Source organism: Lactuca sativa, chromosome 7, assembly GCF_002870075.4.
Source record: "Lactuca sativa cultivar Salinas chromosome 7, Lsat_Salinas_v11, whole genome shotgun sequence".
NCBI classification, from domain to species: Eukaryota; Viridiplantae; Streptophyta; class Magnoliopsida; order Asterales; family Asteraceae; genus Lactuca; species Lactuca sativa.
Window position 1 is genome coordinate 145,546,938 of NC_056629.2, and position 72,089 is coordinate 145,619,026.

Below are 72,089 nucleotides of genomic sequence, written 5' to 3' on the forward strand. Positions count from 1 at the left end.
CAATGTCGGCCCATGGTTTATTATGTTAGGATGTTAGATGTTTGCATGACTCTTGCATGTGTTATGTGTTTGTATGCTTACTGGGCAAGGCCCGATGACCATTATGTATGTTGTTATCTTTGTAATTATCGCATGTGTTGTATGATTATATGTTTATATGTGTTTACGTATATCGGGCGGGGCCCAATGCAAGACGGGGCCTGATGTCTAATAGATTTGTATACCAAGTAGAGCTCGATTTCGGGTAGGGCCCAATGACCGGCGGGGCCTATTATGTGTTTTATAAGTAACATCCAGAAATAAATTGTATGACTTGAACCCCTTTAAATTATAGTTTTTTGCATTATTAGTCCCTTAGTACGCTGGGCGTACTTAGGAGTATGCTTAGCGTACTAGGACCTTTTAAAGGTGGTACGCTGGGCGTACCATGGATTGCGAGGGGCGTAAGCGCCAGGGACCAAAAAACCCTAATTTCGGACTTGAGGCCTATATAAACGACTTTAAGCCCTTGGGACTAAACCATGGAGAGCCTCCACTGCCCTTGAACATCATTTCACTACTGAAAGCCTTGAGAAATCATTTTTGAGCTCTAAAAGTGTGCATTTGAGATCTTTAGTGTTCACTTCAAAGAGAAGAGTTGGTCAAGCAAGCTTGGAACAAGAGGGTGCTTCAAGATCTTGCATCATAATCATCTTTCAGAGCTCTTAGAGGTAAAAAGCTTGCACCTTTCCTCATTGCTCTTTAGATCTAGCTAGGGTTTATGTAGTTGGTCCTTTTGATGGATTTTGGGCCTCATTTGTTGGCTAGATCGTCCCCATTCGATAATAAGGTCAGATCTAAGGTCCTTAAGCCATTTAAGAGCATAAAAATAGGAGCTTGGTGGAGGTCTTAACCTTGTGCATGAATTATAGACTTGGGAAAGGTATTAATGATGACTTTGGAGGTTTAATGGTCATGCAAAGGCATAAAGTTAGGAACTTTATGCCCTAGGAGGTGTTAATGGACTTAGATCTAGATTCTGGACGTAAAAGAATGGAATAATAAGCACGTAATAGGGAAAGTGCTTAACTGAGACTTACGTCGGGCGTACTCTGAGTACGCTACGCGTAACCTTTGAATACCCGGTACGCTGCCGTACCTGAAGCGTACGTTGGGCGTACGTGGGACAGTTTGGGCCGTTCTTGTTTTGGGCTGTCGAACTTTTGGGCCTCTTTTGGGTTATTGGGCCTGATTGGATTCTATGAGTTAAAGGCCTTTTTATCAGTTGGACCATGGACTTATTGGTTGGGTCTTTTTGGGCCAAGGGGGCCCATTAAGGATATTGGACTTTGATCTTGGGCCCATTTGCAATGAAAGGGTGATTGGGCCTTTGGGGTAGGGTTTAAAGGTTGGGCCCTCCCTTGGGATAATTTATGGACCAATCATTGATGATATTATTATTGTTATTATTCAGTCTGGGAGGTTGCGGGTCATTAAGATTGCAATATTCGTATTCTCCGGGCGAAGGTGAGTCTTCTCACCATACCCATGGGTCTACGACACCAAGGCCGACCCATTATGTGTTTATGATATATGTGCAATCACTTTGTGTTTGATATGTAATGTGATCGTATGTTTTGCATGAAGACCCTAGGAGGGAGCCCGTGGCATTGGATGTAAGACCATGTGGGGTAGCCCATGGCAGTCCTAGGTAAAGTCCATGTGGGGTAGCCCATGGCATTCTTGCTGGTTCTATGCATGCATGGTCTATGTGATATGTTACTTTGATATGTGTATGTGTGGTGTGTGGTATGCTCTGGGGAACTCACTAAGCATTTCGCTTACAGGTTGTTGAATTGTTTCAGGTACATCGGAGCCAAAAGGCAAGGGCAAGGTGTGATAGTGCGGCGTGCACTCTATCTATCTCTTTTTTCACTAATATGTTTGGGGACACACTCTGATAATTCGTATAATGTAATGGATGGTGTTTGAAACTAAATGTGGGGTTCACGGTTTTATGTAAATGTGTTATTTAAATTAAATGAAAATTTTCGTTGTAAAATTTGGGCTGTTACAAGTTGGTATCAGAGCCTTGTGTTTGAGGGATTCAGGCACACTCTCGAGTGTGTCGGGACTCAAACGAAGGAATGGTAGAAATGTTTTCAAAATAATAACATAAAAACGAAAAGATGAGAGTGTAACGCGCGTGATCAACCGAGCCAAGTAAGTAGTTACCCTATATGCTTGCCATGTTATACTAATTTTGAACCATGTTGCTTATGTGGAATTTGCTACGTGTATGCTTTTAAAATTGTATACGGTTAGGAGCTTATAGCCTCAGAATGATTGATTTGGCCTTATTTCCTGTTCCTTGTTTGGCTGTGGTCTTAGGGTAGAATCTTTTATTCGAAAGTCTATTTGATCCCTTATTTGTGTATAATTTTCATGCATAAGAGCAACCTGTTATGATGATGTGATTGCTATGGGTTGAGGAACCTTTAGGATGGTCAGAGATGGTAATGTGTGGTAAATGTGGGGTATGGTTTAGTTATGGGACAAATTGGAGTTATCAGATTGAGCAGTGGAGAAAGGTACAGGTAAGTGTGGAAGGTAATATTGGGGCCGTACTACTGGAAGCACAGGATCTGTGCCCACAGCACTGATGGATCCGACAACCCCAAGGAGGACCGATGAGGGATTATCCCTTATACGGAAACCCTGATCTTTGGTATTTATGAAATTTCAGTTATCATGGTGGTGACACAATTTGGAGCAGGAGGGTCAGGATCGGGAGACACTACTAATGTCATTGATGAGAGGCTGCAAGAACTCATTGCAGCCGAGGTTACCAGGGGCATCCTTGACGCAACCCCAGTCATTTTTGGGACGGTCAAGGAGGGTATTATGGAGATTATGGAGGAGAGACTCACTTCCTTCAGGACAGAGTTGGCAGAGGGACAGATTGGGACCCAAACTCCCTCATTCCGGGAGTTCAAGGCGTGTGGAGCGCCAGAATTCTTCGGGGTCAGGGACCCCATTGTCAGCCATCGCTGGGTGGCAGATATTGAGAACGCCCAATGCACGAGTTCCTGCCCGGAGGTAAGGTTGGGTTTGCTTCGTGTATGTTGAGAGACAGGGCTAGCGACTGGTGCAGCGAGGATACTAGCCAGGTGGGGCCAGCTGGAGTGGCTGAGATGTCATGGGCTGAGTTTGTTCGACGGTTTGATTTGGAGTTTGCACTGCTTATTGAGGTGAAACAGCTAGTAAGGGAGTTTCATGATTTGCAGCAGACCACCGAGACTGTGGCAGAAATCACCGCCAAGTTTCGGGAGCGAGCCTTATTGATTCCGCAGTATGCTACCGATGAAGAAATGAGGCGGCCCCGATATCCTTCCATGCTGAGGGACGATATCCAGGAGTTTGTGAGCTTTACAGGGTGCAAGACCCTAAACGAGATGGTGGAGAAGGCCCATGAGAGGGAAATAGAGTTGGATACCCGCACGAAGCGGAAGAATGATCAGGCACAGGCGGCGCGGGGTTAGGCTAAGAAGCCTAAGACATCTGATTCTTCGGGTAAGGGCCAGCAAGGCCGGGGCCGGTGTGCCAAGTGTGGGAGATTCCATAGCGGGGCGTGTAGGACGGCTGGGACGACAGGATGTTACTCTTGTTGCCAACAGGGCCACATGAGTAAGGATTGCCCCAAGAAGGGCTTGATATGTTTCCACTGCAATCAGACAGGCCATAAAAAGGTTGAATGCCCTAGGTTGCAGGGAGGAGGAGGAGCAGTGGCGACGCCCACACCCGCCACCCTGAGGATCACTAATGGCCGCCCTGCCAAGGTGGATATTCCGGCAGTGAAGAGTCGCGCGTTCCAGCTGACTACTGAGGAGGCTCGAGTTGCACCAGACGTCGTGGTTGGTATGTACCTATTACTTTACTACTTATTGTAATTCTATGGCTTATGTTTATATCATGGTTGTTCATGAACCTTTTTAGTCAATGGTATGACTGCTCATGTTTTGTTCGACTCGGGTGCTACCCGATCATTTGTGTCTCTTGTGCTTAGCAAGAAATTCCGGGATATGCCGGGGATCTTGGACTCCCCGCTCGAGGTTGAGATTGCAGCTGATCGCACTGCTAGTGATGCGAGGGTGTATCGGGATTGTTTCCTGAATGTACTTGGGGAGAGATTTCGAGTCGACCTAGTTCCGATACCATTGCGGGGGCTGAAGGTGATTATCGGGATGGACTGGCTGGGGGCCAATGGGGCCATGATCGATTGCGAGCGACAGTTGGTTCGGCTCGAACCTCCAGTGGGGGAGAGCTAGTTATTCATGGTGAGGGGGCCTTGTAGGGACCGATCCTTTGTTCAGTAGTGAGAGCAAGGAGGTTTCTTCAGCGGGGTTGCATGGGATTTCTGGCTTATATCGCGGATACAAGGGTAGGGGCTGCGATGGATGTGGGCAGTGTGCCAGTTGTTCAAGACTTTCGGGACGCACCGGATATGCATTGATTATAGGGAGCTGAACAAGTTGACAGTGAAGAACCGCTATCCTTTTCCAAGGATCGATGATTTGTTTGATCAACTTCAAGGTGCATCTTGGTTCTCCTAGATTTATCTCAGGTCCGGGTATCATCAGATGAGGATTAGGGAAGAGGATATACTGAAGACAACTTTCAGAACTCGGTATGGGCATTATGAGTTTGTGGTGATGCCATTCGGACTCACCAATGCTCCGGCAGCATTCATGGATCTCATGAATAGGGTATGCAGACCAATGATGGATCGGTCAGTGATCATTTTTATCGACGATATCCTGGTTTACTCCAAAACCAGAGAGCAACATAAACAACATTTGAGGGAGGTACTAGAGACTTTGAGGGCGGAGAAGCTTTATGCAAAGTTCTCCAAATGTGATTTCTGGCTATGGGAAGTGCAGTCTTTGGGGCATGTCATCAATCAAAAAGGTATTTTGGTTGATCCAGCAAAGGTGGATGCGGTGATGCGATGGGGGGTACCGAGAAACGCCTCGTAGATTTGTAGCTTTTTGGGTTTAGCGGGTTACTATCAGAGATTCATCCAAGATTTCTACAAGATTGCTATGTCATTGACCCGTTTGACCAAGAAGAATGTGACTTTTCGGTGGGATGAGGGTCAGCAGAAGGCTTTTGAGACTCTGAGGCAGAGGTTATGCGAGGCTCTAGTCCTCGTACTGCCTAAAGGGTTGGACGATTTGGTGGTATATTGTGATACATCAATTTTAGGATTGGGTGCAGTATTGATGCAGCGAGGGCATGCAATTGCCTATGCCTCAAGACAGTTAAAGCCTCACGAGGCAAATTACCCCACACATGACCTGGAACTGGGGGCGGTGGTGTTCGCCCTCAAGATTTGGAGGCACTATCTGTATGGGGTGCGGTTTACCATCTATATCGGTCACAAGAGCCTAAAGTATTTGATGGATCAGTAGAACCTTAATATACGATAGAGGAGATGGTTGGATGTACTTAAAGATTATGATTGTGAAATCCTGTATCACCTAGGGAAGGCCAACGTGGTGGCTGATGCCTTGAGTTGCAAAGCAATAGGGTCCCCAGTTAGGGACATTTGTATGAGGATGACGATGATGTCACCTTTGTTGGATATGATCAGAGGGGCTCAGGTTAAGGGGGTAAAGAAGGAAAACTGGAAATCAGAGAAAATACGGGGTCAGTATCCATTGTTTGTTAAGGATAGCCGCAGCCTTTTGACTCAATATGGACGAGTGTGGGTACCTTTGGCGACGGGAGTGAGGCAAAGGCTGTTGGAGGAGGCTCATAAGTCTAAGTTCTCTATACACCCGGGGGCAACAAAGATGTATAGGGACTTGAGGCTTAGTTACTGGTGGCCCTGCATGAAGCGAGAAATTGCTTGGTTTGTGGAGCGATGCTTGACCTGTAGGAAGGTCAAGGCCAAGCACCAGCGACCTCATGGAAAGGTTCAGCCGTTACCCATTCCCATGTGGAAGTGGGAAGAGATCACTACGGACTTCATTACGAAGCTACCGAGGACGGCGAGGGGAGTGGATGCCATATGGGTCATCCTAGACAGACTGACAAAGAGTGCCTACTTCATTCTAATCACCGAGACTATATCCGCAGAAAAGTTAGCAGACATCTATGTTCGAGAAGTGGTGGCCAGGCATGGGGTGCCGGTGTCGGTGGTTTCGGATAGGGATGTTTGGTTTACATCCAGATTTTGGAAAAAGTTTCACGAAGAACTGGGTACTCAGCTACATTTCAGTACAACATATCACCCTCAAACTTAGGACTGTTCACTATTCAGATAAAACCAAATTATCCAATTGGACAATTTGGATTGGACAATTTTGGTTCGGATATTCGGATTTTGGATTGGTTTTCAACAAAACTGAATTATTATTTGGATTTCGGATTGGTTTTGGTTTATAAAATAAGAATCGAATAGTCCAAAAAAATCGAATAAACATTTAATTTTTATCTATTTATAATATATATATATATATATATATATATATATATATATATATATAGTTTTTTTATTAATTTTGTAATTTATTTATTTCAAATAGCAACGTTTCACCCGATAAAGAAACATTAATATGCATTTTCACTCAAAAATTTTCTATCTATAAAATAGAAACTATAATATATCTTCTTATTAGTTGTTTATAAATTTCAAATCACAACTAAATAATTTGTTTTTGCTTCTTGTGTAAAGTTTAGTAATAGTATAATTATTTGTCGTTTTAAAATGTTTTGGTTTTTGAAAACCGAATTATAAAAACCGATCCAACCGAATTGCAATTGGATCGGATCGGATTGGATTTAAATTTAGTTTGGAATATTCGGATCCATGTTTTGAAAACCGAAATCAATTTGGATTCACTTGATTGGATCGGATTAAACCGATCCATCCAAATGAACACCCCTACTCAAACTGATGGACAGAGTGAGAGGACGATCCAGACATTAGAAGACATGCTGCGAGCATGCGTGCTAGATTTTAGAGGAAGTTGGGATACATATCTCCCACTGGCAGAGTTCTCATACAATAACAGTTATCATGCATGTATCGATCGATCTCCATTCGAGATGTTATATGGTCAGAGGTGCAAGACCCTCGTATGTTGGGACGAGATTGGTCATCGGGTCATGGGGAGCACGGAGGTGGTGCTCAAGACCACCGGGTTGATTCAGCAGGTACGCGACCGACTGCGGGTCACGCAGAGCCGACATAAGAGTTATGATGATCGACGGCGATCGGATCTTGAGTTTCAAGTGGGGGATTTTTTCTTATTGAAGGTGTCGCCCTGGAAGGGGATTATCAAGTTCTGTAAGAAAGGCAAGTTGGGTCCTCGATTTATAGGTCCGTTCAGGATCCTAGCCCGAGTAGGCAAGGTGGCCTATCGATTAAAGCTTCCTGAGGAGCTTAGTCAGATTCACAACACCTTCCACGTATCTCAGCTTCGGAAGTGTATTGCTGACGAGTCCGCGGTTATACCTTTGGATGACATTCAGGTGGATGGGGGACTGAATTATGTCGAAAGGCCGATTTCCATACTAGACAGGATGACGAACACACTTCAGAATAAGGAAGTAAAGTTGGTAAAGATGCAATAGCAACATTGAAATGGCTCCGAGTGGACTTGGGAGCCAGAGGAGGAGATGCAAGAGCATTACCCTGCTCTATTTTCATCCATGGACTTCGAGGGCGAAGTCTAGTTCAAGTGGGGGAGACTTGTAACATCTAGAAATAAATGGTATGACTTAAACCCCTTTAAATTAGAGTTTTTGCATTATTAGTCCCTTAGTACGCTTAGCATACTAGGACCTTTTATGGTCGCATATGTTTGGAGGTATGATGGGCGTACCATGGATTGCGCGGAGCGTACGCGCCAGGGACCAGAAAACCCTAATTTCAGACTTGAGGCCTATATAAACGACTTTATGCCCTTGGGACTAAAACCTGGAGAGCCTCCACTACCCTTGAACGTCATTTCACTACTGAAAGCCTTGAGAAATCATTTGTGAGCTCTAAAAGTGTGCATTTGAGATCTTTAGTGTTCATTTCAAAGAGAAGAGGTGGTCAAGCAAGCTTGGATCAAGAGGGTGCTTCTAGATCTTGCAACAAAATCATCTTTTAGAGCTCTTAAAGGTAAAAAGCTTGCACCTTTCCTCTTTGCTCTTTAGATCTAGCTAGGGTTTATGTAGTTGGTCCTTTTGATGGATTTTGGGCCTCATTTGTTGGCTAGATTGTCCCCATTCGATAATAAGGTCAGATCTAAGGTCCTTAAGCCATTTAAGAGCATAAAAATAGGAGCTTGGTGGAGGTCTTAACCTTGTGCATGAATTATAGACTTGGGAAAGGTATTAATGATGACTTTGGAGGTTTAATGGTCATGGAAAGGCATAAAGTTAGGAACTTTATGCCCTAGGAGGTGTTAATGGACTTAGATCTAGATTCTGGACGTAAAAGAATGGAATAATAAGCACGTAATAGGGAAAGTGCTTAACTGAGACTTACGTCGGGCGTACTCTGAGTATGCTACGCGTAACCTTTGAATACCCGGTACGCTGCGCGTACCTGAAGCGTACGTTGGGCGTACGCGGGACAGTTTGGGTCGTTCTTGTTTTGGGCTGTCGAACTTTTGGGCCTCTTTTGGGTTATTGGGCCTGATTGGATTCTGTGAGTTAAAGGCCTTTTTATCAGTTGGACCATGGACTTATTGGTTGGGTCTTTTTGGGCCAAGGGAGCCCATTAAGGATATTGGACTTAGATCTTGGGCCCATTTGCAATGAAAGGGTGATTGGGCCTTTGGGGTAGGGTTTAAAGGTTGGGCCCTCCCTTGGGATAATTTATGGACCAATCATTGATGATACTATTATTGTTATTATTCAGTTCGGGAGGTTGCGGGTCATTAAGAGTGAAGTATCCGTATTCTTCAGGCGAAGGTGAGTCTTCTCACCATACCCATGGGTCTACGGTGTCACACCCCAAAACCGGAACGGCGGAAACATTCTGGGGTGGATGACGTCATGTCAAGTATCACAACATATGCAATATAGTAATCAAAGTACTCAACCATTGCATTAATAGTAATAATTTTACATAGTTTACATTTCACAGAAACATCAAAGTAAATACAAAACATAACATAGATGCAACTTGGTACTAGGCTGTCTTCGCAAAAGCTCCCGAGATGTACCTGTCTATCGATGACCTGAGAATACAAGTTATTTTGAAAGCGAGTATCAACATTTTTATAATGCTGGTGAGTTCATAAGTATTTAATGACGTTAGTATAAATACACGTTGATATTCAAAATAACCTCATGAAAATGGTAGTTTAGAATCTACATAGTATTAGAATTCTTTCTAGAAAATCCTATATTTTCTAAATAAAAGCAGTCTTCTACCAAGACCCAACAGATTTATGTTTTAAGGAGTAATTTTCCCCAAAATACTATCATTACCAAAATACAATATTGACCTTAAAGGAATTATGAGAAAATCACAAGTAAAAATACTAGGGGAACATAACATATACCTCAGTAGTAATACTGCTGACTAAAGCAAATGAAAACGTAGACTCCAGGAAAGTATCGAATGAATGATACGCCTGGCTCAGTCTAACACAAGGAAGCACAGACTCCAGATAGTATCGAATGAACGATACATCTAGCAAAGTCTAAAACAAAGGGTGAATGTGAACTCGTATGTAACCATGCTGATCGATGGTAGAGTATCCGATGACCCTCTAGGTCACGCGTAGAGGTAGTGGCATTATGTCATCCATGGGCCTTACCGGTACGGACCGCAGCTAGCAATCAGGGTGTGGGAGTGTCAGTCCCGTATAGATCTATACACATGATGTTCGCTCTCCTTCCCGGAGACTCTGGTTACACGACGACGGCGCTATGAGGCGTCGTAGAGGGAAATAGTGTGTCACATTCTAAAGTATTATAATAATAGTATAGACTCGCAAATGAACTGACTCCTGAGTAAAATTTTGACTAGAGCAAGAGAGAGAGAGAGAGAGAGAGAGAGAGAGAGAGAGAGATAGAGAGAGATAGAATCTCCTAACTATTCCTATAATAGTTACTAAGGTTCTAGAAACATGAATAATAGAAAGATGCATGTACTACTCAAGGAAATGAACTGGTTGATGGAAACCTTTATGTCTATACATGTATACATGATATATAACTAATATTTAAACGACCTTCGGACGGATAACCGATACCCACCAGACCACATCCCAACGAGGAAAAGGAAATAGGGCGAACTAGCCGTTCTAAGTCCTTTAAACATTATTTATATAACTATACAATTATAGACATGCATTTAACGAAATAAAAGCATAGAAAAAAACTTTGGTAAAACCTTTGGAAAATATTTACAAATAAGAATTTATGACTTGATGTCATTTTGTAAAACAAGCTTTGAAAACCTTTGGAAAACCTATGAAAAACCTTTCATAAACAAGCTTTGAAAATGATTTGATATAACAGTTTAAGTGAAGAAAACCTTTGTTTAAAACGCTGCTGTAACAGGTTTTGAAGGAAAACATACAGCACGAAGGATAGTTTGAGAAAGATCTAAACAAGTAACAACGTTTTGGAAAAACCATTTGAAGTAATATACTTGGTAAAACAGATGAAAGTGTAGTAAATCCTTTTGCATGCGGGTTATTAATCACCTATGATTGATATGATAACTAGCATGTTTCAACTTGTATCCCCCCATAAAAGCATTTAAAAAACATTTAAAAGGTTAATTCAGGGGTATGAACTCACTTGACGTGGGTGACTCGGATGGACGGACGATACAGGATGCTATGTGTTAATTGAGGTCTTGAACACACACCTGGATCCTATTTAGCAAGTAATGATACATTTAAGTATCCAATTAGTCGTTTAATAACTAATTAAGCAAGCAAAGACCCTCTAATGCATGAAAACACCTTGATTCAAGTGATAGGAGTGTTAAGGGTTGCTTTTAAGGAGGGTATAGTCTCACTTTGGAGTTTACTCCTCAAATGGTAGTGTCTAGGGGTGTTTACGGTTTTGGGAGATCCCCAAACCGTAAACTCATGTTTACCCTCTTAGATTCATGTTTTGGGGTTCTTAGATCATTCATGCAAGCCCCTAGGCCATTAGCTAAGCATTGGAAAGGTTTTGGGCATCAAAACCCTCTTTCAAGGTGTTTACGATTTTGGGATGTTCCCAAACTGTAAACTCTTGTTCTTGGGGTTTTTGGATGATTAAGCCACGAATTTGCAAGTGTGATAAGCTAAACAACAAGCTAGGAAGTTTAACTTACCGTTTTGAAGCTCGAAGGGGTGATTTTTGACCAAAACCCAATTTGTTGAGAGAGAAAGTAGAGAGAGGAGGCTCCTAAGGTGTGAAAAGGTTGGAAGGAAACCCACTCAACCCTTATATAGGGTCGAGTTTATGACCTGGGTGGGGGTCCACCCAACACCAACCGCAAACGGGGTTTTTCGCGACTTCCGTTAAACACGACAAATTTTAAATTATACCTCCTTATTTTTGTTTCGCTTAACGAATATTATTTAAAATATTCTAACGGGCTTAAATCCGGCCAAAAATATTTTGGGATAAATTTGGCTAATTTTTGAAGTGCTTAAATACGGAGATAAAACAAATGGAAATTTCGGGTTGTCACATACGACACCAAGGCCGGCCCATTATGTGTTTATGATATATGTGCAATCACTTTGTGTTTGATATGTAATGTGATTGTATGTTTTGCATGAAGACCTTGGGAGGGAGCCCGTAACATTGGATGTAAGACCATGTGGGGTAGCCCATGACAGTCCTAGGTAAAGATCATGTGGGGTAGCCCATGGCATTGGATGTAAGACCATGTGGGGTAGCCCATGGCAGTCCTAGGTAAAGTCCATGTGGGGTAGCCCATGACATTCTTGCTGGTTCTATGCATGCATGGCCTATGTGATATGTTACTTGGATATGTGTATGTGTGGTGTGTGGTATGCTCTGGGGAACTCACTAAGCATTTCGCTTACAGGTTGTTGAATTGTTTCAGGTACATCGGAGCCAAAAGGCAAGGGCAAGGCGTGATGGCGCGGCGTGCACTCTATCTATCTCTTTTTTCACTAATATATTTGGGGACACACTCTGATAATCTATATAATGTAATGGATGGTGTTTTAAACTAAATGTAGGGTTCACGATTTTATGTAAATGTGTTATTTAAATTAAATTAAATTTTTCGTTGTAAAATTTGGGCTGTTACATTATATCTATGACATGTGATATTTTGGGGAACTCACTAAGCTTTGTGCTTACGGTTTTCAGTTTATGTTTCAGGTACTTTTGGTTCGAAAGGGAAGTGCTCGGGATGATTGCAGTGCACATACCACCTTGTTCTCCATTTTATCATTTTATGATTACGATGATGTTTCATGATATATTTGATTCACTTTGTTCCACTTTGTTTTTTTGATGATGTTTTGGATTACATTTTTACTTAATTTAAAAATGAAACTTTTTGGTCTTAATTTTTGGGATGTTTCAAGTTGGTATCGGAGCCTTAGCTTGAGGGATTTAGACGTACTCTCGGGTATGTTTAAACTCAAACTGAGGACTTGGTAAAAATAAAAAAAATGTTTCAAAGAGTTTCTAATAAAAAGAAAAGGGTGTGGTGCATGTAATCGACCGATCTCAAGTAAGTTTTCCCAAAATACTCATACATGAATTATGATATGCTTGATTTATGAATCTGTGAATCGCATTCTAGTTAGGGATAAGGATCTGCTCAGGATTTATATGATAGAATGCTAGGAGAAATGCCTTCTTATGCCTACTGTATGAGCTTGTAGACTTGCATGCTAGTACTGATCAGTTAGTGATATGATGACCCGATTAGGTTGTGCTTGATTCCGATTACTTAATGCTTGAATGTTGCTTGCTTTGTGCTTTTTAGGAGTTATCACTAACTTCAGCTAACTAGTAATCGAATATGTTACGTTGGAGCTTTTGGGCTCTCTCTGTTCTGAGATGGTGGCTTTGATTAGGACACATTCACCGAACTTCAGGGAGTTCTGGGTATGTGTACTTGATTTTGGTAGGAGCTGGGATACATATTTTCCGTTGGCCGAGTTCTCCTACAACAACGGTTATCACGCCAACATCGACCGAGCTCCTTTTGAGATGCTTTATGGGAGTAAGTGTCGTAACTGGATTTTCTGGGACGAGGTGGGATAACAAGTCATGGGGAGTACCAAGTTGGTACTCAAGACCACCGAGCTGATTCAGCAGGTGTGCGGGAGACTCTAGACCCGTAAGAATAGCTATGCAGACAAATGCTGTTCAGACCTTGAGTTTTAGGTCGCAGATTTTCTGCTACTGAAGGTGTTGCCTTGGAAAGTCACCATTCAGTTTAGGAGTCGGTGCAAGCTATGCCACAGATTCATTGATCCTTTTAGGATCCTCGTCCGAGTGGGCATGGTTACATATCAGCTAGATTTACCAGCTAAACGGAGTCAGATCAACAACACATTCCGTGTCTCTCAGCTGTGGAAGTTCCTAACCGATGGGTCTGTAGTGGTACCGGTGGATGATATTCAGGTGAATGAGCGCCTGAACTATGTGGAGAGATATAAGGAAAATCTTGACAAGAAGACCAAGACCTCATGCAACAATGTAGTGGAGTTGATTAAAGTGTAATGGTAACACCGGAAGGGTCGGAATGGGTATGGGAACCTAAAGAGGAGATGATGGAGCACTACCCAAGTTATTTACAGTAGCGAACTTCGAGGACGAAGCATGATTTAATTGGGGAAGAGTTTTAACACCTGTTCCAGGTATGAGTTAATTTATTAATGTTAAACTTTCATTTTTGGGTGGCCACGTCGTGGTGGAGCTTCACCACGACGTGGCAATATTTTTATGATCGCGGGAATTAAATGACCTGCCACGGCATGTCCATATGTGCCACAACGTAGCCATAAGTGCTACTGCGTGGCAATTATTTTTAGAGGAAACTAATCCTTAGGATTTGGGCCTTATTTAAAGGACCTTATGGCTAGGGTTTCAGGATCATTCAACGTCCATTACCCTCTCAAGATTAGAAACCCTAACCCTAGTCTCCATTGTTTAGTGTTGAGCTCTTTGTGGTGTTTTGTTTCATTTTGAAGGAAGAAGAAGAAGGTGTTACCCAAAGATCAAGCAACAACTCCTATCCATCTTTAGAATCACCATCTGGACCATTTGCAAGTCCTCAAGTTTCTATCTTGATGATTCTTTGGTTGTAGATCTAGTTTCTTATCATCTTTTGGTCCATAAGAAATGTTTGGTTGGTTTGAAGTGATAAAGGTTGCAACTTTATGATTCCCCTGTGTCCCATAAGCAATATATCTTGTGGATCTAGAGTTTGGTTGGGGTTCTTGACCTTGCATGATTTTTTGGTCACTTTCAGCTCATATTGACCTAAAATGGATTTTAGACATGCATTGGAGATGCATGTCTATATAGCACCCACCGTTATGCTATATTTGGTATTGGAAACTCTACTGGAGTGGTTGGGTTAAGGAATTTTCAGATTGAGGGATTAATGGTTAAGTCCTTATTGTATTTTGCCTTATTTGGACCTAGGGTTTGGGATCATTGTCACACCCCCAAACCAAGGATGGCGGAAACGTCCGGGGGTGGAGGACTTCATGTAGAGTATCACAACAACGAGTATAATAGTGCTCAAAGTAAATACAACCATCATAAATATAATTGAAAAAGTTACACTAAAGTATATGTTTACATGATTCAAATCAATTACATTATGATACAAAATGAACTGTTCGACGATTTATCGTCCCATCCTCAAAACGTGGTTGATTTCCTGTTTCACTGAATTCCTGAGAATACAAGTAGTTTTGAAAAGTGTCAACACAAAGGTTGGTGAGTTCATAAGCTTTTGACAGTAAGAGTTTGAAAATCGATCTTTGTAAAGAGATGTATGATACCAAGAAAAATCCAATATTTTCCTTACAAAAGTTATGTGGTCCTAAATACCAGGACTGAAAATGAACAACTATTTGTCATACTTAAAGATATAAAAGTGGTTTTAAATCGGCATAAAACCCTTTCTGATGTGAGAAAAATCCCGTAATGAATGATGTGTAGTCTTAAATACCAAGACCGAAAGTATATAATAAAGTATGTAATTGTTGATGTAAAAAGTGATTTTAAATCGACATAAAACCCTTTTTGATATGAAGGCGTATAAGTATTTTTCCATACTTAAAGTAATTTCAGTGAGCTAAATAGACATAACTCGCTAATTTAAAGTTAGAACCCGTAAATCTTATGATTGTTAATACCACATGTGAGCTATCATAACCATACTTGACATAGACGGCCTCGTAATACGACGTTCTCCAGGCGTCGCCGTTAAATGACACTTGTCACCACAGACCTGCCGGTCTAGCTGTTGCAAGCAGCTCTGGTGTGGGTTTGTCAAACCCAATATAGATCTATACACAACTATCACGTTCTCCCTACAAGAGACTCTGGTTACAATTTACAGGACTTTTTGACTTTGTTACTTTGGAAGTAACCCGAAGGGAATGACTCACAAATTTATTCATTAACAGATTTACGTGAACTAAACTGAAAACCTTTGGTAAATAAGTTTGAGAAGTAAATGATACATAAACTATACCTATTATAGTTTATCCAAAACGTTTGTAATGTATAAGAATTCTTTTATGAAAATGCCTTAATGCTATGAATCCATAAACTATGCTCATTATAGCTTAATATACGTGTTCTAAATGTGTCACACCCCCGAACCAGACGGCGGAAACGTCCGAGGGCTGTCGTGACGTAATTGAATACCATAACATTGAATATATATGAAACATAACAACATTCGTCACCATGCATTAATATAGTACAACTGATAAAGTTTACATGAAGTACATTGTTCAAACATTACATTCCCAAAAATAAATTGTTCGGTTCGTTAATAAGTAAACTGCAAGCCATCACTGAGTACATTTTCCTTTGATTCACTGGTTACCTGAGAATACAAGTATTTTGAAAAACGTCAACATGTGAAATGTTGGTGAGTTCATAAGCGGTATTTGAAAAACAATGTTTTGTATCGTTTTGAAAACCACCAGAAAATCCGATATTTTCTGAAAAGAGCTTTTGAAAACATTGTGAAGATCCATAAGTATGCTTGTTTGTTTCTATAGTTGTAAGAAGAATGCTCGTCAAAATTGGGTACATTTTGAAAACCTTGTGTATCGAAAAACCCTAGGAAAACCCGATGTTTTCCTAATTCCTTGGATTCCATGAAGTTAAAAATAAAACCATTGCAGCGCGCGAAGTCATTAAGTCCAGGCGACGTCGGATTATTTTTGCGCATGATTAATTGCTATAAACACGCGTTACACAAACGACCCGTTTATAACTATACTAACGATCCCGTAGGCGTCGTCCGTACTAATCACGTTATCCAACCGCCCTGACTTCGAGTAATCCCACATCCGAAGAGAAAGAGGACGCGAAGACCCCGATGACTCCATTAACCGGTTGGGAAAAAAAAAGGTATGAGGGGCCCTTGACCCGCCTCGCATGAAATACCGACTTTACTAGCAATACCATAGGACCCTTGGGGACCAATAGTATCTAAGCCATTGAATGTCCTTTTACGCTGTGTTAGATCATGTAAGACCCAACAACTCGTAAGGTAGAAGTCTTCGGGCCTTAAGATCAGGTCATTGGGCTAGCTAGGCCCAACAAACAAGATTTTACACTTTGGGGCCCAAAGATGGTGCGTAGACGTCTGTGCACTCTAACGTATGTATTAAATTCCCAAATGTTACTTGTATGAATTGAGGTACCGTCGCGTTAGTAGTTTCAGATTTTTATTGGTTCGAGACCGAACCAATTCGTTTAACAACGATTTTTGGTATTGTTGTGTATTGTATTTCGTCGATAGTCGCGGTGCCAATAGTTGATCAAGTTGCATGTATTGAATTAGCCTTGAAAGTTTTCTGTTTCCAGCCCTTCATTGTTTGTAAAATTTACTTTTTCAACCCTCTAATTAAATAACTTTCCGGTTTGGTCCTTAAATCATTTTTCTTGACATTTTAACACCAAAAGTTATTGAAATTAATATTTTTCAGCATATTTTTCATTGAAAACAGTTTAAGTCCCTGAAATTGCAGTTTTCTCGGTTATAACTCCTCTTTTTCGCAGTTTTTACAATTTTGGCCCAAATTGGAAATTTTTTGCAACTTTGGTCCTTTTTAAATTTGAAAAGCATTTTAAACCTTTGAAAAGTACTTGGAACCTTAGTAGTCCACTGTTTTACAGAAAAACACAGTTTTGGCCCTCCAAAACAGAAAATTTCGCATAATGGGCCCTATTGGGCCGAAATTGTCATTTTTAGCCCATTAAGCTTGAAATTTATATTTTTAATCCTCCAAATGAGTATATTTCCAGAAAATATTTCATTGAAACTGTTTTGACACTCCTCATCCATCAGAATTCGTGATATGTCATTTTGGGCCCTTTAGCTTTATATTTTTAACATTTTATGTCCAAAAATTGAGTTTTTAGCCCAAATAAAATGTTATTAAGCCATTTAGCTATTTTTCTTGGAACATTTTGTATGTAGAAATATATTTGATGCTAGTATCATTTAACATAAAGTATATCTCGATTTTTAGGGGTTTTATGGCTAGATCCAACATTATAAACACACAAAAACACACATATAAGCATAGAAATCATACAAGGCATACAAAACACATATAGATCTACACTTTCACTTGTATTCCCCCCCCCCACAAAACTCACAAAAACAGAAAATAGGGGGTATGAAGCTCACCTTAGGGTGTGATTTCGGTTTTTGAAGAAAAGATGGAAGAAAACTTGGTGATTTTTGGCCTTAGCACCCTTTTCTTGAAGATCTCGAGTTTGATGTGCTTCTAGGATGTAAGATCACGATTTTGGCATGAATTAGGAAAAGATTTTGATGACAAAAAGAATCTAAGTCATAGATCCAAGCATAATCTTACCTTAGATGAGGAATTTGTGGAAATATCCTCTTGGAAGCTTCCTAAATTTCGAGATCTTTGAGTGGAGAGGGAGGAAGCGTTCTTGAGTGTTCTTGAGAGAGTTTGTGAGGTGTGTGTGTGTGTGTGTGTTTGAGATGGCCGAGAGTGAGGGAGAGAGAGGGAGAAATAGACCTTTGAGGTGATATGCATGGAGATATGGAATAAGTTGCATGGATATCCAAAAGACAATAATGAAGTGTCAATGGCAAGTCAACTCTTCATCTCTCCTTGGGTTTGGGCCTTGGGCCAAGAGTTTTGAAGGGAAAAGGAAAAATTTGGGCTTTTTGCCCCTAAGCCCAATATTAGAGTTTGTTTGGGTGTGTTTCAACCTAAAAGAATGTGGTATGACTTTTACATTTTTGTTGGACTAGTTTAGGTTATTCATGGATCAAAGCTTTTAATTCATTTCATTCTAGGCCCAATATGGCCCAAAATGTTGAAATAAATTAATGTGAGTCCAATTAGAGCCCAATTAGGGTTCTAAGCCCATGATAGTCAAATTGGAAACTTATTGGTCCATTTGGGTCCAATAAGGAAGTCCTAGTCCAAAGTGGACCTAAACAAGAACTTCTAGGGTTTCCAATTGTTTGATGACTATTTGTAGTACTTGTATGATGTATTGGATTGAAGTTTTTGATGTCATAATAATAGGTGTCACAAATGTTCTTAAGTTTTTGATTCACATTAACTTGAGTGTATAGATTACATGACACAAAATTTCCAGTTGTGACATCATCCCCCCGTTAGAGGGAATTTCGTCCCGAAATTCTGTTTGAAAGCTAGATTTGAGAATGCTAGAATAGGTGAGGGTACTTTTGCTTCATTTGGTGTTCGCGTTCCCACGTGAATTCTGGCCCACGCTTTGCGTTCCACCATACTTTCACGATCGGGATGCGACTTTGCTTAGTACGCTTCACCTCCTTGTCCATGATTTCGATTGGTTCTTCAACGAACAGGAGATTCTCATTGATTTCGATTTCGTCAAGAGGAATGACAAGGGTTTCATCTGATAGGCACTTCTTCAGGTTAGAGACATGAAACACGGGGTGTACACCGTTTAGCTCTGCGGGTAATTGCAGTCTGTAGGCTACCAGACCTATTCGGGCGACGATTTCGAAAGGTCTAATGTATCGCGGGTTCAGCTTTCCCCGTTTTCCGAAACGTATAACCCCTTTCCAGGGTGAGACTTTCAACAGTACTCGATCACCGACCTGGAATTCTAAGGGTTTTCGCCGTTTGTCAGCATAGCTCTTTTGTCGGTCACGCGATGCTTGTAATCGAGCTCTGATCTGGACGATCTTTTCCGTGGTTTCGCGAATGATCTCCGGTCCCATTAGTACCTTGTCCGACCTGTGTGTTCTTGCTAGCTGGGTATCACCTACTTCAGCCCAACATAACGGTGATCTACATTTACGCCCGTACAATGCTTCGAAAGGAGCTACCTTGATGCTCGAATGATAACTGTTGTTATATGAGAACTCGATCAAAGGTAGGTGGGTATCCCAAGACTTCCCAAAGTCTATCACACATGCACGAAGCATGTCTTCAAGCGTTTGAATGATTCGCTCACTTTGGCCGTCCGTTTGTGGGTGATACGAGGTGCTCATGTCGAGATGAGTTCCCATTGCCTTGTGGAGTGATTGCCAAAAGCGTGATGTGAACCTACTGTCCCTATCCGTGATAATAGATTTTGGCACTCCATGGAGTCTCACGATTTCTCGTAGGTACAAACGCGTCAATCTCTCCATCTTGTAGGATTCTTTGATTGGCAGGAAATGGGCAGATTTCGTCAGTCGGTCGATTATTACCCATATGGTGTCCAGTCCGTCCGACGTCTTGGGTAGCTTGGTCACGAAATCCATAGAAATCCCCTCCCATTTCCACTCAGGGATTGCCGGTTGCTGTAACAATCCTGAAGGTTTCTGGTATTCCACCTTTACTTTGGCGCACGTAAGGCACTTACTAACGTAGGTCGCGATTTCCGCCTTCATGTTAGGCCACCAATAGTGTTGTTTAATGTCCAAATACATCTTGTCCGAACCGGGATGAATGGAGTATCGTGTATTGTGGGCTTCCTTCATAACGGCCTCCCTAAATCCTCCGATTTTTGGGACCCAAATACGGTTCATGAAGTAGTATACCCCATTCTCCCTTGCTTCTAGGTTCTTCTCCATCCCGCGCAATGCCTCGCTAGCTCTATTTTCCGTTTTCATAGCCTCCGACTGGACTGATGCAATTTGAGTGGCCAGATGAGATTGAATGGTTATCGAGAGAGTTTTCGTACGGCGATTAGAGTACTCCTTCTGACTTAATGCATCAGCTACCACGTTGGCCTTGCCTGGGTGGTACTTGATCTCACATTCGTAGTCGTTTAGTAATTCCACCCATCTTCGTTGTCTCATGTTCAGCTCCTTCTGATTCAAGATGTGCTGGAGACTCTTGTGGTCCATGAAGATGGTGCACTTTGCACCGTACAGGTAGTGCCTCCAAATTTTCAGAGCGAAGACCACGGCTCCCAATTCTAGGTCATGGGTCGTGTAATTTACTTCGTGCGTCTTTAGTTGGCGGGACGCGTATGCTATCACTCTTCCACGTTGCATGAGAACGCAACCTAAGCCCTGATTCGACGCGTCACAGTAGACTACAAAATCTTCCGTTCCTTCAGGTAGAGATAGTACGGGAGCGCTACAGAGAGCTTGCTTCAAGGTTCGAAACGCAATCTCTTGTTTGTCTGTCCATTTGAATGGTACGCCCTTTTGCGTAAGCGAGGTAAGTGGCTTGGCGATCTTAGAGAAGTTTTGAATGAATCTCCTATAGTAGCCTGCTAGACCCAAGAATTGACGAATTTCGGTGGGCGTGGTCGGAGTTGCCCATCCTTCCACAGCTTTGACCTTAGAGGGATCCACATGAATTCCGTCTTGGCTAACTACGTGGCCTAGGAAATTCACACTCCGGAGCCAGAATTCACACTTGGAGAGTTTGGCGTACAGTTTTTCCGATCGCAGAGTTTCTAGGACTTGTCGGAGATGTTGGCCATGCTCCTCTTTGCTTCGCGAATAGACGAGGATGTCATCGATAAACACAATGACGAAGTTGTCGAGGAACGGTCGACAGATTCGATTCATTAGGTCCATAAATGCGGCAGGTGCATTTGTTAGACCGAAGGGCATTACGACGAATTCATAATGTCCGTAGCGGGTTCGGAAAGCGGTTTTAGGAATATCCTCTTCCCGGACTTTGAGTTGGTGGTATCCGGACCGTAGATCTATTTTAGAAAAATAACTGGCTCCTTGGAGTTGGTCGAATAGATCATCGATTCGTGGGAGTGGGTAGCGGTTTTTAACAGTGAGTTTATTTAACTCTCTGTAATCGATGCACATTCTGAAAGATCCGTCCTTCTTTTTGACAAAGAGCACCGAAGCTCCCCATGGCGAGTAGCTAGGTCGGATAAATCCCTTGTCCAGAAGCTCACTGAGTTGGCTGGACAATTCCTGCATTTCAACAGGAGCCAACCAATAGGGTGATTTAGCGAGAGGAGTTGCTCCTGGAACAAGGTCGATTCGGAACTCAACCTGTCTCTCTGGGGGTACTCCCGGAAGATCTTCAGGAAACACGTCTGGAAATTCACACGCTACCGGAATATCTCGGATGTTAGTTTCTTCTTTGGTCTTATCCACTATGTGAGCCAAGAACGCCAAGTTGTTCTTTCGCAGATGTTTTTGTGCCTTGATGCACGAGATGAGACGAAGATTCGTGCTGGGTTTGTCTCCGTAAATTACTAGGGTTTCGTGATTTGGGAGACGAAGGCGAACGGCCTTCTCGTGGCACATAATCTCAGCATGGTGGGGGCTTAACCAATCCATGCCGATAATCACATCGAAACTCCTAATTGACACTGGCATTAGGTCTATTCGAAAGACGTGTTGGTTAAGGGTTAGGGTACATCCGATGTAGATCTCCCCAGTGGATTCGGTTTTCCCATTGGCCATTTCCACCGTATAGGTTTCATTTAGCTTCTGGGGTTGTTGTTTTAATAAATGTTTAAACTTCTCGCTTACGAAACTTCGCTCCGCTCCGGTGTCAAATAAGATGCATGCATAAGTGTGGTTTAGGAGAAACGTACCGGTCACAACTGCGGGGTCCTAAACTGCCTCACCCTGACCCATAGTCAGCATCCTTCCTGCTCCTCTGTTTCCTGAATTGTTGTTGTTAGGGCAATCTCGGCGGAAATGCCCCGTCCTTTCGCACCCGAAGCAGGTGTGGCTAGGCCCTGCATTATGGTCGCCGGCATTAGTGTTGTTGTTATTGCGGTGGTTGTTGTTGTTGTTGTTGTTGTTGTGGTTGTTTCCCTGATTTTGATTCTGGGGAGGATAAGTCCTGCAGTATCTTGCAGTGTGTCCCCTTCGGTTGCAACTGGTGCAATGGAATTCCCTACATTCGCCGTGATGATGGAGACCGCACTTATTACATTTGGGAAGATTACCGGAATAGGGTCTTGAAGCATTTGAAGCAGCTGAGGCTGGAGCATGTGGTGTGGCTGGAACCGGTGCGGTGACGGCGTTAACTGCCACAATCTGATGCTTTTTAGAGGTCTCGGGGACCTGGCGCCCCTTCCTCTTATTATTCTTTCCCTTCTTGCCATCACCTTCCTTCTTCTTCTCAGCCTCCACTGGCTTCTCGCCCTTCTTGTTGTTATGATCATACAGCCTCTTCGCCAATCTTTTCACACTGTCAAACGTTTCAGGGTTCGCAGCTATCACATTCCCTTCAATGGGGGATGTCAGTCCCCAGATGAATCGCTCAATCTTCTTTCCTTCTGATGTGATCATACCCGGGCACAACAGAGATAGTTCACTAAATCTTGATATGTAGGCATCGATATTCGCATTCTGCACAGTGAGGTTCCATAGCTCTTGCTCCATCTTCTGTATTTCGCCTCGTGGGTAGTACTCAGCCATTAACATTTCTTTCATTTCTGTCCATGGCATAGAGTTGGCTACAGGGAGCGTCATGGCTTCCACGTGTCCGTTCCACCAAGTGAGTGCTTGGTCCACAAAAGTGTCGGCCGCGAACTTCACCTTCATCTGCTCGGGGCAATCGCATATCTCGAATACCGACTCCACCTTTTCAATCCATCGTTTCAAAGTGATCACCCCTCCAGTGCCGTTGAAAGTTCGTGGTTTAGCGTTTGTGAAGTCCTTGTAGGTACATGTTTTGGTAGACCCTTGGTTCATCCCGTTGTTCGAACTTCCTGCCCCTTGCCCGTTGCCTCCTCCATTATTCCCCTGATGGAGTTGTGCCATAGTTGCGGTGACCGCAGCAGACACGGCTGCCTGGAATGCAGTGGAGTCAACCTCAGGTGGAGTTGGTCCTGGGTTTTCCGCGAGTAGGTCGGAGAGGCATCTTCTTGTCACGAGACGGAAGGATGTTGAGTGTACGTGGTTTCCGTGAGGTTGTGGTCCTACTAACTAGGTGTATGGCACGAACTTAAGTACTATATCGTTTAGCATACAGTCATAGATTCGCAACACATAGCAAAACACATAAAAGTTCACTAATATTATCCTATGCCTCTTCCACTATTGCAGACTAAACAGACGTTCTCTTTTTGGTGATAAAGGGGTTTGTTTTTAGGTTCCCTAGCTCGCGATCTCATCAAAACATGTGTTAGTTATACCTTGGAGAGAATGTAGTTGATCAGGCTACATTCACTCCTTGGTACCACTAAGAACAGTTCTGAATTAACCGAGATACTAGCATTATTGTGTTTGATTCGGCGTTATGTTCTTATTCCTAATGCAAACAAGGGTGTTTTATTTACTTGTTTTGTTCAGAGTTATGTTAGTCCCTCTTTTTAGTTTATAGTTGCATATCAATGTGTGGCTCGACATGCTAGTTCACTATAAACAAAGCTCTGATACCAACCTGTCACACCCCCGAACCAGACGGCGGAAACGTCCGAGGGCTGTCGTGACGTAATTGAATACCATAACATTGAATATATATGAAACATAACAACATTCGTCACCATGCATTAATATAGTACAACTGATAAAGTTTACATGAAGTACATTGTTCAAACATTACATTCCCAAAAATAAATTGTTCGGTTCGTTAATAAGTAAACTGCAAGCCATCACTGAGTACATTTTCCTTTGATTCACTGGTTACCTGAGAATACAAGTATTTTGAAAAACGTCAACATGTGAAATGTTGGTGAGTTCATAAGCGGTATTTGAAAAACAATGTTTTGTATCGTTTTGAAAACCACCAGAAAATCCGATATTTTCTGAAAAGAGCTTTTGAAAACATTGTGAAGATCCATAAGTATGCTTGTTTGTTTCTATAGTTGTAAGAAGAATGCTCGTCAAAATTGGGTACATTTTGAAAACCTTGTGTATCGAAAAACCCTAGGAAAACCCGATGTTTTCCTAATTCCTTGGATTCCATGAAGTTAAAAATAAAACCATTGCAGCGCGCGAAGTCATTAAGTCTAGGCGACGTCGGATTATTTTTGCGCATGATTAATTGCTATAAACACGCGTTACACAAACGACCCGTTTATAACTATACTAACGATCCCGTAGGCGTCGTCCGTACTAATCACGTTATCCAACCGCCCTGACTTCGAGTAATCCCACATCCGAAGAGAAAGAGGACGCGAAGACCCCGATGACCCCATTAACCGGTTGGGAAAAAAAAAGGTACGAGGGGCCCTTGACCCGCCTCGCATGAAATACCGACTTTACTAGCAATACCATAGGACCCTTGGGGACCAATAGTATCTAAGCCATTGAAAGTCCTTTTACGCTGTGTTAGATCATGTAAGACCCAACAACTCGTAAGGTAGAAGTCTTCGGGCCTTAAGATCAGGTCATTGGGCTAGCTAGGCCCAACAAACAAGATTTTACACTTTGGGGCCCAAAGATGGTGCGTAGACGTCTGTGCACTCTCACGTATGTATTAAATTCCCAAATGTTACTTGTATGAATTGAGGTACCGTCGCGTTAGTAGTTTCAGATTTTTATTGGTTCGAGACCGAACCAATTCGTTTAACAACGATTTTTGGTATTGTTGTGTATTGTATTTCGTCGATAGTCGCGGTGCCAATAGTTGATCAAGTTGCATGTATTGAATTAGCCTTGAAAGTTTTCTGTTTCCAGCCCTTCATTGTTTGTAAAATTTACTTTTTCAACCCTCTAATTAAATAACTTTCCGGTTTGGTCCTTAAATCATTTTTCTTGACATTTTAACACCAAAAGTTATTGAAATTAATATTTTTCAGCATATTTTTCATTGAAAACAGTTTAAGTCCCTGAAATTGCAGTTTTCTCGGTTATAACCCCTCTTTTTCGCAGTTTTTACAATTTTGGCCCAAATTGGAAATTTTTTGCAACTTTGGTCCTTTTTAAATTTGAAAAGCATTTTAAACCTTTGAAAAGTACTTGGAACCTTAGTAGTCCACTGTTTTACAGAAAAACACAGTTTTGGCCCTCCAAAACAGAAAATTTCGCATAATGGGCCCTATTGGGCCGAAATTGTCATTTTTAGCCCATTAAGCTTGAAATTTATATTTTTAATCCTCCAAATGAGTATATTTCCAGAAAATATTTCATTGAAACTGTTTTGACACTCCTCATCCATCAGAATTCGTGATATGTCATTTTGGGCCCTTTAGCTTTATATTTTTAACATTTTATGTCCAAAAATTGAGTTTTTAGCCCAAATAAAATGTTATTAAGCCATTTAGCTATTTTTCTTGGAACACTTTGTATGTAGAAATATATTTGATGCTAGTATCATTTAACATAAAGTATATCTCGATTTTTAGGGGTTTTATGGCTAGATCCAACATTATAAACACACAAAAACACACATATAAGCATAGAAATCATACAAGGCATACAAAACACATATAGATCTACACTTTCACTTGTATTCCCCCCCCCCCCCACAAAACTCACAAAAACAGAAAATAGGGGGTATGAAGCTCACCTTAGGGTGTGATTTCGGTTTTTGAAGAAAAGATGGAAGAAAACTTGGTGATTTTTGGCCTTAGCACCCTTTTCTTGAAGATCTCGAGTTTGATGTGCTTCTAGGATGTAAGATCACGATTTTGGCATGAATTAGGAAAAGATTTTGATGACAAAAAGAATCTAAGTCATAGATCCAAGCATAATCTTACCTTAGATGAGGAATTTGTGGAAATATCCTCTTGGAAGCTTCCTAAATTTCGAGATCTTTGAGTGGAGAGGGAGGAAGCGTTCTTGAGTGTTCTTGAGAGAGTTTGTGAGGTGTGTGTGTGTGTGTGTGTTTGAGATGGCCGAGAGTGAGGGAGAGAGAGGGAGAAATAGACCTTTGAGGTGATATGCATGGAGATATGGAATAAGTTGCATGGATATCCAAAAGACAATAATGAAGTGTCAATGGCAAGTCAACTCTTCATCTCTCCTTGGGTTTGGGCCTTGGGCCAAGAGTTTTGAAGGGAAAAGGAAAAATTTGGGCTTTTTGCCCCTAAGCCCAATATTAGAGTTTGTTTGGGTGTGTTTCAACCTAAAAGAATGTGGTATGACTTTTACATTTTTGTTGGACTAGTTTAGGTTATTCATGGATCAAAGCTTTTAATTCATTTCATTCTAGGCCCAATATGGCCCAAAATGTTGAAATAAATTAATGCGAGTCCAATTAGAGCCCAATTAGGGTTCTAAGCCCATGATAGTCAAATTGGAAACTTATTGGTCCATTTGGGTCCAATAAGGAAGTCCTAGTCCAAAGTGGACCTAAACAAGAACTTCTAGGGTTTTCAATTGTTTGATGACTATTTGTAGTACTTGTATGATGTATTGGATTGAAGTTTTTGATGTCATAATAATAGGTGTCACACATGTTCTTAAGTTTTTGATTCACATTAACTTGAGTGTATAGATTACATGACACAAAATTTCCAGTTGTGACAAAATGAATGAATAATCTTATCATGAATGACTATGTTTCATTTTATGATGATAAACTAACAAGGAAACACATTCAATATTTAGAACTTATCGTTATACACTTTGCTCAACATAATACAAAGTGTTAAGAAAGTTATAATCTGTTAACAAATTTTCAACCTTTCTACACTGTTTTTGAAAAGTCATAGAAAAATCATATGAAGTCAAAAACTAGATCCGTAAATTCTGAGAGTTCCTAAAATGAGTCTCGTTTACTCATAATTTTTATCATGATTTTTAATGATCTCCAACTTGGGTGAAAAATTCCATAATCACAGACTGGTCCGGATTGGTGTTTGAAATGATAGGCAGTTTTGTAAAAATCACCATAAATTGTAGAAAAATCGTATGGAGATGTGCAAGTAGTCATTTTAAATCTAAGAACTGGAACTACTTACTCCTAAAACAGTTTTGAAAACTAAAATGTTTAAGTTGTCCAAAACATTCCGTGAATGGAGTTGAACTTTTCTGATGAAGGATGTTAGAAAAGTGTAGTTATGTTCTTGGTGTTTTAACTTGTATTCCCCCCCTAAAAACTTGAGAAAACATGAAAATATAGGGGTATGAGCTCACCTTGAGTGATTTCAGTAGGTAAGTGTTGAAGAAGAGAAGTGTTCAACCCAAGAACACTTGAAGAATCACTTGAAGATTCGAAGATCTAACAAGAATGTGATGATGTTTGTGTAAGCAATCTATGATTTTGAGTAGGAGGATGTGTAATAATCATAAGAAATATGATGATACTTACTAATTGTAGGAGAAAAGTCTTGGAGTATGCCTTGAAATTCTCGAATTAGAGAGAAAAAGATGAGAGAGTTTGGAGTGTGATTCTTGGTAATAATGAGAGAATGATTAAAGTGTGAGGAGAGAGGATGGATGTTCCAGCCCTAAGAACGTGGGAATAGTTGAAAATAGTGAGAAAGGACTTATGAAGTGACTAAGGATGGGCTGGTGGTGAATAGTGACATGGAGTGGGTATGAGAGTGGTTGCTTGTGTCATAGAAATAAGTAAAGTCAACACTCTACCTTTGTACTTCACCCACTCTCTTTTGGATAATGTTTTATCCTTAAAAATGTGATTAATTAATAGTTAAGGGTCCTTATATGTTAAAATAAAGTTTTGGGTGAAAATCCCATGTTAAAACAATTAAAAACGGGCCTAAAATGCGAATTTAGTCGAAAACCGGGAGAAAAAGCGTTCCCAGCGAGACCTCTCGGTCCTAGGCCGAGGTTCGGTCCTTGCTGGTGCTGAGCCGGAAGCGAACGGTGCGAACCAGAAGCGAGAAGCGAAGGCGAGGGGCTCAGTCCGAAGGCTCGGTCCGAAGGGTCAGAAGCGAAGGTTCGGTTCGGTTCTTTGAGTGAGGTTCGGTTCGGTTCAGCAGCCTTCTTCATCAGGAGGGTTCGGTTCCTAAGGGGACTTTCGGTTCCTAAGAGGGGTTTCGGTTCCTAAGAGGACATTCAGGTCCTAAGAGGGGTTTCGGTTCCTCAAGCCCGTTTTTCGCGTAGACTTCCGCTTTTGGGCTGTTTTCGCCAAATTCGAGGGTCGGAATGCCCCGAGTGATTATAGAAAGTTGAGAGAGATTTTGAGAGAGATTTGAGAGAGATTCCACATACTTAGAGAGATTTGGGAGAGATTTGACATACTTGGAGAGATTTCACATACAAAGAGATATTTGGGAGAGATTTCACATTCGTAGAGAGATTTGGGAGAGATTTGACATTCTTGGAGAGATTTCTCATACAAAGAGAGATTTGGGAGAGATTTGACATTCTTGGAGAGGTTTCTCATACAAAGAGAGATTTGGGAGAGATTTCACATACTTAGAGAGATTTGGGAGAGATTTGACATTCTTGGAGAGGTTTCTCATACAAAGAGAGATTTGGGAGAGATTTCACATACTTAGAGAGATTTGGGAGAGATTTCTGATAAGAAGAGATGGAGTGAAAACGATTGAGAGAGGTTTCATTGGTGACCTTTTTGAGTGTCCGGCTTCGCAATGCAAGGTCCGTAAACCCCGTTAAGCCTTGTTTAAGGATCTTGCATACTCCCGATGAGTATGCAACATTGTTTTATCGGTTTGGCTCTCCACGTACCACCGTTTTAGGTTAAGGAGATCTAGATGTACGCACTTTTCGATTTATGATCTCTCATTAGAATAGAGAGTTGTTTAGAAATTACATAACGTAAACTCTAGTACCTACGGGCAAATTGAGTTGACCGGTTTGACTTGTTGACTTTAGTTGACTTTGACTTAACCGAAAATTGACGGTTGTCACAATCATGATCTATTTAGGTGTCGTAATGGATAATGCTGGAAACTTTATCCATTTAGACCATAGAATGGACAAGAACTGTGCTTTGGAGCTCTTAAAATCGAAAAAAGTGGCTTAACCTATTAAGTTGTTATAAACCCAATGCCAACGGCGTGACCTTAGGTCGCTACGACGTGAAAGCTAGGAAATGGTCGTCTGTATTGTTGTATGAGGCCACGGTGTGGTCATAGATGCCCACAACGTGGCAGTTGACTAAAGTCAATGTTGACCATTGACTTTTTGACTTGAGTTGACTTTTTGTCAAACTACGAGTTTTGGAAGAAGAGTTAAGGGCTTACCTTGTGTAACAGTATAGGTGGTGCATAACATTGATATTTCATGCGCTGAGAGCGGTAGTGGCTGAGTATCGACTGAGAGGTGAGTCTCTTCACTGTATTCGTGGGTCGAATGCACCAATACCGAACCACTAGATTATGTTTGTAGGATGATATATGTCTCTGTGACACTTGTTGATATGTCTGCATATGCTTGTTGTCTTTGTGACTTTTGCTGATATGACTTTATGTTGATTGTATGTGGGGTGAAATAGATTCGAGGGGTGAAATAAACCCGTTCGGTTGAAAAATACCGATTAAGTTGAAATAGGCTCGGGGATGAAATAGGCCCGATGATGAAATAGACATTTTTCGTTGAAAAATACCAATTAAATTGAAATAGACTCGGGATGAAATAGGCTCGGGGGTGAAATAGACTCGGTACAACTTCGTATTGATATGTATGTATGGTATGGGGTATTTTAGGGAGCCCACTGAGTTTTGTGTTTACGGTTTTATGCTTACACTACAAGAAAAAGACCCTTTTACGACGCGCAAACCACGACACGCAATGATTTATGTTACGCAAATAAGAGTGACCTTAAAAGAGTGTCATCTCTTCAAAAATTTTAAGGATTTAAGTCACGCACTATTGCGTGCCCTTAAATTAGTGTCCCAAGAAAAAATTAAAAAAACACGGAGGGCGCTTTATTTTAATCGCGCGTCCTCTGTGGCTGTCGCTTTATAATTTTAATGAAACGCGCTTCTCCTATCAACGGGGGGAAATGAAATCTCCAAAATTTTGAAGACCCGCCTTCTTCTTTTCTACCTTCTTTCTATCTTTCATCTTCCCAATGATCGTGAGCATTCCATTCTTGATTTCCCTAACTCTTTCTCATTTTTTGATTGAAACTTGAAAGAATCGACAGAAATCTAAGCTTCCCATCAGAATCACACTAATTTTCTTACTCTTAGAGAACCGGTGATTTAGGGCATTACTACATGAGTTCTCTCTACAAAGTCTGAGGCGTTCGGATTCAACCCACCTCGTACGGATTATGGTATGTTTTCTTTCTTCTCTCATCCCAATATTTTATAATCTTCTATCAATCTTGATTTTACTTATACAACAGAAACAAGAAGAAGAACGATACGGTGCCTTTTTCTCGTCTCTTCCCTTATATGGGTTCTCCTTGTTGGCAGTGTCGTTTCTCCCGATGTTGCCATCCTGCTTACTTCTGCACGCCTCCATCATGTAGTATGATAGTTTCCTGGTTGCTTCAGGTCATCTTGACCTCATGTTGATTCTGGAGACTTCAAAATTAAAGGAGTGTATTTCATTTGCGTAGTAGGCATATTACGAAGGTAATTCTTCTTTTTTCAACCACGGTTACCTATTTCATGTACAACTGGTCCTTCTTTTTGGACGATTTTTGTGCCCTTCTACCCTTTCTCAAATCTTTTCATGGAATTATTGATATGTTATGATATAAGTACCTGATTTTTTTTATGCACACCAGGTGTTTGACTAAATGTTTGAACCAAAATATATATTATTATAATCAGTAAGTTAGTTAAATCTTGGAATCCATTGCACACCCAATCTTTCTTTACATGTATCTAGTAAAGTAGAGAGTAAACTAAAGCTAGGGTTCTTTTGTTGATATCAAATGATCACTTCTTGAATTTCCCCAAAATTTGTTGTTTTAAACTCGTGATTCAGCTAGAGACAGAGAGTTATGGAAGTGGAACAATCAAATCATTCATTGACCTTCCACGAGCCTTCCATGGAACAGAGCATTAGCTTCATTACAGAACTTCAGGTTTTAATTTTCAATTCAGTTAAAATTTCCTTTTTTTTTTTAACTTCACATCAGATCTGAGTTTTTGGTATATAGTTATATATGTCAATGATGAAAATATGTGCGATATGTTTGAATTTTGCTGTGATACTTTCACTATTTGATCTCTCTTTTTTGTAATAGTATTTTTGTCTTATTTTTGCAGGGATTCTCTATTATTCCTCTCCATATCCACAAATGTTGCAACCAGCATATCCTCAAAGGCCACTTGGAGCAGTGGGAGTCATTCCATCATTAGCACGCCCACCAATGATGGCTATGCGGGGTCCAGTGGTCCCTACAATCATTAGGCGACCCATCAATACAATAACTCCAGCTGAAAAGCCAATAACCACAGTTTATGTTGGCAAGATAGCATCATCAGTGGACAATGAGTTCATGCTCTCCCTTTTTGTAGGTAAGTTCCTCTTTTTCTCACATCTTTACTGGAAATAGATCTTATTGCCCAATGTTCATGGACTTATTACACATTTATGTCTTCTGAAGCTTTGTGGGCCTGTTAAAAGTTGGAAACATGTACCAGATCCCACTACTGGGGCTTTGAAGGGCTTTGGTTTTTGTGAATTTAGGAATGTTGAAGGAGTTCTGCGTGCTTTAAGGCTTCTGAGTAAATTAAGTATTGGTGGTCAGGAGCTCATGGTATGGTTTCCGCATTCTCTATCTTTCTTTTTTGTGTATATTCATGTAAATCATGCTCTATCTGATTTGAACATTTTTTTTAATTTTGAGTTTACAATTGAATTTTGATAATGTAGATAATAGTAGCACTATTCTTTTATAAATGCCCGTTTCTTTTTGACTTGAATACATTTAGCATCATGTAGCTAATAGTAGCACTATTGTTTTCTTTATCAATGTCGTAATGGGTGTCACTCACTCTATGAATTAAGATGTTGCATTTTCCTGTTCTACCCATGTTTCTATTAGATTTAGTAGTTTTGCAAATACAAGGGTAAAATGGTCATTCACTTTCTTAAGTATGACATCATACAGATTAAGTGTTCTCTGGAATGGATAAATAATAATAGTATTTAAAAAAAAACTTATCCTGTTTCTTTTCTTTTCCTAAATAATAACGATTCTTAACAATTCTCAACACTAAACTTTTATAAATGTGTACAAATTTACTACTAAACTATTATTTATTCTTCTTTATAGGTGCAAGGTGGGACAATGAAGGATAGAATTAACTGTATCAGGGGTATGAATCAACCTAGCATCCCATCCCACATTTCATGTATTTTTCCCTGTGAAATAGAATTGTTAGCAATTCCTTGGTTATGGCTGCCATTCTGGAAGTTGGAGAGAACATGGAACACAATCATACTTTGATTTCTTTTCGAAAAACACCGATGAAAAACTTATGGTAAGTTCTAAAATTACAATATTTTGTTTTAGAAAATAAAAAAAATAAAATAATAAGAGGTATTGATTGATGTGTGGCAGGAAATTGAAGAGGCTGAAATTGAATTAGATCTAATACAGAAAGAGCAGTCTGTTGAGGAGTCATCTAATGATGTCACGGATTGGAGAAAGCTTCCTTTTCTAGCCAGTAACATTCTTTTTTTTGAATTTATGAATTTATAATTAATCTCCATGTGTCAATATTTCTAATGCCACTTTGTTTAAATCCAGATTGGAGAAAGCTTCCTTTTCTAGCCAGTAACATTTTTTTTTTGAATTATCAGTTTTTTTTTTTTTGAAAATCCATGGTTTTTGTTTGGCGTTTCTTATGCTGGAGCTCTTAGTGCATGGTTTTGTTTGTAGTTCCCTCATCTCACATGTGGGAGTCTTGCAAGTTCTGTTGCATGGTTTCGTTTTTGCATCACGTCTTGCAGAGGATAAACGGTTTTTTCTTCTTCCGATTAGCTTAGATATGGTTCAGGGGATTAATTTATCCATTGTGAAGGTTAATTCTTCACCTATTCCTTCGTATAGCTACTACAGGACGTCTCTCTCAAGGTCATTGGTCCAGCTTAGGGAATCGGTAGTGTACCTATTCCTCTTGCAAATCTCCTTGGAATGTACCAAATTAAGGTAGATTTTAGATTATATAAAAGAGTTCCTTTTTTTTATTGGTATCACTTCTTTGTGAACATAATTTTCTTTGCAGTCTGAGCTTGAGAATTTTTCCCTTGATTCTAATTGGTTTTAAGCTCCTTCTCTAATTCATTTACACGTTTTTTCACAGATGAAAGACTATATTGTTTTTCGTTTACACCTTGTAGATCAGTTATTCATTCAGGTACCACATCATTTTGTATGTTTTTTAGTTAGAAAATTACATATTATTTGTGTTTAGATTGTATTTTCTCTTTAGGAATAATACAGAAAAAAACACTTGTACTTTCAACATTTTATTGATTTAACACTTCATCTGTTTAGTACTGATTAAACCATTATACTTTTTGACCACATAAAAAAACACCATTTTCCTGTTACATGGTTTTCATATAACCAAGTGATCAAGGATCAGGACCGGGTAAGTACCTCTATATATGCTGGAATCAAAATAAAACTTTTTGTTTTGTCTAGTTCTACTTTGTTTTTTTTTTCTTCCAATAATGGGGTACTTTGGTCTTTTAATAAAAAAAGAATGGAATTGTTGAGTAGCTTTCAAGAATATGAAGGGAATTGTGTTCATTTTCAACCAAGCATGAAACTGAATAGAATCTCACATGAATTTGTGGTGTTTTTATAGCATAATATATTGGGCATGGAAGGTCGAAAAGGAGACGGAGAGAAACCAAGTAATGTTTTGGTAATATGAAAGGTGGATAAATCATAGCTACCTGTTTGATTCTTTTTTTGCTTTAAGATTTTACAACTTCTTGAGAGAACAAAACTAGTGTTTTTCAGCATCTAATCAAGGCTATCCCCCATTATTTATCTTTATATAATAAGAATATTTATTTATGTTGTTCAAGGTCCTTGATTCCAGGTTTCAATCTAGCAAATAGTAGGATATGCTATAATTATAAGAAACAACAGTTTGTAGTTTATATAGGGTTAACTCTAAAAAATAGCAACACCCGTATTTATTTGTTTGTTATGGTTTCTTACCTCTTTCTCCCTATTATAGCTTTGTGCTTTTACTTTTCTGCTGTTTTTTAATTTTTTTCACTTGCATAATTTGAAATTGGGGTGTAAACTCAAACAGTTAAACTTTATCTATGGATATGACAATGCAGTTATCTGAAGGAAGAGTGGAAATAGAGGAAACACAAGGCATCTGATGACATATGCCAAGATTTGATAATTTGAGATTTATTTCACTAGAGGTAAGATGTGAATTTAGCCCTTTTCGTAATTCATTTAGGTTTATCATGTATTTTTAATGTTAAATTCGGATTTTGATTATTATGTTTTATGCAGGTTGTCATTCGGTTATCTAGTTCTTTCCTTTAACTCATCTTCACAAAATCAAGAACATGCAACAGATTCAGGTAATATATTGCTTTTTCTTCCATAGTATCCTTAAAATTTAAGATGTCTCTAGTTACATTCAGTTTGATTTAACTGTTGGTTAACTTTATTAACTCTGGGCTGCTTGTTGAATATTCAACTGTCTTGCAGGAATCCGAGACAGCAACACTTGTATTGATAGTATGTGCTTTATGCTTTGTGGTAAGTATCTCTCTTTACTTTGACATGAATAATTATTAATACACCATTGTGGACAAAAAAAAGTTCCTGACTAATCTGGGACAATAGGTATGGTTTTTTGGAGTTTTTCCAACTTTACCCCTATTATAAATTCAATGGCATGTTGATTATTTTGTATCGTAGATAGATAAAATCAGATGAATACTAGGATATTTGTGTCTAGGATTGAACTGCACATGCACTCTTCTGGTAGAATTTACTAGAATTATATGTACAATACATAATAGTCTCCCATTTGGTAATGAATTGTTGCTTCCAAAACAAAAAAAAAAAACTATCATAACATGTCAAAATCAATTGCTAAAGCAACCATGTGTAAGTTTCACTTGCAAACACAGTTTATTAGACCACAAGAGTAAGCTTCAAATTGATCATAAAGTTGAGTAATGTATAGTAGTCTCCCATTTGACTTTTCTTAGATTCTTTATGATTTGTATTTAGTTTAATTTTCTATCCAAACCAAATTATTCTTGAAAGGAGTTATTAATGATCATCATTTTTGGCGCATCTTATGAAATTGTTCATAACTGGGCTGTTAATGTTCTTGTTTGTTTTCATTTATGCAGGTAACAATCTTGTTGAAAGGACTTATGAATCAGATGTTAATGGTAACAAGTTTAACACTCGAGTCCATACGATTAAATGTTAATGGTAACAAGTTTAACACATGTGTCTTTGTTATACATACATATTAAATGCAATGGATTATATTTTTTGTATATGGTATTTTATTTTATATTATGCAATGGATTGTATTTTTTGTATATGGTATTTTATTTCTATTATGAGAGATTAAATGCAAATTTAATTTATAAATTAATAAATATATAAATATATATTTTTAAAAAAAAATTAAAATTACGATACGCAAAAATGTGTGTCGTCTTCATTTATGACATGGCCTTTCTTGACTGGGGCTTCCTTGATACGCATTGCGTGTCATAAACACGCGCGTCGTAAGGTTACGACACGCAAATGCGTGTCGTCTTCCTTTATGACAGGGCCTTCCTTGATACGCATTGCGTGTCATAACCGCGCGTCGTAAATGCGCGTCATAAATGCGCGTCGTAAATGCGCGTCGTCTCTCTTTATGACAGGGCCTTCCTTGACGCGCATTTGCGCGTCGTCTGAGCGTTTTACGACGCGCAATGAGCGTCGTAAAAGGCCTTTTTTCTAGTAGTGTTATGGTTTTCGTTACTTCCGGTTTCAAGGAGAAGGGTTCGACATGATTGTTCTGCATCCACTAGTATTCCGCATGATTTGATTGATTTTGTACTCTGATGATTGTATGACACATTTTATGTTATGATGAGTTTTCCAACTGAATGAATGGTTGTTTTGATCGATTTAAAAGAAATTTTTTACTTTCAAATTTTGGGATGTTATAGAATTTATCAATATACTTCAAAATATATTTCAAAAAAGGTGTTGGTAAATAAGGTTTTATTGATGATACTTGTCTATGGGGATATGTAGACAAACCGCCCCCCCTACCCCCCACACACACTTACACAGGTAACAAAGTATAAAAATACAACAAAACAACACCAATGAACTTTTCTTTGTATACTTATTACTCGCAAACTATAGGCTTTCTACATGTATGGCCATTAAAGTTGATCTTTTGCTCAAAATATATTGTTGGTATTGCTCACACAACATGTTACCAACCATGTGGCATGACCCGTGGCATCCCATGTGACAACTAACATATATTTTAGTGTTGATGATGTATATATTCTACCATTAAACGTTTTTTGTATACATTTTATCATTAAAATTTTCTGTACACATTTTAACATTAGTCTTACATAATTTATTCAAAAATACATATATTTTAATGTAATATGTATTTTTACTTACTGATAAAGTGTTTCTTATGACAATTATTTTGTCTAAATACCAATTATTAGTCAAAAAGTTTTACCTTACTGATCCAAATAACCTACCTCATTGGTCTAGTATATTAGATGCCATTTTTTTTTATTGAAAATTCACTTCTTTCAACCAAAAAAAACGGTATCATAGGGTATGAGATATGAGAAAGCCACATACAATCACAATCCGTGGGGCCAAAATTTCAATCATTGCTAACAAAACTTTTTTCAAAAAATCTTCCTACCGAGGCTTTACCATATCTTGGATAACTGATACCTAAACCATATGTTTCTCCCTAATATTGTATGAAATATTGAAAAAAAAAGTTATATTCGTTCTTTATAATAAGGCTTAGGGTTTTCCAAATACATGTTTGTGTACAAAATGCTCATTAGCCTCAACTATTTATCCAAGAACACCTTTTGACTAATAAAGAGTATTTGGATAAAATGTCATTTATGATACTTTGTTACGCTTATAAGTCATTCTCCAAATAATTAAAGCTTTTAAAATTAGTTTTAATCATATATATGATATCATATATCTCATGCCTTCAATATTATACACCTTTCTATTCATGTTACTATTTATAAAACATAAACTAAATATCAAAACTTTGATTCAAGCAAATCGTTTCCTCCAAGTGTCTTAACAACAGTTTTCAGAAGTTTAATCTCTTTATCCCTCTTTGAAATTTCTTCTTCTTTTGTTCTTAATTCTTCCATGTGCAATTCAAACACCTCTACAATGAAGAAGAATACAATGTTATAAAAATAAGAAATTATTCCAACAACATTAAGATGTAAATAAAAAAGTTAATAGAGTGTGCATACTTGTGGTGTTTTCAAGCTCTTTTATCATCTCTTTTGCTTGTAATTCAGCAGCTTTTTGTCCTGCTTCAGCTTCTCTTTTCTCTATACGAGCATGAGCTGAAGCTGAAATGACAGCATCTACCTCTCGTTCTAATGTCTCTACTCTTTGCTCAAGAATCTGCACCCGAAAAAAAGTCATGTGAAAAAGAGGATTTATTAATTTATTTTCTCACAATGTTTTTGAAATGAAATACAAAAGAGCAGTTGATCCCCGATGAATTGAATTCAATCAGAAGTAGAATGACGATGTAGAAATTGGAACTCTTAACTGTTGAATTTCAATCAGACATAATCAAACATTGATAAGAAGCCTTGCTGGATTTGTTATTAGGTCGAATTTTAGCTCAAAAACTGACGGAATCATGTTAATTTCAAACATACAACACCAATCAAATCTGATATCGAAAATCATACGAGTTTTCTCTGATTTGAACAGATTATAAGAAATCCAACGATTGAAACTCAAACAATTCAATTGCAATAAGAGATCATCAACATGCGGATTACCGATTATCATTTATTAATCAAATCATATATCGGCCGAGAAATGTGGTTGAATCTCTAAGCGAAGTTGTAAAAAATGTTGAAATCAGGTAACAGGAAACGGAAACGGAAACGGAACCTTGATTGTACGGGCTTGTTCGGAGGTTAAGGAGGATCTGTTGTAAGTATTGGGATCGACGTAGACAGCGCTCTTGAGGAGTAGCGTTTCAATGGAGGTGAGATTGTGAGATAAGTCGGTGAGATTGGAGATGGCGGAATTCCATCTCTGGTTTCCTTTGCCTTTCTCTGTGTCCTCCATTGTTGCTCCTCGACAATGAATGAAAACAACTGCCGGCTTCTCGTCTTGTTAACGGGTTAATTACGAAACTCTTTCGCAAAATACCAAACATTTGAATATTTTATCAAGTAACCAAAAAGAGTAAAAAAACTACCAAAATAAAAATAAAAAAAGAAATATATCGTTATATTTCTAGAGGCTAGATCTTTGAAGAAAGTGTTATATTTTCATGGAATATATAGAAAATATGATGTAACATATACACATTCATTTTGGTAAATAAGGTGTTTTCACGATCATTTTTATTACTGAATAAGTTAATATAGTTTGTTACAAAATAGTAGTATCTTTTATATAAGGGATAATGACTTAAAAAAGGGAATGAAGTTTAAAAAATATATAAAAAAGACCATTGTTTTTTTTTAGTACACAAAATACCATTAAAGTATATTTTTTGTACACAAAATACCAACGAAATACACATATGTTCAAATAAAACCTTGTGGTAACCGGCTATCTCAGGTAAACAGAAAATGACTTCAAAATGTAACAAAGTATCTAAAATGTTGCAAAAAATACCATTATTTTTTTAGTATAAAAAATACCCTTGAAGTATATCATTTGTACACAAAATACCAACGAAATACATATTTTAGTACAAAAAATACCATTGAAATTTCCAAAATATTAAAAAAAAAATATTGTTGTTTTTTCTGAAAACCTTTTGTTAACTTCGTTGTTTCCGGATTATATAAAATAGAGTCATTGGAGATTAGTCACCGTCGTACCAGTTCACACCGGTTGTTTATTCTCTTTCATTCCATCAATCGTGTAACGACCCGTCTCCGGTATGATGATTCCTTGGTTTTTATTTTGAAGTTTTGCAAGAGGGACTCGGCGAGTTCATAGCCTGACTCGCCGAGTAGGGACGGGATTTCGAGCACGTGTTAGTTGGCGACTCGGCGAGTCCATATTCTGGACTCGGCGAGTCTGTCCGTCTGGAAGAAACCCTAAATCCCCGGGTTGCCCACTATTTAAGCCACCTTATGGCCTCCATTCTCGCCTCCTTCACCCTCAGTGAGCTGTGAGAAAACCCTAATTCGTTCTTGAGTGATTTTAAGTGATTTTGTGTGCATTTGTGAAGGCTTGAAGAAGGAGAAGAAGAAAGGAGCTTGGAGAAGGATTGTAGAGCAGAGATTCAAGGGAAAGCAAGAGCTCTTTGAGGTATTCTTCAGATTTCCTTCCCTTTTATGCTTTAAAACCCCCTCTAGATCTAGTTGATGCTTTTCTCAAGCCTTATGTTGATATGGAAGCCCTATTATGCCGAGATATCCTTAGATCTGTTTATTTAGGAGTTGTAGCACCCAGATCTATTGCCTTTATGGAGCTATTTTGCCTATTAACCCTAGATCTACCCCTTTTAAGTGCCTTTTAGCCTTTATTCCCTTTTTCATGTGTTTGTACACGTAAAGTTGGAAACTTTACGTGGTAAATCAGCTTATTGGACTCAGATCTATCATTTGTATGTAATGGATTCGAGTAGAATCGAGTGTAGAATAGTTGCATGGCTGTGACTCGGCGAGTCGAGTCGCGAGTCCCCGATTTCTTCCTTTTGAGCGGTGTCGAGTGGGACCAGTGAGTAGTGGAGTGGACTCAGCGAGTTTGAGGGTAGACTCAGTAATGGAGGGACTCGGCGAGTTGTTCATACAACTCGGCGAGTCCAAGGCAATCTCCTTAAGCTCAAGAACAACTCGTCGAGTTGTTCATATGACTCGGCGAGTCGGATGAAGATTGTCTGAGTTCTTGGATCGAGAGGGTACTCGTCGAGTCGATGTCATACTCGACGAGTAGCCACGAGTAGGATTGAGAAGTGAGATTAGAGACTCGGCGAGTTGGCGGCCCAACTCGGCGAGTCAGGTCAACTGTGGGTTGACTTTGACTGAGAGTTGACTTTGACCGAGAGTTGACTTTGACCAAGGGTAAAAGAGTCATTTTACCCAGTGCAGTGTTTAGTATTTGATTGAGTGTGTTTATGGACTTGTAGTCGGGGAGAAACCGAAGCAGCAGCAGTTAGCCTTCAGAGCCATTCACTCAGCAGCCAGTTCACGAGGTGAGTTTCCTTCCAGTAGGAACGGGTCTAAGGCCACAATGCCGACCCGTTTAGCTAGCAGTAGTATCCGGATTTTGATCCGATGCAGTAGTTAGTATGTTTGATGCCTTCATGGCTCAGACAGGAATTATGTGTGTTCATGCTAGTGATATGTTTATGCTATGTTCAGTCAGCTTCGGACTTCGGTCTGATGTAGGGGACAAGGTCCCAGTCAGCTTCGGAATTCGGTCTGATGTCAGCTTCGGACTTCGGTTTGATGTAGGGGACAAGGTCCCAGTCAGCTTCAGACTTCAGTTCGATGTCAGCTTCGGACTTCGGTTCGATGTAGGGGACAAGGTCCCAGTCAGCTTCAGACTTCGGTCCGATGTCAGCTTCGGACTTCGGTCCGATGGAGGGGGCAAGGCCCCAGTCAGTTAGCTTCGGACTTCGGTCCGATGTAGGGGACAAGGTCCCAGTCAGTCAGCTTCGGACTTTGGTCCGATGGAGGGGGCAAGGCCCCAGTATGTGCTTGATATGTTATTGGATGGTATGTTGTAGTTTGGGAGAGCTCACTAAGCTTCGTGCTTACAGTTTCAGTTTTGGTTTCAGGTACTTCCGCAAGCAGAGGGAAGAGCTCGGGATGATGGCATCGCACACACCACAGCTTCAGCTTTTATCCTGGGAGTTGATTTAGTTTTTGATTTTGATATGACATAGATATGATACAGTTTTCCGCACAGTGTTTTTATTATGTTTGGGATACATCACGTATGGTTTTATGATATGACACTCAGATTATGGTTTTTGGTTATATTGAAAAAATGAAAATTTTGGGTCGTTTCAAGTTGGTATCAGAGCCTTGGTTTGAGGGATTCGGATACACTTCCGGGTGTATCTGAACTCAAACTAAGGGGAAGATAAAAAGATTTTTAAAAAGGAAAATGTTTTCTAAAGAATTTTGAAAGCACTTAGAAAGAAAGAATTTTTTTAAAACGAGATAAGGGTGTGGTGCATGCGATCAGTCGAGCTCAAGTAAGTACTCCCAAATTACCCATACAAGTTATTTGTTCAGTTTCAGTTCCAGTAGAACAGCATGCTAGTATAGGGCTAAGGATCTAGGAGGATGCCTTATGTGCCTGCTTTATGTGTTACAGCTTTATGAGTATCGCATGCTAGTATTGAGTAGACAGCAGTAGGATAGCCTGTTTAGGTTATGCCTAATAGTATGAGCTTAACATTGTATGCTAGTACAGTTTCTCGTTATGAGAATAGTTTTGCCTGAGTATGTTTCCTTTATCCGAATGCTGCTTGCTTCGTGCTTTGTGGGGTTCTGAGTGATGGGAGTTAGCCATTAGGTGAACACGTCACACCACATGTGATCAGGGTTGAATAATCCCAGAGTGCTGGAACTGGCTCTATTGCGCAGCTCTTGTTTGAGTCCAACCGTTATAGGGACGGGTCTTTTACTTGAAGGATTATCTGATCCTCGTCACATGTGATGGTGTTCAGGTGGTGGCTAATTAGCATTATAAGGAGACCTTCAGCAGCTGAGGATTAGTTGTGTTGAGTCTGAGGTTTCCCTAGGGCAAGCCTAGGATGAGAGTAGCAGAGATCAGTAGTAGTAGAAGTGACTTGGTGGAGTCAAGGCAGTTCTTGAAGAAAGTACGGATAGATGTGGAAGGTAGTATGGGCCTGTACTACTGAAAGCAGAGGATCCGTACTCGAATCAAGAAAGGCCGAGACAAAACCAGGGAGCTAGTTGTAGTATCAATGATCCCTTGAGATATTTCAGTTTTCTGATGTAGTTGTGATGTGTTTCAGAATGGTGGTTTTGCGTTTGAGACCAGCAGCCGGCAGTGGAGGTGCCGGGGAGGGATCAGGTTCAGGCTCGGGGGATGAGCGCATGGATGAGCAGACCCGAGAGTTTCTTTCTTCGAAGATTACGCGCATCATTATCGAGCAGACTCCTGTGATCTTTGGTTCAATCAAGGAGGGAATTCTAGAGCTGATGGATGAGAGATTGGGCACCTTCCGTGCCGAGGTGGCGGCCATGATGGGGTCACGCACCCTTACTTTCAGGGAGTTCAGGGCATGTGGAGCTCCGGACTATCATGGGGCGCGGGACCCTATAGCGAGTACCAGATGGTTGGCGGATGTGGCCAACGCTTTCCGCCCTAGCAGGTGTCCCGAAGGGGACAAGGTCAGATTGGCGTCCTGTCTTCTGAAGGACAGGGCACGGGATTGGTGGGAGGAGGTCGGACATGCCATTGGGGATAATGCAGCATTGGACGCCATGACTTGGGCTGATTTCTCTACCAGGTTTAGGGCGGAGTTTGCACCGGTTATTGAGGTGCAACAGTTAGCTAGGGAGTTTCAGGAGCTCACCGCCAAGTTCAGGGAGAGGGCTCTTCTCGTTCCTCAGTACGTAGCTGATGAGGAAATGAAGAAGGCCCGTTATCATGAGATGTTGCGGAGCGATATCCGCCAGTTTGTGAGCCGGTCCAACTGTAAAACGCTGGAAGATATGATTGCTAGGGCTCGGGAGAGGGAGATTGATCTCGAGATGGAGATGAAGAGGAAACCGGAGGCGGTTTCGGGTTCAGGCGGTTCGGGCAAAAAGCCCAGGGTTTCAGATCACAGGTCCAGGGGACAGCCGAGCCACGGTCGATGTGGTAAATGTGGGAAGATGCACGATGGAGCGTGCAAGGCAGGGAGTTCCGGCTGCTACAAGTGCGGTCGGATTGGACATTTGAGTAGGGATTGTACGGCTCCTGCTACTGCCGTTGCAGCATCAGATCTGATTTGCTTTCAGTACAATCAGAGGGGACATAAAAAGTCCCAGTGTCCGAGCTTAGCCACAGCAGGGAAGGTGGCTGCACCTGCCCCTGCTACTTTGAGGATTACAGATGGCCGGCAGGGCCGAGCTGATGCGCCAGTGGCGAAGAGTAGGGCGTTTCAGATGACAGCAGAGGAGGCGCGAGCGACTCCTGATGTGGTGACGGGTATGTATCTTCCCTTCATCTCTTTATTATTATTATCGTTTGAATATTGCTTATGATTGTATGTTTTATTTAGGGTCGTTCTCTGTGAACGACATTTCTGCTATGGTATTATTCGATTCGGGGGCTACCCGATCATTCGTATCGCTTGCGCTTAGCAAGAGATTTAGTAGAGCTCCAGGGGAGCTAGATTGTCCATTAGAGGTTGAGATAGCAGATGATAGGACCGTGAGGGTCGGCAGAGTGCATAAAGGGTGTTCTCTTCAGTTGTTTGATGAGCAGTTTTCAGTGGACCTGGTACCTATTCCCCTGCGAGGGAATAAGGTTATTGTGGGCATGGATTGGCTAAGCCCCAATGGAGCGGTGATTGATTGTGAGCTTCAGCTAGTGAGGGTTCGCACTCCCAGTGGGGGAGAGTTAGTGATTCAGGGCGAGAGGCCACAGTGTGGACCGACCTTTTGTTCCGCCGCAAGGGCGAGGCGCTATGTTCAGCAGGGTTGCGCCGGTTTTGTAGCTTACGTCTTGGATGCCCGGGAGAAGGGCAAGACGACAGTTGATGATGTTCCTATTGTTCGAGACTACCCGGACGTGTTTCCCGAGGATTTGCCGGGGATACCTCCTGAGAGACAGGTTGAGTTCAGGATCGACCTAATTCCTGGTGCGGCTCCGATAGCTAAGGCACCGTATCGACTAGCTCCCCCTGAGATGCAGGAGTTGTCTACACAGCTGCAGGAGCTGTTAGACAAGGGTTTCATTCGGCCGAGCAGTTCGCCTTGGGGAGCGCCGATTCTGTTTGTGAGGAAGAAGGATGGGTCGCATCGTATGTGTATAGATTATCGGGAGTTGAATAAGGTAACGGTGAAGAACCGTTACCCACTTCCGAGGATAGATGATTTGTTTGATCAGCTTCAGGGAGCGTCTTGGTTCTCCAAGATCGATCTACACTCCGGTTATCATCAGATGCGGGTTAGAGATGAGGATGTACAAAAGACTGCTTTCAGGACCAGGTATGGTCATTATGAGTTTGTGGTGATGCCATTTGGGCTCACCAATGCTCCAGCCGCGTTCATGGATCTCATGAATCGCGTGTGCAGGCCGATGCTGGATCGGTCGGTGATAGTATTCATAGATGATATCTTGGTATATTCCAAGACGCAGGAGCAGCACGAGGAGCACCTGCGGGAGGTGCTGGAGGCTTTGGGGAGGGAGAGACTTTACGCAAAGTTCTCCAAATGTGAGTTCTGGTTGCGCGAGGTGCAGTTCCTTGGTCACCTCGTCAACCAGAAGGGTATTTTGGTAGATCCGGCCAAGATAGAGGCCGTGATGCAGTGGGAGGTCCCGAAGTCTCCATCTGAGATTCGGAGCTTCCTAGGGTTGGCAGGGTATTATCGGAGATTTATTCAGGACTTCTCCAAGATAGCAGTGCCGCTCACCCGACTGACCAAGAAGTCGGTGGTATTTCGTTGGGGGCCTGAGTAGCAGGCAGCGTTCGAGACCCTCAGACAGAGATTGTGCGAGGCTCCGATCCTTACCTTGCCAGAAGGAGTAGAGGACTTCGTAGTCTACTGTAATGCCTCGATCACAGGTATGGGAGCAGTATTGATGCAGCGAGGCCATGTGATAGCTTATGCCTCGAGACAGTTGAAGCCTCACGAGGCTAATTATCCTACCCATGATTTGGAGCTGGGGGCAGTTGTGTTTGCCCTCAAGATTTGGAGGCATTACCTTTATGGGGTCCGTTGTACTATTTACACGGATCACAAGAGTTTGAGGTACCTTATGGATCAGCCGAGTCTGAACATGAGGCAGAGGAGGTGGTTGGATGTGCTAAAGGATTATGATTGTGAGATCCTTTACCATACAGGGAAGGCCAACGTGGTGGCCGACGCCCTAAACCGCAAAGTGTCGGCGGCCCCTATCAGAGATCTGTGTTTGAGGATGACAGTGATCACTCCGTTGTTGGAGCGGATCAAGGAGGCTCAGGTGGAGGGCCTCAAGGAGGAGAGGCAGAAGTGTGAGAGGATAGTGGGCCGAGTAGCCTCGTTTGATTATGACAGTCGGGGATTGCTGACGCTTCACGGGAGGGTGTGGGTACCGTACTGGGGTGGAGTACGGCAAGTGTTGATGGATGAGGCTCATAAGTCTCGGTTTTCTATCCACCCAGGGGCGACGAAGATGTATCGAGATCTTCGACCTGATTATTGGTGGCCCTGCATGAAGCGGGACGTCGCCTGGTATGTTGAGAGATGCCTGACCTGCAGGAAGGTCAAGGCGAAGCACCAGAGACCTCACGGCAAGATGCAGCCGTTAGACATTCCCGTGTGGAAATGGGAGGACATCACCATGGATTTTGTCACCAAGCTTCCCAGGACCGCACGAGGAGTGGATTCGATATGGGTAGTAGTGGATCGGTTGACGAAGAGTGCCCATTTTATCCCGATCCAGGAGAGTATATCGGCGGAGAAGTTAGCCGATATCTATGTGCGAGAGATTGTGGCACGTCATGGAGTGCCGGTATCGGTGGTGTCAGACCGAGATGTCCGTTTTACATCCAGATTCTGGAAGCGGTTCCACGACGAGATGGGTACTCGTCTCCATTTCAGCACCGCTTTCCACCCTCAGACGGACGGGCAGAGCGAGAGGACGATTCAGACTCTCGAGGACATGCTTAGGGCATGTGTTCTAGATTTCAGTGGCAGTTGGGATACGTATCTTCCGTTAGCGGAATTTTCGTATAACAACAGTTACCATGCGAGCATCGATCGACCTCCCTTTGAGATGCTGTATGGGAGGAGGTGTAGGACCCCGATTTGTTGGGGCGAGGTCGGTCAGCGAGTCATCGGGAGCACAGAGGTGGTGCTCAAGACGACCGAGTTGATCCAACAGGTCCGTAGTAGACTGCAGACTGCGCAGAGTCGGCAGAAGAGCTACGCCGACAGGAGGCGTTTGGATTTGGAGTTCCAGGTGGGAGATATGGTCCTTCTCAAGGTCTCACCTTGGAAGGGTGTCATCAGATTCCGGAAGAGGGGCAAGTTGGGCCCCAGATTTATTGGTCCTTTCAGGGTTTTGGCCTGGGTAGGTCGGGTTGCTTATCGGTTAGATCTTCCTGAGGAGCTTAGTCAGATCCACAACACTTTCCATGTGTCTCAGTTGAGGAAGTGTTTGGTAGATGAGTCGGCAGTCGTTCCCCTAGAGGATATTCAGGTTGATAGCAGCCTGAATTATATTGAGAGGCCGGTCGCGATTCTGGACCGGAAGACCAAGACCTTGAGGAACAAGGAAATTCAGTTAGTGAAGGTGCAGTGGCAGCACCGGAAGGGGTCTGAATGGACATGGGAGGCTGAGGAGGAGATGAGAGAGCACTACCCAGAGATATTTGCAGATTCAGCCGTAGCAGACTTCGAGGACGAAGTCTGAGATAAGTGGGGGAGAATTGTAATGACCCGTCTCCGGTATGATGATTCCTTGGTTTTTATTTTGAAGTTTTGCAAGAGGGACTCGGCGAGTTCATAGCCTGACTCGCCGAGTAGGGACGGGATTTCGAGCACGTGTTAGCTGGCGACTCGGCGAGTCCATATTCTGGACTCGGCGAGTCTGTCCGTCTGGAAGAAACCTTAAATCCCCGGGTTGCCCACTATTTAAGCCACCTTATGGCCTCCATTCTTGCCTCCTTCACCCTCAGTGAGCTGTGAGAAAACCCTAATTCGTTCTTGAGTGATTTTAAGTGATCTTGTGTGCATTTGTGAAGGCTTGAAGAAGGAGAAGAAGAAAGGAGCTAGGAGAAGGATTGTAGAGCAGAGATTCAAGGGAAAGCAAGAGCTCTTTGAGGTATTCTTCAGATTTCCTTCCCTTTTATGCTTTAAAACCCCCTTTAGATCTAGTTGATGCTTTTCTCAAGCCTTATGTTGATATGGAAGCCCTATTATGCCGAGATATCCTTAGATCTGTTTATTTAGGAGTTGTAGCACCCAGATCTATTGCCTTTATGGAGCTATTTTGCATATTAACCCTAGATCTACCCCTTTTAAGTGCCTTTTAGCCTTTATTCCCTTTTTCATGTGTTTGTACACGTAAAGTTGGAAACTTTACGTGGTAAATCAGCTTATTGGACTCAGATCTATCATTTGTATGTAATGGATTCGAGCAGAATCGAGTGTAGAATAGTTGCATGGCTGTGACTCGGCGAGTCGGAAGAACGACTCGGCGAGTCGAGTCGCGAGTCCCCGATTTCTTCCTTTTGAGCGGTGTCGAGTGGGACCAGTGAGTAGTGGAGTGGACTCAGCGAGTTTGAGGGTAGACTCAGTAATGGTGGGACTCGGCGAGTTGTTCATACAACTCGGCGAGTCCAAGGCAATCTCCTTAAGCTCAAGAACAACTCGTCGAGTTGTTCATATGACTCGGCGAGTCGGATGAAGATTGTCTAAGTTCTTGGATCGAGAGGGTACTCGTCGAGTCGATGTCATACTCGACGAGTAGCCACGAGTAGGATTGAGAAGTGAGATTAGAGACTCGGCGAGTTGGCGGCCCAACTCGGCGAGTCAGGTCAACTGTGGGTTGACTTTGACTGAGAGTTGACTTTGACCGAGAGTTGACTTTGACCAAGGGTAAAAGAGTCATTTTACCCAGTGCAGTGTTTAGTATTTGATTGAGTGTGTTTATGGACTTGTAGCCGGGGAGAAACCGAAGCAGCAACAGTTAGCCTTCAGAGCCATTCACTCAGCAGCCAGTTCACGAGGTGAGTTTCCTTCCAGTAGGAACGGGTCTAAGGCCACAATGCCGACCCGTTTAGCTAGCAGTAGTATCCGGATTTTGATCCGATGCAGTAGTTAGTATGTTTGATGCCTTCGTGGCTCAGACAGGAATTATGTGTGTTCATGCTAGTGATATGTTTATGCTATGTTCAGTCAGCTTCGGACTTCGGTCTGATGTAGGGGACAAGGTCCCAGTCAGCTTCGGACTTCGGTTTGATGTAGGGGACAAGGTCCCAGTCAGCTTCAGACTTTGGTTCGATGTCAGCTTCGGACTTCGGTTCGATGTAGGGGACAAGGTCCCAGTCAGCTTCAGACTTCGGTCCGATGTCAGCTTCGGACTTCGGTCCGATGGAGGGGGCAAGGCCCCAGTCAGTTAGCTTCGGACTTCGGTCCGATGTAGGGGACAAGGTCCCAGTCAGTCAGCTTCGGACTTCGGTCCGATGGAGGGGGCAAGGCCCCAGTATGTGCTTGATATGTTATTGGATGGTATGTGGTAGTTTGGGAGAGCTCACTAAGCTTCGTGCTTACAGTTTCAGTTTTGGTTTCAGGTACTTCCGCAAGCAGAGGGAAGAGCTCGGGATGATGGCATCGCACACACCACAGCTTCAGCTTTTATCCTGGGAGTTGATTTAGTTTTTGATTTTGATATAACATAGATATGATACAGTTTTCCGCACAATGTTTTTATTATGTTTGGGATACATCACGTATGGTTTTATGATATGACACTCAGATTATGGTTTTTGGTTATATTGAAAAAATGAATTTTTTGGGTCGTTTCAAATCGATCAGTTTGTATCTAAATCCATATTTAGGAATTCTCATGACATAACGTCACACTCGTTTCTCCGTTGTGTCTATCTTGTGCCGCAACACTAATGAACAGCTAACCTTGATGTATAATATGTGTATCTATATAACGTATATATGTTTTAGGTTTGAGGCATAAATGTGATCGAGAAGCAAGAATGTTTTACTAAGGTTATTACCCACTTCTCTTGTTACAACAAGAATGATTGAGTGAAGGAATGAAAGAGATTTGCACAATTGTTGTAAACTGATATGACAGTTCATGATCTCCGATGATTGTGTTCTATATAATCCGACAACAACACATTTAACAAAAAGTGTGGTATTTTTTGAACATTTTGGAAACTTCGTTACACTTTTAAGTCATTTTTCCATTTACTTAAAGTACTTGGTTACCACAATTTTTTATTTGAATATATGTGTACTTCGTTGGTATTCGGTGTAAAAATAGTAACATTAATGGTACTTTTATACTAAAAAAACAACAATGATATTTTTTCAACATTTGGAAACCGGATAACCTACAATAACAGGTCAAATGGTATTTTGTGTACTAAAAAAAGACAATAATCTTTTTTATACATTTTTAAAACTTCGTTACTTTTCTAGGTCATTATCCCTTTATATAAATACAGTGTCACATGTTATATAAAGTTTTTTAAGGGGTATGTAGCATTTGTACCCAAAATAACGGTTAAAATAAGAAAATAAAATGATTTCCTAAGAATTCGAACTTTTTATTTGTATACAAAAAGGATACGTTTTTTCATTCCTATGCAACAAACACCATTTCATTCTTTTCCTAATTGGCTAATTCCATGAAACCTCCTACATATGGATTTTCCACTAAATGGAGATTTTTAAATTCATTTTCTTATTTGTATATAAATAATAGACAAAACACACACACACACACATCCCATTTGATATTACAACAAAAGCCAGTTGTTTTTACCAAATATAAATAAAAAAATAAAAATCTTAACAACTACAAATGTAAGACAAATAGTTGTAAAGAAATGAAATTCTAGACAACATAAAACTTACACAAAATATGCCATTTTGAGATCTTTAACAAGTTTATAAAAAGACTAAAAAAAGTTTGCTTCTTACAACAACACTCTTTTGCATTTCTAAGATTGCTATCCTTCTGTAGACAATAGAAAAGGAGAAAAAGGTCAAAAAAAATTGCAGATTGCAATATGAAAGTCGATTTCTTTAATTATAGTGAAAAAAGATTTTTAATTTTTACCTTTAAGGGTAGAGGTAAATCCACAAGTTGTCAAATGCTTTGCAAGATCTTCCCCAATTACTTTCTTCCAATTTGGTGTAGTTGTAGCTTCAGATACAGGCAATACAATTGCAGTCGCTGTTTCAAGATTCACATTGGCAGAAGCCACTTGTGCCTATTCATGTATAGAATTTTTTAAATCAAACAATTCGATTTCTTTTTTTCAGGAAAATGTCAAGAAGATTAAAACAGGAATGAAGGAATGAATGAAGAAGTAGATACTTGATTCTCCAAAATTCTTTGTACACTTGATGAACATCCTCCACAAGTCATCCCCTGTCATAGATGAAGCTCATAAGTTGACAAATTGATCATTACAATTTACACCTGATTCTCCATTCTATTTTGGGTCAATCTTCTACGAAATTGGTGAAATTGGTTATGCGTTTTGATCAATATCGTTTGCGATTTCCAACTTTTGTATAGATTAAAGAGAAAATGTGTGTTTTTTATCGATGAATTGTCAAAAACGGGAGTATACAAAAGTGATTTGGGAGAAAATTACTTACTGTAACATCAAGAACTATCACATCGGGCGATAAGGGCGAAACATCATCAGCTGCAGCAGCGATGGGATTCACCTTGACCTTGCGACCATTATCAGAAGGAGAAGAAAAGGAAGCAGCGGAAGACACCGCAGCTCCAGCATTCCTTATGCCGAACTTGACTGATGATCTCCGAAACGCAGCGCTTGGGTTGGGGTTGATTCGTGGAGGGTGGAGGAGAGTTAATTGATTTCGGAGCGTTTGGCCGGAGCAATCGAGGGTATTGGAGATGGCTGCAGACAAGGTCGCCTCCATTTTTGGCAAGGAGAGGTTAGTGGTTTGAGAAAAGTATCTATCCACTGCTTATAAATCTATTTTATAATTTTATCCATGGAAAATATTACTATAAATTTAGCCGATTTTTTGAAGTATTTTTAAAATTTCGACGATAATGAAGTAAAAGTTGTTTGTGGTTATTTATATAAACTGTTTCTTTTAGGGTTTAGGCTATTTTTATCATTTGACTTTAACGTATTTGTTCTTATTTAATCGTTTAATTTTTGGTTTGGTTACTTAAGTTTTTCGTTTTGTGCTTGTTTGAGATTACTTTTCAAACTAATTTTTGGAAGTTTGGCTAAAAATTTTAAAAAATGTTTTGAAATTCCAAAAGTCATTTTATAATTGATTTTTTGGCAAGAAAAGAAAAAGTTGTTTTAAAAGTGAGGAATTTGTAACTTTTGATGACTTTTGGCCTTTTGGTTTTTGTCATTTAAAAGTTAATACAAATATATTTTTAAAACTTTTTTTTTGGAAAAAACCACAAGTCAAAAAGTCTTTTTTGTCAAAAGGGATTTTTTAGGTTAAAAAAAATCCCTAACACCCCCTTGTGTGTTATTTGTTTTTTCTGGGCAAAATGTCTGCAGTATGTAAACATCTGTAGAATTCTACAATAGAAGAGATGGACCAAACGTCTGTAGTTTGAAAAAAAAATTATTTGTTTTTTTTTATTATCTGCAGTCTACTAAAATAAACAAAAATCTAGATAAACTGATTTTTTTAAACTTCAAAGTGATTATTTAATATTTTTATCACTTTGTTATAAATAATAAACAAATCTAGATCGAAATTTATGTATTATTGTATAAAAAGTAAACATAAAATGGTACGAATTAACGTATATATTTGATAAAACCCAACAATGTTGGTCGCAAAGTTAAACATTGTAATTAGGAATCAAATAATTTGATACATAAATTGATGGAAATAAACTTCAATTTTTTCAATTAAATCAATTAAAACATACCATACATATTTTTCCAAAAAATTAAAGATACTGTATTAAATAATGTTTTATAAAATTTGACACAAAAATATAAGAATTTATTATGATTTATTTTTTCATAATTATATAAACAACTTCAACGACCATTATTATAATAAATTTGTCAAAAATGTCATGTTTGTATCGTCAAAACTTTTTTTAAAATATTGTAACTTTTTTTTTTCAAATTGTTTAACATTAACAAAATTTGAATAAATATAAATTAAGAAAACTAATATATATATATATATATATATATATATATATATATATATGTGTGTGTGTGTGTGTGTGTGTGTTTAGGCTACAAAATGTCTGAAGATGTTAGAAAACTCTAGTCTACATCTGCGTCAAGGAGAGGACGCACAAACATTTTTAGGTCTACAATCTTTAAAAAAAAACAAACAGTCCGCAAATGCTAATGTCTGTGCATAGCTGTGCGACACACACAAAAGAGCAAGAAAATCTGCAGAGAAACAAACATCTTAATCATCTGACTTTTAAAATTGTATTTATTTTTATAACTTTATTTTAAAATTTTGGTAACTAAATAAACACAATTTAAAATTTAAATGACTAAATAAATACAAAATCAGAAGTTAAATAATCAAAAATAGACCGAACCTTTAACCTTTTATCATATACTAGTTTATAACCCGTGGAGACCACGGGTATAAAATTAATTAGTTTTTTATGATAAAACTTCAAAATTATTAATTAATTATTTTAAATAAATTATTAATTACGAGATATTTTTATTAGTTATGTGAAATTATATCGTTGATTCAAATAAATATATAAAATTAATTTTTAATATATATTAGACATTTTTTATTTGTGAATTAATGAAAACAATAATATAAAGCATTTTTTCAAGCACCACATTCATTTGAAACTCCCATGCATTTTTTCTTTCACCACATTCATTTGAAACTCACATGACTTTTCAATTTCTTTCTAATAATAATTATAATTTGGTTAATTAGGTTAAATAAGTATCAAACCTAAAGTGTAATGATATATAAACTAAATTTTAATATTAAAATAATATATTTATTTCTACTTATAAATTTATGTTTTTAACTTTCAACATATTATATTTAATTTATTAGTTTTAATATATTTTTGGATGTAAACCATTATCATTTTTAAGATACAATTTTGGAACAATTTGTATAAAATACTTAAGTTATTAATTTAAATATAACATTATAAGGTTAACTTAAATATAAATTTTAGTTTAACTTAAAACTCAAATAATATTTTGTAAATAGTTAAAAGTGATAAATTATAGTGTCTTTCTAATAATGATTATAAGTTGGTTAATAAGGTTAAATAAATATCAAACCTAAAATGTAATTATAAATAAACTAAATTTCAATACTAAAATGATATTTTTACATCTACTTATAAAGTTATGGCTTTAATATGTTGTTATATATAAATCATTATCAGTTTAAAGTTGCAACTTTTGAATAGTTTGGACAAAATACTTAAATTGCAAACATAAATATAACATTATAATGTCAATTTAAATATAAATTTCAGTTCCACTTAAAAAAGCAAAGAATACTTTGTAAATATTTAAAAGTGATAAATTATAGTGATAAATGCAAAAACTAAATTGTAATCTCAAATTAACTAAAATATTTCCTAAAGATAGTTTTATAATCGTTAAAAGTTTTCAAATAAGTAGCTTATAATAAGTTACAAAAAACAATAGTTAAAAATAACTCAATATAAATGTTTATATTGTTACCTTTAAAATAAAAAAATAATGTTTGATGTTTTAAATAATTATAATGATAGAAATTAAAACATTAAGCATATAAATTTTAAAAAATTAATTAAGAATAACAACAACTATAAATAAAATTAAACCATATATTATATTTAAATTTATTCATGTGTAACTCACGGGTAGAAGTTATTCAAACGATTAAGATTAAGAAGTTATAATATATATATATATATATATATATATATATATATATATATATATATATATATATATATAGGTTTAAATTTAACGACGACGTTGTTGTTATATTTAAAAAAAATATATATTTGTAAAGACTTCAACTATATAGGTGTTATCACGCATTACAATGTGAACTTAAATATAAATTTATGTTCCAATTAAAAAACCAAAGAATATTTTGTAAATAGTTAAAAGTGATAAATTGTAGTGATGAATGCAAAAACTAAATTGTAATCTCAATTTAAGTAAAATATTTCTTGAAGATATTTTTATAATCGTTAAAAACTTCTAAATAAGTAGCTTAAAATATTTTACAATAGCAATTGTTAAAAATAACTTTATATAAATGATTTGTATACTAAATTGATATAATATATTGATAGAAATTAAAACATTAAGCAGATAAATTTTAAAAAATTAATGATTTGTTAATTTTAATATCAAAAGTAATGTTGATGTTTTTAATAATCATAATGATAGAAATTAAAACATTAAGCAGATAAATTTTAAAAAATAAATTAACAATAACAACAATCCTAAATAACATTAAACTATTTATTATATTTAATTTTATTCATGTATAACTCGCGGGTAGAAGTCATTCAAACGATTGAGATTATGAAGTTATAATAGATATATATATTATCATATAATTCAAAATAATCAATATATTATATCAATTTAGTATACAAATTATTATATCAAATTTAACAACATCATTATTGTTATATTTAAAAAAACATATATTTATAAAGACTTCAACTATATATGTGTTTCTGCGTAACGTGCGGGCATTCGCCTAGTTTTAATATATATTAGACATTTTTTATTTGTGAATTAATGAAAACAATAATATAAAATTTAAAATTGAAAATGTAGAATAAATACATTGACAAATAACATCACATTAATTAGGAGGTCTAATAAATTTAAAAGGGAGAACTAATAGATTGACAAGTGGCATCATATTAATTAAGATGTCTAATATAGTGATAAATGACAAAATGACTACTCTTTTATTAGTATAGCGATTGGTTTGATTTTGTGTTTAAAGCAAAGTGAACAAATATTTGTACCACACTTTTTCTCAAAAGTGTAGAAAACCTAATTACTTTTTTTTACCCTATCTAACTTGATAATCCTTTATAGCTATCAACGTCTTCGATTTTTTTTTCACAGTTTGCTTTATTGATGAAAAGAAAAGGCTTGCATCACAATACTTTCCATTTGCCAATGTCTTATTTATTTTTATTGTAATTTTTGGTTAATGGTATACTAGGTGTAAGACCCGTGTATTACACGGGTTGATTTAAAAAAAGATTAAACATTAAATTAAAATGTTAACAGTACACCTTTAAAATAAAAAGGAAGAAACGTATTTATTGCAATTTAATATTATATATATGATATTTAATACTTTACATATATAAGTATATGACTTTAATTTTAAAAACTGAAACAAATCAAAAATTGACAAGTGGATAATATTTATTTCAAAAATACCACAAAATGACAAGTGTCAAAATTCATGAGAGATTGACATGTGGCAAAAAAACCCTTCATTTATTAATGAGGAAGATTAAAAACAAAAAATGCAAAGCCGTGTCCCAAAATTCCAGTTCTTATGATGTGGAAATTTTTTAAATAACATATATATATATATATATATATATATATATATATATATATATATATATATATATGCTTAGGTTATTCTATTCAAACTAATTATTGTGTTATTGTATGCATAAATATAGACCAATCATTTTACTTATTTTAAGAAGATGATTAATACATATTATTGAATTAAAAATAATCGAAAAATACCATCTAATATAACTAGAAGAGTATTTTAGTCATTTAATATAGATTTAATAAAGGAAATTTGCATATTTTAAGGGATCATTGATTTTATTAATTTTAAAAATCTGATTTTACAAATTATAAGATTTTTAATTTGGACATTATGACAGAATATGTTTGAGTATGTTCAAAAATAAAAATATTCTAGAACCATAATAAAAATATTCTTGAACATATTTCTTGTAGAATAATAAATTCTCGAACCAGTAATTGAAGAATTAAAACAAAAATTATATTAATTCTTATAAAATACATGTAACAATTGCTAAGAATTACATTTATTGTTAAAGAATAAAACTAAAAAACTTTCAATTCGGGAAAAAAACATTAAAATCCAACAAATACACTAATTTATTCTAAAAGAATAATGTTGCTAAGAGGCGTCGTTCAAATTTCGTGGTCCGTTCTTCAAGCACCAGCTTCTGTGGAAACAAATCCAATGAATAAATTAGTGAGAAACTATCCATATTCCATTCCAGCATAATTGGAATTCGTGATTCCATTATGATAGAATTGGAATTCATTTACCAATAATTATATTATTTCGAGGCATTCTAACAGAATATGTTCATGATTATCATATAAAAAAACATTCTTTTATGATAGAATACTATAAACAAAGAAATACCATTCAGTTGAAGCATTTTAGTCAACGCTTGGTGTGCATTAAAACAACTTACAATTTCCTATAAAAATTAGACAATCAGAACAAATTCCCAATAAACCTAAACACATCGAGTCTATCAGAAAACCATTGTACCTTACATTCGTTTCTATCAGATTATCGTTAATCTATGCCTTAGAGCTTGTAAATGTAAGCAATTTTGCATAGGTTTCGTTCAATGTCATCATTCAAGCCTGTATTTTTGAATCATCGAACAAAAGATTCCTAATTTTGTACATTTTTATTAGGGATTTCGCTTGGGATAGATCAATAAGAAATCAGAAAATAAGAAAATCAGTTTTCAACAGTGCATTTGAAGGGTGAAGAGTCAATTAATGACTTGTTATTTCACTCTAGATCAACAGGAACTGTGACCGGTTTCAAGAAAACAAGAAGAGATTGAAGGGTGTGATCGATTAAAGAAGAGAAGAGATCCAATTTCGAGTTTAATATTGATACTTGTGATTTATTCTTGTGTATGTGGCGTCGATAAAAGATGGAGACAGAACAAGAGCCGTATCGATTTTTGGGGACGTGATTGTTGAAACAAGAACAAGAAGAACCGAAGAAGGTACACAAGGAGAGCTGCAGTTTTTTTTCTTATTTCCTTGGCTCATGTCGATCAATTTTGCAAGAGGTGAAGGAAGGCGTGCCTATTCTCGTCGATTTTGACCTGCACCTGCGAATATGCGACGGGCCAAACGGTGGTTGTTGCCTTGCTGGTCGCGGCTTGCTATTGATTATGGAAGGAATGAGTCAATGACGGCTGGAAGAGAAGGGATATGATTTTGGTGTCGACAAGATCTGCCAGTGACGGACAATTGATACACCTTCCCGCTTCTTGCTTCAGCACTTGGCGGACCTAGGTAGATGGTGGTTTTAAAAAGCCGATAGATAGAGAAACCCTAGGTGACTGAAGTCAATGGTTACCATAATTATAGGATATTATTTGTTGAAACTAATTATCAAATTACCTATTTACCCTTATTTATTTATTTAATTATTTATTTTTATTTTAGATTTTGATTGGCCCACATTTATGCATATAATAACACAATAATTACTTTAAATACCTGAACCTAGTTCTCTCTCTCTCTCTCTCTCTCTCTCTATATATATATATATATATATATATATATATATATATATATATATATATATAACTCGAAACCTCCAATCTAAGAGGAAAAGCCTCTACCAAGTGGGCTAGTAGCATTATATTGAATATTGGTCATTACGTTACTAATATTAATTTTAATAATAATTTGGCCGCACCTATGAAATTTAGTTTCTCCCACATATAAGCTCCTTGTAAGCCTTTAGGTAGCGTTTGATGTATGAACATGGTTGGATGGAACTTGACGGATTTTGAACTGGACTGGACATAACTATATATATATATATATATATATATATATATATATATATATATATATATATATATATATATATATATATATATATATATATATATAATTTATATAACGTTTGGTGTGATTGGGACATGACATTATAAAATGTTAAATTACGAAAATCATCTTTCATAATAAAAATCAAAATTTATCTATACCTTTCAAAGCATATTTAGTACTTCCTATTGAAGTCAATTGTGATAAAACTAAAATTGGCAAAACAAATAGATAATATATCTTTTGCATAAAATTTCTTAAAAATAAGTTAAATGGTACCTAGGAGATATGTATTTGTCTTTTTCACTTGCTCATTCTTCATTACCTCATCCTTTTTCACCTTTTCCTCACGAAAATCAACAAAATGTACCTCTATTTTCTTCCTCCTGACACCATTTCTCGTCTCCTTCTTCCGTCCACAACAACCATCTCTGGCCGCATCGTTCTACTTAAGCTTATTCACCTCCATGGCATTCTTCATAGGCCCATGGGTTTTTGAACAATTTGTTGTCCAGGTCGTCAATTTGAGTTCGAGTTAACGACTCATTGAAACAGTATTTAAAAAGTGACCTTATCTCGATCTCGTTACAGGCCTTACAACATCGTTTTAATCTCTTGAATTTATTAATGACGAAAAAGTTGGCAGAAACCTTTCATAATACAAGTGAATAAATCATTAATCTTTTTAATCTCTTGAATTTATTAAACACAAATACAATAGAGGACAATCAGTTACAAAATATTCAAAAAACATAAACTTGTGTTTATGTTGATAAATTTGTAGGAGTAGATGTTGGAAAGGATAATCAATTAATCAGGATGTGTATGGAAGGAGACAATATGGTCCGATGGAAAGTGATGAATTAGGAGACAATATGGTCCAATGGTTGTTTTGTCATACCGAAGAAGAGGGAGTAGCGTGTTCCACCCTATTGGGTGGGACTAAGATTTCAATAAGTTGTCCTATTCAACATCATCTCTTGTTCTTGTTCTTGTTCCATCTCCACCATCCACTTTTTGAAAGTTGTTTTGTCTGTAAAGTTATGTTCCATTCAACAAATGGTATCTTAAAGACATCTTGGATTCAGCTATAAAAGTTCTCTTTAAGTTTTCTCATGTTTTTTACTTTCTTTATGCGTCGATACGAAATGGTGTCCTGACGATCAGATTGAATCCAATTAATTGAACTTATACTTACATATAAACCCGTTATAAGCCTTTAAAGGCATTTTGGTTTTAGCAATAAAAAGTCTCTTTGTGATGTCTCTTGTTTTTTCTTTTGTTTTGTGTCAATACAATGTCCAAATAATTAGATTGAAGGACTAATTACAACCAACTCTATCACAAAGAACAAAAAAATAAATAAATCCAAACAGATTCTTAATTGATAATTGAAAAGCGGTCTAAAAAACAATGAAAACGAAATACTTATAAGGAAGAGAAGATAAACTTCTCTTATTGACAACTTTCGAGCCAATGATAAGAAAAAGTCCATTATTGACATGTTGGTGTATATTACAATTTGGTATATATGGAAGTTTAGAAACAACAAAACTTTTGGTGGAGGGAAGATCAGAAAACCATTTTTTATTCAATTAGCGACTCACACTTCCATTTCTACTGATACGAATGCAAATTAATAGGTCATACATTAACACTTGCACCTGATGTATCAATAAGTTTAGGACAAACTTTAGATATTATTAAATTGGTCGGTAACCTGTGTGTAATGTCCTAAATATTGTGACGGTTAAGCCACAAGGAAACAAAATGTCATTAATCCGTACTAATCATGTAAAATCTGTCACTACTAGAAAATGGACTTTCAGCGATGGACAATTCCGCCGTTAATCCGTCGCTGATAGCTATCAACGACGGATTAGCGACATACTACCAGTCGAAAAAACCCTTGTCGCTAACTGCCAGTGACAGATTTAGCGACGGATCAACGAGAAATTTGGGATGACATGCATTGCTCAATGGATCCCCGGATTCCGTCGCTAATTTGTCGCTAATAACCGTCGCTATCCATCTCAGGGAACCCATTGAAGCCATTGGAAATCCGTCACTAATGGTTTTTTATAATTAGTTTTTCTAAATAAATGAAATGTGATTTTATACAAAAGAAAGTTAAAATTCAAATACTAATTTAAAGATTCATATTCAACTAGCAAAATACAGATTCATATTCGATTTCAAAGAATCGAAAAACATCACAAAATCAAGTGTCATTCTAAATCAATTTCAAAGTATCGAAACCAAGTCACAAAAATCAAGTGTCAAAGTCTAATTAGTTTGGTAGGTTACTTCTTTGTGTGAGTTTTAAGATATCATTATAAATCTTGGTAATATCTTGTTTTTGGGCCTCAATTTCTTCACGTTCCGCCCTAAACTCATCCTTTATCTCCTCACAAATACGGTCAACAAAAACCTAAAAAACAACAACATTTAAGTTTACACCTAATTAAACATGAAACCATATATCCAATAAAAGGCAACATACTTTCAACTTGAAAAAAAAAACATAAATTATTAATACTAGCAACATACTTTCAACTTGAAAAAAATTTACAAACAATTAAAAGGAACAATAACCAAGTCATATCATTCAATTAAAACAATGTATATCCAACTTGCAAAAAAAAAAAAAAAAATTGCAAACAATTAAAAGTAATAATTACCAAGTTTACCCCTAAAGAAACAGGTCATATCGTTCAATTAAAACAATGTACTTTCAACTTGAAAACATATATCAACAAATAGCAACCTACTTTCAACTTGAAAATATATCAAAAACTAGCAACCTACTTTCAACTTGGAAATATATATATCAACAAATAGCAACTTACAAATAACAATGTACTACCAAATTGAATTCCAACAACTAGAGGTGTTTATAGTAAAGTAGTTAGATAATGAAAAAGTAAAAACAAACCTCTACATTGTCAGGACTTATACTTGTACTTGGGGTTGCTTGAGAAGGCACCATAAACTTGTATGGATCAGAAATAGAGCCAAATCCAAGTACCATCCTTTCTTGATACCTCCGGTAACTTTAACCCAAAGTTCATGATCATACAGAGGATGGCTATCAATATCATCACCATATTTAGCCACTATACCATCCGTATATGCATCTTGTTTTATCATAAACCCAATAGCATCATACTTAATTAATTGCTTTATTAAAGAGTAAAAAAAATACCACACTCATCATAGCTTTAGGTGTAACATAGTCATTGTTTGAAGTGCTTTCTTTCGGTTTTTTAGTGCGATGTGTTCTATCAAACAGTTCAAGGCTAGAAGCTGGGTGCTTCAACTCTGATTCCTACAAAATTTTGAAAAAATGAAACAAATAACAAAAACATATGTTGAGAATTCGAAATAAAATGGCGACATAGACAATTTACAAATATCTTACCAATTTGTCTCTATGATGAGAAATTGGAATAGAACCACAACAGTGTTTGGAAATTGAACCGTGTTCCATTTTGCTTCTATTTTCCTTTCCTGACTCCGACTTACGTTTCCATCTGTCCGTGTTCCAAACTTCATCAATCATTTTTCCCAGTACTTATCCACTTCGGTTTAAACGACTTCAAAAAGGATATATCACCTAATGCATTGACAATTTTTGCCTTAGCAAGTTTAACAGATTCTTTTGGTGCATTTGTCACCGTGTCAGAAAAACAACTTTTCATGACCTCCTTCCATGCATAGTGTATAACTTCATCAGTATACTTATAAGGATCCCATTGATACACTCCCTACATAAACATCCACTGCATCCATCACCATACGTAAGCACCCATCAAAATCATCATCTTCCATAGGATTAGGTAGTTGCACCTCATGCTGAAGTGTTCTAGTTTTTTCACCATGTGCCCACCAAGTTGTATAATTGGGGATGAACTCGTATTGTAACAAGCGGAGCTTTACATCATCTCTTGTTTTGTAGGGCATATGTAAGCACCCATCAAAAACATATGTATAATTCTTGAGCTAACACTGAAGAAGAAGAAAATGTGATCCTTTATTTCCCTTCATTTTGTTCCGGTGGTTAGAGCATCCTGACATTTACATTCATTAGGTATTTATCCTTAAATTTAACATTGAAAACAACTCACTAATACCACTACATGGAACCAGTAGGTGTTTTCGAAATATTCACAACAATTTTTGAAGTATTCACATCCATGTTTGAAGTATTTAGAAGTTATTTTCGAGGCAATCAAAATATCCAAGAAATCAAAGAGAACTAAGTCTAAGAAATCAACCACACATATTACAGAAAAGAACCACCAGGTCCAAGATATCGGAATAACCTAGGGTTACCTGACATAATCGACTATGGAGTGGCGGAGACGATACTGCCGACGATGGGAGTGGCATAGCTTCTTCATGGGTTTCGAGCGACCGATTTAGGGTTACAATCAAGGGCACATCAGCTAAGGATTATTCCCGTCGCTAATCCCTAGCTAATCCATCGGTGATCCGTCCCAAAAATCCAAATTCCTTCATTTATCACTTAATTTGATTTCCGTCGTTGATCCCTATGAAATCCGTCGCTAATGTAGCTAGGGATGCCGTCCGTCGCTGATTCCGTCGCTAAAATTCCATTTTCTAGTAGTGCTTGTCATGCCTAGTTATGTGTAATGAATTTTCATTTTAAAGGTAATAATTGTAATTAGTGAAGATTGTAGTCCTTCGATGATTCAAGTTTTTCTAGTCATGTAAAATATCTTTTTCACCAAACATTTTCAGCTAAATTTTTTTTCGAAAATGCTAGCTGAAGAAAAATATATGTTTCTTTATATCTTTCCCTTGTATTTTTACCAAAATTTATATAAATTTCTTTTCATATTTCATGCCTATATTTTAGAATAACTTGGCTTTGAATCTGAAGTTGTAGGGATAAACGGTGGTAATGAACGTAAATATCTAAAGAGAAATCAAATATCCTCGTATATTTTAGAGTAAATTACATGAATGGTCCCTATGGTTTAGGTGGTCTCTAACTTATTTTTTTAATTCGGAAGGTCCTCGTATATTTTAGAGTAAATTACACGAATGGTCTCTGTGGTTTAGGGTAATTTATATGTTTGTTTTTGTTACGCGTTTGGTCTCTGTCTTATCTAAAAAAAACTATTTTGCCTTTGATTTTTTAATTTATTTAAATAAACACACCCCCAATCTCACTCCCTCACCTTATCTTACCTACCCCACCATTTTTTCCTATTTAAATAATAGTATTTTTATGTAAGATAGAGACCAAACGCGTAACAAAAACAAATAGTAGAGACCAAACGCGTAACAAAAACAAACAGTAGAGACTTTCCGAATTAAAAAAATAAGTTAGGGACCAAACGCGCAAATTACTCCAAACCATAGGAACCATTCGTGTAATTTACTCTGTATTTTATTTTTATCCATTTTCCTACTTATAAGAAGGAGAATTAAGAAAAAAATTTAATAGATTCCACCTATCATTATTAGTTGGAAATGTATAGAAATAAAACAACTTCCTAATCACTATGGTTTAATAAATTCTATATATCATTAAGTTGCAAATGAGTAGAAACAAAATATACAAGCATATTAAGCATATTAAATTTCCATATTTAAATGTCTACAAGTCAAGTTTTCAAAGCTGAGGTATCAAGTCAAAGATGTGTTGCTAATTTTCAAAGTACGTTTTCTATGTTATTTGATGGGAAGTTGAATAGTCTTTCGTGGTTGAAAAGAGTCGACTAACAAAAGTACGCTACAATTTTTCTACCAAAAGTATATACGTCTACCACCATTTCAAGAACACATCATCATTCATCAATGGAGGTTTATCGCATTATCCTTGTGTTGCTCTCCGGCCTTACATTCTTCATCTTGTCATGTTCTTCTACAGTAGATAGATTACATATAAACCAACCAATCAAAGATGGAAACACCATTGTTTCACATGGTGAGATGTACGAACTCGGCTTTTTTAGCCCAGGAAAGTCCAAGAATCGCTACCTAGGAATATGGTACAAGAAGATATCAACTTTTACAGTTGTATGGGTTGCAAACAGGGAGACACCAATCAGCGACACATCTGGTGTCTTTCATGTCACTAAACAAGGAACCCTAATGATATCAAGTGGAAACAATACGCTCATTTGGTCATCCAACTTGACTATATCTTCCGTTATTAACCCCGTTGCACAGCTTTTAGACAATGGAAATCTTGTGGTGTGGGATGAGTTATATAGAAACAAAGAAAAACTCATCTGGCAAAGCTTTGATTACCCTGGTAACACTTTACTTCCAGGAGTGAAACTAGGGAAAGATTTGATATCAGGAAGAGAGTGGTTCTTAACATCATGGAAAAACCCTAATGATCCTTCTAAAGGTTTGCATAAATTTTGGGTAGACACAAATGGGTATCCACAGATTTTTGTGGGAGAAGCTCAAGATGTTCAAACGTGGATCAGGATTGGACCATGGAATGGTATTGGGTTTCAAGGTCTTCCTGTAGACAACATGAATCCAATTTTCTACGTAGAATTTGTTCTCAATGAGAAAGAAATATATTATACATATAAAGTTAAGAGTCCAACGTCTATTCAAAGGTTTATTTTGGTGTGGGATGGCATAGCACGAAGGCTACAGTGGATTAAAAGAACCCAAGAATGGGTCGGGTATGGGAATGTGTTAGTTGATTCTTGTAGTCGTTATGGACCATGTGGTCCTTTTGGAAGCTGTAGTATTAAAAGTTCTCTTCCTTGTAGTTGTTTGGAAGGTTTTGAACCAAAAGTCCATGAAGAATGGAATGCATGGGATTGGTCAAATGGGTGTCAACGTAAAAAGGCATTAGATAATTTAGATTGTAGGACTTCGAATTCGGATGTGTTTCATAAAATTTCAGGAGTGATTTTTCCAGATACACGTGGCTCATGGTATAACAAGAGTATGAATCTTGGAGAATGTGAAGTGGTTTGTAGAATGAATTGTTCTTGTTCTGCTTTTGCTCATTTAGATATCAGAAATGGTGGAAGTGGATGTTTGCTTTGGTTTGATGAGCTTATGGATGTTAGAGAATATGATGATGATCATCAAGAACTTTACATAAGAATGGCAGCCTCTGAGTTATCAGGTATACAAATTTTATTGTAAAGGTTGAATGTATTCGTTTTGATTTGTAACTTTACTAATTATTTTAATATTCATTAGGAAAAGGGAAATTCGGCTTCAACAAGAAGAAGGGAGAACTTGCCATGGTGCTATCAGTTTCATCAGTTGCATTGCTTCTGGCTGCAGTAGTATATGCATGTATAAAGAGAATGAGAAGGCTTCATAAAATGGGAAGAGGTAAAACAAGTGATTGATTCTTCTTCAAGAAATGAAACATGAACAAGTTAACACTTAACATTACCAATTAAGTGTTTTTAAGAGTATGATTTTTGGCAGATTCGTGTAAACATGAGAAATTGAAGATGAGTTTTTTTTGTAGGAAGCAAGGATAAAGATCATATGAGTGTTCACATGGAAAACCTTGATGAGCTACCGTTTTTTAGCCTGATTAAAATAGCTGAGGCTACCAATAACTTTAACATTGATAACAAGATTGGAGAAGGTGGTTTTGGTCCCGTTTACAAGGTAATTAACCTGATGATTCTTTTGAGATAAAATGCAATACATGTCTTTATTAACAAAGTAATATTCGAATAATTATCTCCAATATTTATATGTAGGGTGTGTTGGAAAACGGGAGAGTAGTCGCTGTAAAGCGGCTCTCAGAAACATCCCAACAAGGACTTGATGAGTTCCAAAATGAAGTCATTTGTATTGCCAAACTTCAGCATCGAAATCTTGTGAAGCTTCTTGGATATTGCATTCATGGAAATGAAAGGATTCTAATTTATGAATACATGGATCACAAAAGCTTGGACTCGTTTCTATTTGGTTTGACTCGTTCTAATGCCTTGCTTTCTCATTTGTAACAGCATGCATAAACTAAGTAATTCGTATTTCACAGATGAAACTAGAAGTTCGATGCTTGATTGGCCTCAACGTTTTCACATTATCCATGGTATAGCTCGAGGTATTCTTTATCTACATCAAGATTCACGCCTTCAAATCATCCATAGAGATCTCAAGGCAGGTAATATCTTGTTGGATAGTGAAATGAATCCAAAGATATCTGACTTTGGCCTAGCTCGAAAGTTTGTAGGACAAGATGCCATTACTAAGACAAAGAAGGTCCTTGGAACACAGTAAGAATCTATAAAACATTATGCAATACAAATGAATGCGAATTCAAAATTCCACTAATCTTTTTTTATTAAATAAATTTGGTTGCAGTGGATACATTTCTCCGGAGTATGCAGTACATGGGCGTATCTCTATAAAGTCAGATGTTTTTAGCTTTGGTGTTGTTGTGTTGGAGATTGTGAGTGGGAAGAAAAACAGAGGATTCTCTCATGAGGGTCATAGTGACAACCTTCTTGGACATGTAAGTTAATCTTGTAGACTAAAAAGGACAAGAAATAACTATATTTTGTAAATATATGTTGAGGCCTATATTAACTCTCCAAAAGAACCCTTGTGGAGATAATGAGAATTCCAACATATATAGCCCTTTATAAGACTGTATCATACCTTTTATAAGACTGTATCATACTGATATAGGATACACTAACATATTTTTCTGATATTTGGATTTATTCAGGCGTGGAGACTATATAAAGAAGGAAAGTCCATTGAACTCGTGAGTGCATGTTTACGCGACTCTTGTGTCATGTCTGAAGTACTACGATCAATACATGTTGGATTATTGTGTGTGCAACATCATGCAGAAGATAGACCAACTATGTTGTCAGTAGTTCTGATGCTCATTAGTGAGGGGGCATTGCCTCCACCTAAACAACCGGCTTTTTTCACCGAAGATAGTTACCATGAAGTTGATAATGTTTCATCCCCAATGGAATACACAATTACATTATTACATGCTAGATAGAAAACATGTGTCTGTAGTATACTAACTTTTTAACCATATATTCAAGGTAACTATCAAGTCTTTGGAACGAGTGACATCATGAGCATTTCCAAGACATTTCTTTTAGTAGCATCTATGAAAAGTATTAATGGCAAAACCAAGCTTGAAAGTTTGTGATCTAATTTTCTTCAATATTTTGAATAGTACAACACATTTTGGACTCGATTTACCCTTTTAGCAAAACCTCATCATACCTTTCAAAAGTGATACATGTCTTGGTATGTGTTGGCACACTACTCGAACTAGGGGTGTGAATTTGGACTGAACCTGTTGAGGCTCACCGGGTCCAGGTCCTGGGTTTTTCGGTTCTTGTACCCATTGGACCGATACAACTTTAGGTGTTTACGGTACAACTCCTTGAAACCCTACCGAAAGCTAGTTTATCTATTACGACGTAGGGGTGAGCATTTGGAAGCTAGTTTATCTATTACGGCGTAGGGGTGAGCATTTGGACCGAACCGGATTGTCTCTTGGACCAGACCGGTTAGGCAGAAATTGGCGGGCCTTGGACCGGACCTATTGAGGCTTACCGGGTCCAGGTCCGATCCAGAGGTTCAAATGCTCATCCCTACCTCAAACTGTCCAATGATTTTTCTCGATACTTTTTTTTCAATTGCTAAAACCACAATTTTTGTTGATATTATCCATAAATCAGATGGATACGTACAAAAACTCATATTTCACTAATTTTGGTAATCACTCAAGGTCTTGAACAATCGTATACTCTCCCGTAACGTGCTTTTTGTTTAGTGTCTAAAACATAAAGTGTCCATGAGGATTATTCCAAAATGAATTTATTAAAACCCAAACACATCTCCCTATTCTAATAAAAGAATATGTTTAATTTCATATTGACAAGTGTCATGCAATTAGAACCCTCATTAATATTATATATCTCCCTATTCTAATAAAAGAATATGTTTAATCTCATATTGACAAATGTCATGCAATTAGAACCCTCATTAATGTTATATATCATTTATCATGCCATTTGTCAACCTATTAAATATTCATTTCAAATTTCAAATTTTAAATTTCCCACTCTAACTTTATTAAATTAATAATTGATTCTTCATTTTAAATTTTAAATTTTAAAATTTATTTCTTTAATTATATTAAATTAATAACATTAGATTAAAAAATAAAATAAAATTAATATAAATTATAAAATGATATAACTCCACGTATTTATTTAAATCAACGATTATAATTTTATATAACTAAAAAAATATCTCTTAAGTAATAATTTATTTAAAATAATTGATTAATAATTTTGATTTTTTAATACGAAAGTTTAATTAATTTTACAACCGTGGTTATCACGGGTTATAAACTAGTGGAAGAAATATAAATAAATCTACTCTAATAAATGAAGGTTTTTTTTGCCACTTGTTATACTCTAATTCAATTTGCCACATGTAATTTTATAGTAATTTTAAATTAATTTTTATTCCACTTGTCATTTTATGGTTTTTCAATTTTATTAAATGTCAAATATTATTTAAATCTAATAATAAATGCATATCAATTTTATTAATGGACTTTCCTTCTAATTTCAAAATTACTAAATTAAAGTTTCATTTATTTCCTTTATTTATTTATTTAAATTATTTGTTTAAATTTAAAAGAGAAAAAAAAACACTTTAATTTTTATAATTTAATTTTCACTTTTCTTATAAATTCAAACTTCTCAAATATTTTGAATTTATATTAATTTTTTTTAAATAAACCCATGTGATACATGAGTCTCACACCTAGTACGTAAAATAAACATACACAATCCATAATAAATCCAAATTCTATAACTATCAAATACCTTATATTCTACTTCTAACAAATTATATCTTTGCAACTTGTTTATAGGACAATGAAGGTGAACAAGTTCAAAACATATAAATCAACGAATGAATACTCACTTCTTGTGATGTCATATTGTTCGAAAATTTCTGAAAAAAACTTGCATGATGCCTTCTGCCTAACCAGTATTAACAGGAACATAAAAGTTAAAATGAATGTTAAATAATATTTCACTGTCATAATTTCACAATGTATATTGTTATTTTGTGTTAGATATTAAAAAAAAAAGTATTACCTTAACTCTTTCACAATTTCCATGGCATACTTAATTGTTAAGCTATTGATTGGACATGATGAAACAGGGGTGTGTACAAAGGGTAGGATCGTCATTACCAACATACACAACCTTTATAATGTAATCAAAGGAGCTATAGAATTAGTCTCCAAGCTTGGTGCATAATTTCATCATTGACAAAGAGTTGTGATGTGTTATCAATAGAGGGTCTTCGAATGAAATCTGCATAAATTATGTAATTTTAGATCAGGGAAACTTCAATTTTTTTTCCTCTGTTTAACAAAAAACAAGAAATTGAAGAAATTCACCAAGAGTTTGACGCAAGATATCAAGAAATCTATTCCCTGCAGCTACTAGCTCCTCATATTTGGTAACCCTAAGTGTTACATTACATAAATTTTTAAAGAGAATGTAGGCATGAATATTTGTTTTTGTTATGAACGGAAAACAGCACTAACCTTGCCATGAAATGTGAAAAAATGGGGAAAATTTTCTCTTTTATTTCAGAGTTCAATCTGGTTTCTTCTGTTTCCATTCTGCAGAACTAATTGGAAGGTCGAGTGTGAGATTAAGAGTCGTGATGGCGTCTGCGTCAAACAGAAATCCCTGATTCGTGATTGGCTGACTGCGTTTCAACGACAGCCCGAGACCAACGGTGATGAGACCGCTGTGAGAGTCGGAAATCGGGAGAATCGGAGGTTGAGAGCTGTTTAGGAGAAATTATTGAAATCATCTTTTGACATTCCAAAATTTGTAGTGTCTTTATTTATTTATTTTTTTTTATCTTATTTTTATTTGTACCGTAATAGAAAATGACTATAATATTTTTATTAATTTCTTTTTTCTTTTTATTATTTTTTAGTTAAAGGAAATGAATTAATCGATTTAAACTCACTTGCACTCCCCCTCCAGCTCCCACATCGGCCACCATTAGTCATTGCCAACCGCCACCGAAAAATAGATACAAGTACTATAATACCACAAGAATTGAACCTCAAACAATTATTAGGTTACAACAAAATATGCGGAAAACACTTAGCAATTAAGGACACATGCAACCTAAAAGGATACATGTCTTCACATTAAGGCAACATACTTTGAATAACAAAATCTAATATACATCCTAGTAATTTCGAAAATTAGAAACTAAAGATACACATCTCAAACTTGTTATAGCAAACAAGTTGCTTCAATCCTTCATTTGAAGAGCTTTGAAAGCTAGCACCAAAAGGATGGTGACTCTAATGACTCATACCCAAACTTTAGAACTAGAAGACATTTGAGGAGATGTATAAATTTCGTTCATAAGCTTCTAAGCAAGAGTATTTACGAAAATTGATGCCCAATGGGCCTTATTTATAGTTTAGGTAACTTAGGGACAAAACAAGATTTGAATAATTAAATAATGGATTTAATTCCAATTCAAATCCTTTCATTATTAACATCCGAGAGGCTTCTGGAAACCCTTGAAGAGCTCTCAAAATGTCCACCCTAGGATGGTTCTAGATTGCCTCTTTTGTTCAACTATTGAACAATTGCAATTCACCTCTTGCATCTTCAGTTAATTCCAATTAATCCCAATTTAATTCAAGATTAATTCTGATTAATAATTAATCAATTCTAATTGATGTCATGTTAATTTATTAATCATATAAATTAACAAATCGATTATTTTAACAATTGATATCATATTAATTTATTAATCACATAACAAATTAACAAATCAACTATCTATTTCCGGTTAATATATAATCATATAATATATTAATAAATCATTTCCTCATAATTTTCAATTAGTTTATTAATCATATAATAATCTAATAAATCATACTCTTTTTATAAATGTCATTCTAATCAAGTTTTAGTTATGAGGGCAACCTAAAAAGGACTTTGCTTCCAGTTACAAGAATATACTAATTTAGTTATTGCTTAAACAACTTAATCTAACAGTCTCCTACTTGGATAAGTCTGTAACTACAACTGCAAGTATAGACCTTGAACTAAACAACAAAGAGTGCTTTCCAAAGCCACTGTCGAACTCTGATTTAAATCAAATGTTGACCCTAAGATAAGTAATCAGGCATTCCTTCGTTTTACAAGATATCGTATAAACTGAGTTATGGATTAAATGATCAATCTCAAGTTCATTTATTTGTTTCCCGATTTCCCAATTTGTCATAAATTTAGACTACAAAATCGAACGTATCAATTTAGTCTGGACCAGGCGCCTGGTTTTCATACATAAACTTAAATCACCGAGGGACCCAAAAATATCGCTTTTCCTAATAAGTGTTAGTCCCAAAAATTATGGATCCAATTCAGTAATCAATGAAGTTAATTGCAATCAAAGTGAAATGTAGAAGAAGTAGAAGTAAGATCAAGCATGCACACATCTATTACGAATAAATGTCAAGTACACCTTGAGAAAGTACAATCACAGCAGTGCTCAACCCCAAAAGTACAATCTGACACAAATAAGTTACTATAAATAGTACCCCCACCAGCACATGAGTGTGCAGCCATACACGTGTGTGTGGCCGCACACACTGT

At 37.8% G+C, this 72,089-nt stretch overlaps 3 protein-coding genes across 6 annotated transcripts; 1 reads left to right on the forward strand and 2 right to left on the reverse strand.

Moving 5' to 3' along the window:
- Positions 1 to 37,594: 37,594 nt before the first annotated feature.
- Positions 37,595 to 38,921, reverse strand: LOC111893988 (uncharacterized). The gene is made up of 3 exons (XM_023890057.3): positions 38,592 to 38,921; positions 37,931 to 38,087; positions 37,595 to 37,839 (listed from the first exon to the last, which is right to left on the reverse strand). Exons 1-3 carry the CDS (start codon positions 38,769 to 38,771, stop codon positions 37,706 to 37,708), a joined length of 471 nt encoding a protein of 156 aa, XP_023745825.1. The 5' UTR covers positions 38,772 to 38,921; the 3' UTR covers positions 37,595 to 37,705.
- An 11,383-nt stretch (positions 38,922 to 50,304) lies between these two features.
- On the reverse strand, positions 50,305 to 51,541 carry LOC111893993 (copper-transporting ATPase PAA1, chloroplastic). The gene is made up of 4 exons (XM_023890061.3): positions 51,200 to 51,541; positions 50,913 to 50,966; positions 50,652 to 50,805; positions 50,305 to 50,549 (listed from the first exon to the last, which is right to left on the reverse strand). Exons 1-4 carry the CDS (start codon positions 51,488 to 51,490, stop codon positions 50,542 to 50,544), a joined length of 507 nt encoding a protein of 168 aa, XP_023745829.1. The 5' UTR covers positions 51,491 to 51,541; the 3' UTR covers positions 50,305 to 50,541.
- A 12,650-nt stretch (positions 51,542 to 64,191) lies between these two features.
- Positions 64,192 to 67,564, forward strand: LOC111893990 (G-type lectin S-receptor-like serine/threonine-protein kinase At4g27290). 4 transcript variants are annotated; one of them, XM_042896838.2, is made up of 8 exons: positions 64,193 to 65,545; positions 65,623 to 65,760; positions 65,903 to 66,048; positions 66,144 to 66,354; positions 66,428 to 66,553; positions 66,608 to 66,665; positions 66,754 to 66,904; positions 67,121 to 67,564. In XM_042896838.2, the coding sequence occupies exons 1-8, from the start codon at positions 64,243 to 64,245 to the stop codon at positions 67,406 to 67,408; spliced, it is 2,421 nt and encodes an 806-aa protein (XP_042752772.1). In that variant the 5' UTR covers positions 64,193 to 64,242; the 3' UTR covers positions 67,409 to 67,564. The 4 variants fall into 4 exon arrangements, with proteins under 4 accessions (XP_042752774.1, XP_042752772.1, XP_042752773.1 ...); XM_042896839.2 differs by having other exon boundaries at positions 64,193 to 65,090; positions 65,181 to 65,545; positions 66,428 to 66,665; XM_042896840.2 differs by lacking the exon at positions 67,121 to 67,564 and having other exon boundaries at positions 64,192 to 65,545; positions 66,616 to 66,665; positions 66,754 to 66,893.
- The last annotated feature ends 4,525 nt before the right edge of the window (positions 67,565 to 72,089 follow it).

What these genes read in the sequence shown, in the direction of transcription:
- LOC111893988 (XM_023890057.3), bottom strand. Translation starts at nt 38,771, where the DNA reads ATGGAGGACACAGAGAAAGGCAAAGGAAACCAGAGATGGAATTCCGCC. An exon ending in AACAAGCCCGTACAATCAAG is followed by an intron (nt 38,088 to 38,591) that starts GTTCCGTTTCCG and finishes TTTCGGGTGCAG; the next exon opens with ATTCTTGAGCAAAGAGTAGA. An exon ending in AGAGCTTGAAAACACCACAA is followed by an intron (nt 37,840 to 37,930) that starts GTATGCACACTC and finishes TCTTCATTGTAG; the next exon opens with AGGTGTTTGAATTGCACATG.
- LOC111893993 (XM_023890061.3), bottom strand. Translation starts at nt 51,490, where the DNA reads ATGGAGGCGACCTTGTCTGCAGCCATCTCCAATACCCTCGATTGCTCC. An exon ending in TGATAGTTCTTGATGTTACA is followed by an intron (nt 50,967 to 51,199) that starts GTAAGTAATTTT and finishes CATCTATGACAG; the next exon opens with GGGATGACTTGTGGAGGATG. An exon ending in AAAGAATTTTGGAGAATCAA is followed by an intron (nt 50,806 to 50,912) that starts GTATCTACTTCT and finishes ATACATGAATAG; the next exon opens with GCACAAGTGGCTTCTGCCAA.
- LOC111893990 (XM_023890060.3), top strand. Translation starts at nt 64,243, where the DNA reads ATGGAGGTTTATCGCATTATCCTTGTGTTGCTCTCCGGCCTTACATTC. An exon ending in GGCAGCCTCTGAGTTATCAG is followed by an intron (nt 65,546 to 65,622) that starts GTATACAAATTT and finishes AATATTCATTAG; the next exon opens with GAAAAGGGAAATTCGGCTTC. An exon ending in CTTGGACTCGTTTCTATTTG is followed by an intron (nt 66,355 to 66,427) that starts GTTTGACTCGTT and finishes CGTATTTCACAG; the next exon opens with ATGAAACTAGAAGTTCGATG.